General features: G+C 40.0%; 1 protein-coding gene across 3 annotated transcripts; it reads right to left on the bottom strand.

Moving 5' to 3' along the window:
- Positions 1-31,817: 31,817 nt before the first annotated feature.
- Positions 31,818-68,382, bottom strand: PIK3CG (phosphatidylinositol-4,5-bisphosphate 3-kinase catalytic subunit gamma). 3 transcript variants are annotated; one of them, XM_065939684.1, is made up of 11 exons: positions 68,304-68,382; positions 64,208-66,214; positions 60,995-61,060; positions 60,657-60,882; positions 59,166-59,269; positions 56,583-56,729; positions 54,972-55,062; positions 53,929-54,059; positions 52,839-52,950; positions 51,326-51,483; positions 31,818-35,414 (listed from the first exon to the last, which is right to left on the bottom strand). In XM_065939684.1, exons 2-11 carry the CDS (start codon positions 66,200-66,202, stop codon positions 35,136-35,138), a joined length of 3,309 nt encoding a protein of 1,102 aa, XP_065795756.1. In that variant the 5' UTR covers positions 66,203-66,214; positions 68,304-68,382; the 3' UTR covers positions 31,818-35,135. The 3 variants fall into 3 exon arrangements, with proteins under 3 accessions (XP_065795756.1, XP_065795754.1, XP_065795755.1); XM_065939682.1 differs by lacking the exon at positions 68,304-68,382 and adding an exon at positions 67,948-68,263; XM_065939683.1 differs by lacking the exon at positions 68,304-68,382 and adding an exon at positions 68,113-68,263.
- Between the last annotated feature and the right edge of the window lie 3,707 nt (positions 68,383-72,089).

Below are 72,089 nucleotides of genomic sequence, written 5' to 3'. Positions count from 1 at the left end.
TACATGCATTATATTTTAGTATGAATATATTTTATGTATGTATGAATATATAGATGGGACATATCATGCTTATTTATATTGATATTGAAATACTTAAATGGGTTATTAAAAATTCTCTTCTGTCATTTTGTTTTTTCCAGTGAAAATACATCATGGGCATTTTCCATGTCAGTGTATGTTCAGTTGCTTAGTCATGTCTTACTCTTTGTAGCCCCATAAACTATAGCCCACCAGATTCCTTTACCCACAGAATTTTCCAGGCAAGAATACTGGAGTGACTGCCATTTCTTACTCCAGTGGATCTTCCCAATCCAGGGATCAAACCCACCTCCCTTGAGTCTGCTGCACTGGCAGGTGAATTCTTTATCACTAGCGCCATCATATCAGTACATGCAATATATACATCTACCCATGGTTTTATTAAAGACTATACAGTATTCTAGAGTATGGAATTTTTTGAACTAGTGCCTTATTAGCAGGCTTCTCAGGTGGCACTAGTGGTAAAGAATCCACCTACATAACAGACATAAGACATGAAGTTTCGATCCCTGGGTCGGGAAGATGCCCTGGAGGAGAGCATGGTAACCCATTCCAGTATTCTTGCCTGGAGAATCTCAAGGACAGAGGAGCTTGCTGGTCCCCAGTCCATAGGGCTGCAAAGAGTTGGACACTACTGAATGACCTAGCATTTATTAACAGGCATTTAGACTGTTTTCAGTATTTTGTTGTTAAGAACAATGTTGCAGTGAACATCTTTATACATACTCTTGTATTTTTGTCCAAGTATGTAGAAAGAGAATTGCTAGGAAAAGGAAAATTGAAAACATATGATCAAACTGTCCCACTAGCAGTGAATCAAATAGCTTCTCCCACATTCTCAACAACACAGATGGTTATAAATGAAGTCTTAGCTAATCTGATAATTTTGCAATGATACTGAATTTTGTTTAAAATTTACATGTATTGAATTATAAAGAGATTAAATATTTTCCCTGTATTTGTTAGTTATTTTTACACTCTTTGTGCCTTTTCTTTTGAAAGACAGAGAAAGAAAAATCATTCTTATGGATTTTTAAGAGTTCTTTGTATTTTTTAAAGAGATGCTTGATTTTACTTATTTACGTTATTTTTGGTGGTGCCGAGTCTTCATTGCTGCACTCGGGCTTTCTCTAGCTACAATGAGCAGGGGTTACTCTACATTGTGGTGCACAGGCTTTTCACTGTGGTTGCTTCTGCTGATGCAGAGCACAGGCTCTAGGCGTGTGGGCCTCAGTAGCTGCAGCTCAGAGACCCAGTAGTTGTGGCCTGCGGGCTCTAGGGTGCACTAGCTTCAGCAGCTACAGCATACAGGCTCAGAAATTGCTGCTCCTGGGCCCTAGAGCACACAGACTTCAGTAGTTGGGATGCATGGGCTTAGTTGCTACAAGGCCTGTGAAATCTTCCCGGATCAGGGATTGGACCCGTGTGCCCTGCGTTGGCAGGCGTATTCCTATCCACTGTACCACCTGGGAAGTCAGACTTCTCTATATTTTATAGGAATTAGTCCTCAGAGTTTCATTTGTGTTGCAGATATTTCTATTTGCTATTTGTCTTTCACGTCATTATTTCTGCCCCCAAATGTTTGCTTCTAACTTTTGTTCCAACGCTTGCTTTAATTACAGTTTTTTTGAATACCTTCAGAATTTTTTCATCCTAGAAAAGCATCTGCTAATATTATAAAATATTCATCTACATTTCCTTCTATTACTTTCATTTTTTTATATTTAAATCTTTGACCCATCTGGAATTTTTTTTATATCAGAGGTGAGTTAGAGATTTATTTTCCAAATAACTGCCAAGTTATTCTAAAAATAATTTATTAATGTACTTTTTCTTCACTTATTTGAAATACCACCTTTATCATATACTAAATTTCCATATATATTTGGGTCAATTTCAAGAACAATTTATATCTGCCTCTTTCTAATGAATTGTGTGTCATTTTACTTAAAGTAGCTTTATTTTTCTTTTATTTTCATATCTGGTAGGGCTAATCATCTCTCATTCTTTTCATTTTCACGTCATTGCATATATATACATATGCATTCTCATGCAAGATTTTTTGAATAGACGACAATCACTCACGATAATGATGATGACAATGCATTTACTGTATGTTTATTAAGTGCCAGATCTTATTCCAAATGCTTTACTATTGCTGATTAATCCCTGCTATGTTGTGAATACTTATATTACCATTTCCATTATGAACATGAGAAACTGAGAGTGTGAGATCGTTATGCCCTTATCTTCTCAATATTTTTTAGTTAAAAACTTTCAAGACAAGGATTGATCAACTTCTCGTGCTAGGATACCTCACAAGTCATTAGCCAAGCTATGGACTGGCTCATGTTCACCTGTCTCCAGGTGAAGTCACAGTTCTTGGAGGAGAGCAGAGCTCCCTAGCTTGGACTGTGGCGGGACAGGCATCATGGCTCATACATTTGGTACATCCTCTGAATTACCTCATGTGGATAGTGCTTACTCTTCTTGTTTGCGTGCTTGTTTGTTTTTTATTGTCTCCTCCTAGAAAAGAAACCTGGGTCCATGTAGGGATTTTGAACATAAGCAAATGAACTTCAATAAAACTTCCTGAGGGCAGAAACAACCTGCCTTAGGAGACATAGGTGAATTCGTATGGGATAAGGGATTTTTGACATAGCAGTGCAACTAAGAAATATCAAACAGGTTCACTAGATCTGCTGGGCAGTCAAACTTATCAGCGAGCTTTATCTTGTTGGCCTATCCAAGACTAAACTCTCAGGTTTAATAGTGAGTAGCATATTAGATTGCAGCATTAGTAGTTGAAGCATTAGAGGAAAATGAGAAAATATAATGGATGTGACACATGCTTCAAATAGATGGCATGCACACCTAGAGGATTAAGAACCTTTACAACCATCTTCTAAATGAAAATGTTTTTCTGTATCTCTGCCAGAGAGACCTCATCGTCTGCTTTGTGAGAACACTCCATTAATTCTTTGGTGTATAAAGGGAGTTGGAATTTTGCATTTGTGAAAGTTTCTAATATTTATGCCTCATATTGGTGGATTTTAAGATGTTAGTATTACCTGTGTTTTTGTGAGAGCTATCTAAAGAAGGATCCAACTGGTGAGGCAATTTAAAAACAGCTGAATCTTCTAAGATAATAGAGAATTAAACAGTTTTCTACTGGAGTCTCTGACTTACTTTTGAGACTTCCTCTGCTTTTCTGGCTTATCATGATTTGTTCTTTTAGAGGGAGTAAATCTACTGAAAAGAGATCAAAGTGCTAGAGTATTAGAGGGCTTGAGTATTGTAATTGAGTGGGACTGTAAACCGGAAAAAATAATATATAATAGTGTGTCAAAGGCCTTATATTGGGATAATTTTTAGCCAGAAAGTTCATTTGGGTTTTTCCATAATGTGGGACTGTCCTGGCAGTCCAGTGGTTAAGACTGCCTTCCAATGCAGGGTTGTTAGTTTGATCTCTGGTGAGGGAGCTAAGATCCTCGGAGCTAAAAAAACAAAACACAGAACAGAAGCAAGGACTTCTCCACTGGCTCAGTGGTAAAGACTCCTGTTTGATTCCTGAGTCGGAAGATCTACTGGAGGAGAGCATGGCAGCCCATCCCAGTATTCTTACCTGGAGAATCCCATAGACAGAGGAGCCTGCTGGTTCCCAGTTCATAGGGTCACAAACAGTCGGACATGAGTGAGCATGCACCCAAAAACAGAAGCAATATTGTAGCAAATTCAATAAAGCCTGTCCACAATCAATAAAACTGGTCCACATCAAAAAAAAAAAAAGAAAGAAAAAAGAAAAACCAAACAAACTTTTGGCCAGCGCAATGTTTGCACTTTATTCAGATTCTTACCTGTCACTGGGAATTAAACACGGAAGGAAAGTTTGGGGAAAATCACCAACTAAATACCAATACTGATGGCTGATCCTTGTCATGCTCTGGCTTGTGTCTACGTTGTTTGTCCTTTTATCCCCTCCTTACACTCTAAGATCCTAGAGTGTTGTGGCCAAGTCATCTTCTTTACCCTCACAGCAACAAAACTTTCAATAAGCGTTGTGCCAAAATGGAATTTCACTTAAAGACAAAAACTTCATAGTTTTAAGGAAACAAGGATTCCATTAGGGTAAAAATCTGAAAAAAGTATATAAATTAAGCACAACATAATCTGGATAAAAGGCTATCTTAGTGTGGCAAGCTCTTATTGCATTAAAATAAATTATAGTTATTCCCTGATCCATTATTAAAGTTTTCTAGTTGGGAAATACCTCAGCCAGAACTCTCTAGGACAACTTCAGAGGCAATGAATATAAAGTATAAACTGAGGACAGACTCCCATCTAAATATGCTGGGTAAAAGGAAAACTGATAGAATGCCAAATTAAAAGCTTCATGTTAGCTTTTACCTGTCACTCTTCTCTTCCTCCTTGCTGTCTTCTTAGAGAACTCTCCTCCCCCAGGAAAAGTTACTTTTTCAAACCTTTTTTCACTGTCTCCAGTCACTGTTGTTGTTTAGTTGCTATGTCATGACTGACTATTTGCAACCCCAAGGACTGCAGCACACCAAACTTCCCTGTTCTTCATTATCCTCTGGAGTTTGCTCAAAATCATGTCCATTGGGTCAGCAATGCCATCCAACCGTCTCATCCTCTGTCACCCCCTTCTCCTGCCCTCAATCTTCCCCAGCATCAAGGGCTTTTCCAATGAGTTGGCTCTTTGTGTTAGGTGGCCAAAGTAATTAGGTGGAGCATCAGCTTCATCATCAGTCCTTCCAATGAATATTTAGGGTTAATTTCCTTTAGGATTGACTGGTTTGATCTCATTGCTGTCTTAGTGACTCTCAAGAGTCTTTTCCAGCACCACAGTTCAAAAGCGTCAATTCTTTGGTACTTAGCCTTCTTTATGGTCCAACTCTCACATCCGTACATGACTACTGGAAAAACCATAGCTTTGACTATACTAGTTTCAGATTTTCAGAAGGCTGTGGTATAGTAAAAAAGTTAATAACCTTAAATTAAGGCACTTAAAAGCAATCACGGAAACAAGACAAGATCTTTTGGGTTTGGCAAAGCTGTAAAATAGTAATCAGTATCATCAGTTCAATTCAGTCACTCAGTCATGTCCGACTCTTTGCGACCCCATGAATCACAGCATGCCAGGACTCCCTGTCCATCACCAACTTCCGGAGTTTACTCAAACTTATGTCCATCGAGTCGGTGATGCCATCCAACCATCCCATCCTCTGTCATCCCCTTCTCCTCCTGCCCCCAATCCCTCCCAGCATCAGGGTCTTTTCCAATGAGTCAGCTCTTCACATGAGGTGGCCAAAGTATTGGAGTTTCAGCTTCAGTGTCAGTCCTTCCAATGAACACCCAGGACTGATCTCCTTTAGGATGGACTGGTTGGATCTCCTTGCAGTTCAAGGGACTCTCAAGAGTCTTCTCCAACACCACAGTTCAAAAGCATCAATTTTTTGGCACTCAGCTTTCTTCACAGTCCAACTCTCACATCCATACATGACCACTGGAAAAACCATAGCCTTGACTAGACGGACCTTTGTTGGCAAAGTAATGTCTCTGCTTTTTAATATGCTATCTAGGTTGGTCATAAGTTTCCTTCCAAGGAGGAAGCGTCTTTTTTTTTTTTTCATTTATTTTGGAAGCGTCTTTTAATTTCATGGCTGCAATCACCATCTGCAGTGATTTTGGAGCCCCCAAAATAAAGTCTGACACTGTTTCCATTGTTTCCCCTTCTATTTCCCATGAAGTGATGGGATCAAATGCCATGATCTTAGTTTTCTGAATGTTGAGTTTTAAGCCAACTTTCTCACTCTCCTCTTTGACTTTCATCAAGAGGCTTTTTAGTTCCTCTTCACTTTCTGCCATAAGGGTGGTGTCATCTGCATATCTGAGGTTATTGATATTTCTCCTGGCAAGCTTGATTCCAGCTTGTGCTTCTTCCAGCCCAACATTTCTCATGATGTACTCTTCATATAAGTTAAATAAGCAGGGTGACAATATACAGGCTTGACGTACTCCTTTTCCTATTTGGAACCAGTTTGTTGTTCCATGTCAGTATCATATTATTTTTTTAAAATGACACTGTTGCTACTAGGTAATCATTTTCTTTTTATATGTGATTCATTTATCATAGTATTCCTTGAAATTGACATGATCAGATAGTCTCATTTTATAATGACAGGGGGTCTTCCCTGGTGGTCCAGTAGCTAAGACTCTGCACTCCCAATGCAGGAGGCCTGGATTCAATTCCTGGTTGGGGAACTAGATGCCACGCACTGCAACTAAGGGTTTGCATTCCACAACTAAATATCCTACATGCTGCAACAAAGACCTGTCATAGCCAAATAAATAAATAAATATTATAAGGAAAAAAGGAATAATATCAGAGAAAAATGAAAGCAGGGAGCAAGTCACTTATCTGTACAGCATCACTTTTGTCCTAAGTTAAGATGAGGGACTTTTACTCATTGTTTCTAATAAAGAATCAAGTCCAAGATGAGACCAATAGAGCAGAGGCATGATATGACCACAGGCATGGTTCTAGATTAGGAAGAGAAACACCAAAAAAGAAAAAAAAAAGAAAAAGGAAACACTGTAATTACTGTATTAATCTTTCTCCCTAAGGGAAATTAATCTTAGCCAAAAATCTAAGATGAGGTTGGTCTTAGGGAAGACTGTTGGTTCATGGAATTGTTGTCAGAACTGGAGTGGTTTACTGAGGTCATGATGGATGATCCTTTTCTTAAAGCCAGTGAACAGAACAGATTTTCATCTAGTGTCATTCCAAAGAGGTCACATATGAAAGCAAAATAGGTAAGTTGAAAATAATAAATTATTGTTAACTCTTCTGATCTTAAAGTTCAGAAAATGATAGGAACATTGATATTTCCTGATATTATCTCCGATTTACATTTATTTATTTTTAAATTTTTGTTTTTCATTGAAGTATAGATGATTTAAATGTTGTGACAATCTCTACAGCAAAGTGACTCAGTTATACACACATAGACATTCTTTTTTTACATATAATTTTGTTTATTTTTGGCTGTGCTGGGTCTTCATGGCTGTGTGGGCATTTTCTCTAGTTGCAAAGAGCAAGCTCTGCTCTCTAGGGGTGGTGCATGGGCTTTTCACTGTGGTGACTACACTTGTTACAGAGCCCGGGCTCTAGGGTGTCCAGGCTTCAGTAGCGTGGCACTTGGGCCCTGTAGTTGGGGCTCCCAGGCTCCAGAGCACAGGCTCAACAGTTGTGGTGCACTGGCTTCCTTGTTTGCAGCAGTGGTGTCCTCCTGAGTCAGGGATGAAACTTGTGTCTCCTGTATTGGCAGGCAGACTCTTTACCACTGAGCCACCACGGAAGCCCTACACATTCTTTTTTATTTACTTTTTTTTAATATATAAAAGTTTCATTGAGATATAATTCACATGCTATACAATTCACCCATTTAAAGTGTATGCTTTATTAGTATAGTGACAGAATTATGTAACCATCATCACAATCAATTTTAGTTCATTTTTATCATGTCAAAAAGAAACCCCACAACCATGAACAATCACTCCCCATTTCCTCCCTACCACACCCTGCCCCTGGCCTGGGTAACTATTTATCTACTTTCTGTCTCTATAGATTTTCCAAATCTGGACATTAATATCAATGAAATCATACAATACATGCCCTTTGTGACCCTTGTGACTGGCTTCTTTCACATAAACTTTGCACAATGTTTTCACTTTATTCTTTCTATTACTGAATAACATTCAATTGTAAACTACATTTTAATCCATTCATCAACTGGTGAATTTTATGTTGTTTCTAATTTTTGCTTATTGTAAATAGTGCTTCTATGAATATTTCGTACTAGTTTTTATCTGGACATAGTTTTTATTTCTCTTATATCTATCTAAGAATGGAATTGCTGGATCAGAATTTCACGGACAGAGGAGCCTGGCAGGCTTCTGTCCATGGGGTCACAAAGAGTCAGACCCAATTGAGTGACTGACATACACATATAGTAATTCGATGTTTGATTTTTTGAGGAATCACCAGACTGTTTTCCAAAGCAGCTGTGCCATTTTACATTTCCACCGGTAGTGTATGAGGGTTTCAGTTTCTCCACATCCTCACCAATGTTCATTATTCTCTTTTTTATTATAACTGTCCCAGTGGGTAGGAAGTGGTATTTAATTGAGAGTTTGATTTACATTTCCTGGAGGGCTAAAAATGCTGGGGATCTTTTCATGTGCTTATTGATAAGCTTATTTCATTGCTTATTTCATGTGCATCATTTCATATTTTCTCTAGAGAAATATCTATTCTGATCCTTTACTCATTTTTAAATTGGACTCAATTCTAGCCTGTTGATCTATATGTCTATTCTTATGTCAGTATCACATGGTATTGATTACTGTACCTTTGTAGTTAAGTTTTTTTTACATGTGAATTCTACTAAATTTTTATTTTTTATTGTATTTCTAATTGGAAGATAATTGCTTTACAATATTGTATTAGTTTCTGACAAACATCATTATAAATCACTCATAGGAATACATATGTCCCCTCCCTCTGAAATCTCCCTCCCACCTCCCACCCCATCCCAGCCCTCTAGGTTGTTACAGAGCACTGGGTTTGAGCTCCCTGCATCATACAGCAAATTCCCACTGGCTATCTATTTTATATAGGGTAAGACATATGTTTCAGTGTTACTCTTTCAATTTGTCCCTCCCTCTCCTTCCTCCACTGTGTCTACAAGTCTGTTCTCTATGTATGCCATCTCCATTACTGCCCTGCAAATAGGTTCATCAGTACCATCTTTCTAGATTCCATATGCATGTGTGTTAATATACAACATTTATTTTTCTCTTTCTGACTTACTTTATTCTTTATAATAGGCTCTAAGTTCATCTACCTCATTAGAACTGACTTAAATGCATTCCTTTTTATGGCTAAGCATACCATACCACCTCACCTGCCTCTTGAGAAACCTATATGCAGGCCAGGAAGCAACAGTTAGAACTGGACATGGAACAACAGACTGGTTCCAAATAGGAAAAGGAGTACGTCAAGCCTGTATATTGTCACCCTGCTTATTTAGCTTATATGCAGAGTACATCATGAGAAATGTTGGGCTGGAAGAAGCACAAGCTGGAATCAAGATTGCCAGGAGAAATATCAATAACCTCAGATATGCAGATGACACCACCCTTATGGCAGAAAGTGAAGAGGAACTAAAAAGCCTCTTGATGAAAGTCAAAGAGGAGAGTGAAAAAGTTGACTTAAAGCTCAATATTCAGAAAACTAAGATCATGGCATTTGGTCCCATCACTTCATGGAAAATAGATGGGGAAACAGTGGAAATAGTGTCAGACTTTATTATTATTATTTTTTCATTTAATTTATTAGTTGAAAGCGAATTACTTTACAATATTGTAGTGGTTTTTGCCATGCATTGACATGAATCAGCCATGGATTTACATGTGTTCCCCCTCCCGATCCCCCCTCCTACATCCCTCCCCAATCCGTCCCTCTGGGTCTTCCCAGTGCACCAGCCCTGAGCACTTGTCTCATGCATCCAACCTGGGCTGGTGATCTATTTCACCCTTGATAGTATACTTGTTTCAATGCTATTCTCTCAGAACATCCCACCCTCGCCTTCTCCCACAGAGTCCCAAAGTCTGTTCTGTACATCTGTGTCTCTTTTTCTGTTTTGTATTTAGGGTTATCATTACCATTTTTTAAAATTCCATATATATGTGTTAGTATACTGTATTGGTCTTTATCTTTCTGGCTTACTTCACTCTGTATAATGGGCTCCAGTTTCATCCATCTCATTAGAACTGATTCAAATGAATTCTTTTCAATGGCTGAGTAATATTCCAAGGTGTATATGTACCACAGCTTCCTTATCCATTCATCTGCTGATGGGCATCTAGGTTGCTTCCATGTCCTGGCAATTGTAAACAGTGCTGCGATGAACATTGGGGTGCACATGTCTCTTTCAGATCTAATTTCCTCAGTGTGTATGCCCAGGAGTGGGATTGCTGGGTCATATGGCAGTTCTATTTCCAGTTTTTTAAGGAATCTCCACACTGTTCTCCATAGCGGCTGTACTAGTTTGCATTCCCACCAACAGTGTAAGAGGGTTCCCTTTTCTTCACACCCTCTGCAGCATTTATTGTTTGTAGACTTTTGGATAGCAGCCATCCTGACTGGCGTGTAATGGTACCTCGTTGTGGTTTTGATTTGCATTTCTCTGATAATGAGTGATAGTGAGCATCTTTTCATTTGTTTGTTAGCCATCTGTATGTCTTCTTTGGAGAAATGTCTGTTTAGTTCTTTGGCCCATTTTTTGATTGGGTCATTTACTTTTCTGGAATTGAGCTTCAGGTGTTGCTTGTATATTTTTGAGATTAATCTTTTGTCTGTTTCTTCATTTGCTACTATTTTCTCCCATTCTGAGGGCTGTCTTTTCACCTTGCTTATAGTTTCCTTTGTTGTGCAAAAGCTTTTAAGTTTCATTAGGTGCCATTTGTTTATTTTTGCTTTTATTTCCAATATTCTGGGAGGTGGGTCATAGAGGATCCTGCTGCGATTCATGTCGGAGATTGTTTTGCCTATGTTCTCCTTTAGGAGTTTTATAGTTTCTGGTCTTACATTTAGTTCTTTAATCCATTTTGAGTTTATTTTTGTGTATGGTGTTAGAAGGTGTTCTAGTTTCATTCTTTTACAAGTGGTTGACCAGTTTTCCCAGCACCACTTGTTAGAGAGGTTGTCTTTTTTCCATTGTATATCCTTGCCTCCTTTGTCGAAGATAAGGTGTCCATAGATTCATGGATTTATCTCTGGGCTTTCTCTTCTGTCCCATTGATCTATATTTCTGTCTTTGTGCCAGTACCATACTGTCTTGATGACTGTGGCTTTGAAGTAGAGCCTGAAGTCAGGCAGGTTGATTCCTCCAGTTCCATTCTTCTTTCTCAAGATTACTTTGGATATTCGAGGTTTTTTGTATTTCCATACAAATTGTGAAATTATTTGTTCCAGTTCTGTGAAAAATACCATTGGTAGCTTGATAGGGATTGCATTGAATCTATAGATTGCTTTGGGTAGTGTAGCCATTTTCACAATACTGATTCTTCCAATCCATGAACATGGTATATTTCTCCATCTGTTTGTGTCCTCTTTGATTTCTTTCATCAGTGTTTTATAGTTTTCTACATATAGGTCTTTCATTTCTTTAGGTAGATATACTCCTAAGTATTTTATTCTTTTTGTTGCAATGGTGAATGGTATTGTTTCCTTAATTTCTCTTTCTGTTTTCTCATTGTTAGTGTATAGGAATGCAAGGGATTTCTGTGTGTTAATTTTATATCCTGCGACATTACTGTATTCATTGATTAGCTGTAGTAATTTTCTGGTAGAGTCTTTAAGGTTTTCTATGTAGAGGATCATGTCTGCAAACAGAGTTTTACTTCTTCTTTTCATATCTGGATTCCTTTTATTTCTTTTTCTACTCTGAGTGCTGTGGCCAACACTTCCAAAACTATGTTGAATAGTAGTGGTGAGAGTGGACACCCTTGTCTTGTTCCTGACTTTAAGGGAAATGCTTTCAATTTTTCACCATTGAGGATAATGTTTGCTGTGGGTTTGTCATATATAGCTTTTATTATGTTGAGGTATGTTCCTTCTATTCCTGCTTTCTGAAGAGTTTTTATCATAAATGGATGTTGAATTTTGTCAAAGATTTTTTCTGCGTTTATTGAGATAATCATATGGTTTTTATCTTTCAATTTGTTAATGTAGTGTATTACATTGATTGATTTGTGGATATTAAAGAATCCTTGCATTCCTGGGATAAAGCCCACTTGGTCATGATGTATGGTCTTTTTAATATGTTGTTGGATTCTGTTTGCTAGAATTTTGTTAAGGATTTTTGCATCTATGTTCATCAGTGATATTAGTCTGTAGTTTTCTTTTTTTGTGGCATCCTTGTCTGGTTTTGGTATTAGGGTGATGGTGGCCTCATAGAATGAGTTTGGAAGTTTGCCTTCTTCTGCAATTTTCTGGAAGAGTTTAAGTAAGATAGGTGTTAGCTCTTCTCTAAAATTTGGTAGAATTCAGCTGTGAATCTGTCTGGTCCTGGGCTTTTGTTTGCTGGAAGATTTCTGATAAGAGTTTCGATTTCCGTGCTTGTGATGGGTCTGTTAAGATCTTATATTTCTTCCTGGTTCAGTTTTGAAAAGTTATACTTTTCTAAGAATTTGTCCATTTCTTCCAAGTTGTCCATTTTATTGGCATAGAGCTGCTGGTAGTAGTCTCTTATGATCCTTTGTATTTCAGAGTTGTCTGTTGTGATCTCTCCATTTTCATTTCTAATTTTGTTGATTTGGTTCTTCTCCCTTTGTTTCTTGATGAGTCTGGCTAATGGTTTGTCAATTTTATTTACCTTTTCAAAAAACCAACTTTTAGCTTTGTTTATTTTTGCTATGCTCTCTTTGGTTTCTTTTGCATTTATTTCTGCCCTAATTTTTAAGATTTCTTTCCTTCTACTAACCCCGGGGTTCTTCATTTCTTCTTTCTCTAGTTGCTTTAGGTGTAGGGTTAAGTTATTTATTTGACTTTTTTCTTGTTTCTTGAGGTAAGCCTGTATTGATATGAACTTTCCCCTTAGCACTGCTTTTACAGTGTCCCATAGGTTTTGGGTTGTTGTGTTTTCATTTTCATTCATTTCTATGCATATTTTGATTTCTTTTTTGATTTCTCCTATGATTTGTTGGTTATTCAGAAGCGTGTTATTTAGCCTCCATATGTTGGAATTTTTAATAGTTTTTTTCTTGTAATTGAGATATAATCTTACTGCGTTGTGGTCAGAAAGGATGACTGGAATGATTTCAATTTTTTTTTTTTTAATTTAACAAGACTAGATTTATGGCCTAGGAAGTGATCTATTCTGGAGAAATTTCCGTGTGCACTTGAGAAAAAGGTGAAATTGATTGTTTTGGGGTGAAATGTCCTATAGATATCAATTAGGTCTAGCTGGACCATTGTGTCATTTAAAGTTTGTGTTTCCTTGTTAATTTTCTGTTTAGTTGATCTGTTCATAGGTGTGAGTGGGGTATTAAAGTCTCCCACTATTATTGTGTTATTGTTAATTCCCCCCTTCATTGTTGTTAGCATTTGCCTTACATCAGATTATTTTTTGGGGCTCCAAAATCACTGCAGATGGTGACTGCAGCCATGAAATTAAAAGATGCTTCCTCCTTGAAAGGAAACTTATGACCAACCTAGATAGCGTATTAAAAAGCAGAGACATTACTTTGCCAACAAAGGTCTGTCTGGTCAAGGCTATGGTTTTTCCAGTGGTCATGTATGGATGTGAGAGTTGGACTGTGAAGAAAGCTGAGTGCTGAAGAATTGATGCTTTTTAACTGTGTTGGAGAAGACTCTTGAGAGTCCCTTGAACTGCAAGGAGATCCAACCAGTCTATCCTAAAGGAGATCAGTCCTGGGTGTTCATTGGAAGGACTGACACTGAAGCTGAAACTCCAATACTTTGGCCACCTCATGTGAAGAGCTGACTCATTGGAAAAGACCCTGATACTGGTAGGGATTGGGGGCAGGAGGAGAAGGGGATGACAGAGGATGAGATGGTTGGATGGCATCACTGACTCGATGGACATGAGTTTGAGTAAACCCCGGAAGTTGGTGATGGACAGGGAGGCCTGGCATGCTGTGATTCATGGGGTCGCAAAGAGTCGGACAGGACTGAGCCACTAAACTGAAGTGAACTGAATATTCCATTGTATATATGTACCACAACTTTTTTATTCATTCATCTGTTGATGCACATTTAGGTTGCTTCCACGTCTTGGCTATTGTAAATAGTGCTGCAATGAACACTGGGCTACATCTGTCTTTTTCAATTATGGTTTCCTCAGGGTATATGCCCAGTAGTGGGATTGTTGGGTCATGTGCTAGTTTTATTCCTAGATTTTTAAGGAATCTGCATACTGTTCTCCTTAGCAACTGTATCAGTTTACATTCTCACCAACAGTGCTAGAAGGTTCCCTTTTCTCCACACCCTCTCTAGAATTTATTGCTTGTAGATTTTTTGTTGATGGCCATTCTGACCTGCATAAGATGTTATCTCACTGTAGTTTTGATTTGCATTTCTCTAATAATGTATGGCATTGAGCATCATTTCATGTGTTTATTAGCCATCCATATGTATTCTTTGGAGAAATGTCTGTTTAGGTCTTCTGCCCACTTTTTGATTGGGTTGTTCGTTTTTCTGGTATTGAACTGTATGAACTACTTGTATATTTTGGAGATTAATTCTTTGTCAGTTGTCTCATTTGCTGTTATTCTCTCCCATTCTGAGGATTGTCTTTTGACCTTGTTTATAGTTTCCTTTGCTGTGTTAAAACTTTTAAGTTTAATTAGGTCCCACATGTTTACTTTTGTTTTTATTTCCATTACTCTAGGAGGTGTGTCATAGAGGATCTTGCTGTGATTTGTGTCAGTGAGTGTCCTGCCTATGTTGTCCTCTAGGAGCTTTATAGTTTGTGGCCTTACACTTAGATCTTTAATCCATTTTGAGTTTATTTTTGTGTATGGTGTTAGGAGGCATTCTAGTTTCATTCTTTTACATGTAGTTGTCCAGTTTTCCCAGCACCACTAGTTGAAGAGGCTATCTTTTCTCCACTGTATGTTCTTGGCTCCTTTGTCAAAGATAAAATGCCCATAGTTGCATCTGTTTGTCCCTGGGCTTTCTATTTTGTTCCATTGGTCTATGTTTCTGTTTTTGTGCTAGTACCATACTGTCTTGTTGACTGTGGCTTTGTAGTATAGTGTGAAGTCAGGAAGGTTGAGTCCTCCAGCTCCATTATTCTTTCTCAAGATTGCTTTGGCTATTTGAGGTCCTTTGTGTTTCCATACAAATTGTGAAATTGTTTGTTCTTGTTCTATGAAAATTGCCATTGGTATTTTGATAGGGGTTGCATTGAATCTGTAGATTGCTTTGGATAGTATAGTTATTTTCACAATATTGATTATTCCAATTCAAGAACATGGAATATTTCTCCATCTGTCTGTGTCATTTTTGATTTTTTTCATCAATGTCTTATAGTTTTCAGCATACAGGTCTTTTGTCTATTTAGGTAGGTTTGTTCATGTTTTTTTCCTTTGACAGTAGTGTTTGCTGTGGAATTGTCATATATGGCCTTTATTATGTCAGGGTATGCTCCTTCCATACCTACTTTTTGGAGAACTTTTATCATAAATGAGTGCTGAATTCTGTTGAAAGCTTCCTCTGCATCTATTGAGATGATCATATAGATTTTATCTTTTAATTTGTTAACACGGTGTATCACATTGATTTATTTGTTTATATTGAAGAATCCTTCAATCTTTGGGATAAACCTCACTTGATCATGATGTGTCATTCTTTTTATGTGTTGTTGGATTCTGTTTGCCAGAATTTTGTTGAGTATTTTTGTATCTAAGTTCATCAGTGATATTGACCTATAATTTTCTTTTTTTGTGGCATCTTTGTCTGGTTTTGGTATCAGGGTAATGGTAGCCTTGTAGAATGAGTTCAGGAGTTTTCCTTCCTCTGCTATTAATATTTTCTGGGAGAGTTTGAGCAGTATAGGTGTTAGCTCTTCCCTAATTTTTTGTAGAATTCATCTGTGAAGCCATCTGGCCCTGGACTTTTGTTTATTGGAAGATTTTTTATTACAGTTTTGATTTCTGTGCTTGTGATTGGTCTGTTCATATTTTCTATTTCTTCCTGGTTCAGTTTTGGAAAGTTATACTTTTCTAAGAATTGGTTCATTTCTTCTAAGTTTTTCATTTTTTGTCAGCATATCGTTGCTTGTAGTAGTCTCTTATGAACCTTTGTATTACTGTGTTCTCTGTTTTAACTTCTCCATTTTAATTTCTAATTTTATTGATTTGAGTCTCCTCTCTTTTTTCTTAATGAGTCTGGCCATTGGTTGTCAATTTTGTTTATTTTCTCAAAGAACCAGCTTTTAGTTTTATTGACTTTTACTATTGTCTCCTTCATTTCTTTTTCACTTATTTCTGCTCTGTAGTTAAGTTTTGAAATTGAGAAATGTTGAGTGCTCCAACTTTGTTTTTCTTTTTTGAAATTGCTTCAGTTATTATGGAACTTTGCCTTTCCATATTAGAATCAGCTCAGCAATTACTACAACAGAGCCAGTTGGGATTTTTCTGAACATTGTCTTGATTTTGTAGATCAGTTTGGGGAGTATTACCAACTTAACAATGTTATTTTCTGATCCACAAACATGGATGCTTCTCCATTTATTTAGATACCCCTTGATTTCTTTTATTTACCTGGGGCCAAACCATGGTGGAGGTAATGAAGATAACGGCAACTTCCTTCAAAACATACCATGCATGCACTGCTACACTCAGTGCCCCCAACCCTGCAGCAGCCCACCGCCCACCCACACCTCCACTGGAGACTCTGGACACTAACGGGCAAGTCTGGGTCAGTCTTTTGTGGGGTCACTGCTCTTTTCTCCTGGGTCCTGGTGCATAAGGTTCTGTCTGTGTCCTCCAAGAGGCTGTTTCCCCACTCCTGTGTAAATTCTCACAGCTCTATGGTTGGGCTAATAGCGACCTCCTCCAAGAGGGCTTATGGCATACCCAGGTCTGCTGCACCCAGAGCCCCTGCCCCTGCGGCAGTCCACTGCTGACCCATAACTCTGCAGGAGACGCTCACACACAGCTCTGTCTCAGTCTCTGTGGGGTCTCTGGGCCCTCATGTGCACAAGGTTTGTTTGAGCCCTTGGAGTGTCTCTGGTGGGTATGAGGTTTGATTATAAACTTGATTTCGCCCCTCCTACCATCTTGCTGGGGCTTCTCCTTTGCCCTTGGATGTGGGGTATCTCCTCAAAGTTGCTGCATCACCGCACAGCTGCTGCTCCAGCACCTACCATCTTGGTGGGGCTTCTCTGCCCTTGAACATGAGGTATCTCCTCACAGCCACTCCAGTAGCAGTGAGTGTAGCAGTGTATGCTTGGGACATTTTGAAGGAGGTTGCCATTGTTTTCATTACCTCTGCCATAGTTTGGCCCCAGGTAAATAACAAGGAGGGAACACAGCCCCACCCCATCAAAAGAAAATTGGATTAAAGATTTACTGAACATGAACTTGCCCATCAGAAAAAGACCCAGTTTCCCCCTCAGTCAGTCTGTCCCATCAGGAAACTTCCATAAATCTCTTATCCTTCTCTATCAGCAAGCAGATAGACTGAAAACCACAATCACAGGACACTAACCAATCTGATCACATGGACCACAGCCTTGTCTAACTCAATGAAACTATGAGCCATGCCATGTAGGGTCAGCCAAGATGGACGGGTCATGTAGAGATGCTGACAAAATGTGGTCTACTGGAGAAGGGAATGGCAAACCACTTCAGTATTCTTACCTTGAGAACCCCATGAATAGTATGAAAAGGCAAAAAGATTAGGACACTGAAAGATGAACTCTCTGGGTCAGCAGGTGCCCAATATGCTACTGGAGATCAGTGAAGAAATAACTGCATAAAGAATGAAGAGTTGGAGCCAAAGCAACACCACCACCCAGTTGTGGATGTGATAGGGGATGGTAGTAAGTCTGATGCTATAAAGAGCAATATTGCATCAGAACCTGGAATGTTAGGTCCATGAATCAAAGCAAATTGGAAGTGGTCAAACAGGAGATGGCATCAGTGAACATTGACATTTAAGGAATCATCGAACTAAAATGGACTGGAATGGGTGAATTTAACTCAAATGACCATTATATCTACTACTGTGGTCAAGAAGCCCTCAGAAGAAGTGGAATTGCCATCATAGTCAACAAAAAGTTCTCAAATGTAGTACTTGGATGTGGTCTCAAAAACAACAGAATGATATCTCTTCATTTCCAAGGCTAACCATTCAATCACAGTAATCCAAGTCTATGCCCTGACCAGTAATGCTGAAGAAGCTGAAGTTGAATAGGTCTGTGAGACCTACAAGACCTTCTAGAACTAACACCCCCAAAAGATATCCTTTTCATTATAGGGGACTGGAATGCAAAAGTAAGAAGTCAAGAAATACTTGGAGTAACAGGCAAATTTGGCCTTGGAGTACAGAATGAAGCAGGGCAAAGGCTAATAGAGTTTTGCCAAGAGAAGCAGGGCAAAGGCTAATAGAGTTTTGGCAAGAGAATGCACTAGTCATAGCAAACACCCTCTTGCTAAGTTCATTAGTTCTTCTTTGCTTTCTGCCATAAAGGTGTCATCTGCATATCTGAGGTTATTGATATTTCCCCTGGAAATCTTGATTCCAGCTTGTGTTTCATCCAACCCAGAGTTTCTCATGGTGTACTCTGCATATAAGTTAAATAAGCAGGGTGACAGTATACAGCCTTGACTTACTCCTTTCCCTATTTACCTCTTGCAATCTTTATTTTAAGGTCTATTTTGTCTGATATGAGGATTGTGACACCAGCTCTCTTTTGCTCCCCATTTGCATGGAATATATTTTTCCATCCTCTCACTTTCGATCTATGGGTGTCTTGAGGTTTGAAGTGGGTTTCTTGTACATAACATATATATGGGTCTTGTTTTTTGATCTGTTCAACCCGTCTGTATCTTTTGGTTGGAGCATTTAATCCATTTACATTTAAAACAATTATTAATATATATGTTCCTATTGCCATTTTCTTAATTGTTTGTGGTTGATTTTGTAGATCTTTTTTCTTCTGTTGTGTGTTTTGACGATGTAAGTCCCTTTAATGTTTGTTGCAAAACTGGTTTGGTGGTACTGAATTCTCTTAACTTTACCTTTTCTGAAAAGCTTTTGATTTCTCCAGCAATTTTGAATGAGATCCTTGCTGGGTGCAGTAATCTTGGTTGTAGATTTTTCCCTTTCAGTACTTTAAATATATCTTGCGATTCCCTCTGGCCTGCAGAGTTTCTGCTGAAACATCAGCTGTTAAGTGTATGGGGTTTCCCTTGTATGTTACTCGTTGCTTCTCCCTTGCTGTTTTTAATATTCTTTCTTTGTGTTTAGTCTTTGTTAGTTTGATTAGTATGTGTCTTGGAGTGTTTCTCCTTGGGTTTATCCTGTATGGGACTCTTCATGCCTGTTAGACTTGATTGACTATTTCCTTTTCCATTTTGGGGAAATTATCAAGTATAACCTCTTCAAAAATTTTCTCATAACCTTTCTTTTTCTCTTCTTCTTCTGGGACACCTATAATTAGAATGTTGTTGTGTTTTATATTGTCCTGGGGTCTCTGAGGTTATCTTCAGTTCTGTTCATTCTTTTTACTTTATTCTACTCTTCAGAAATTATTTGCACCATTTTATCTTCCAAGCTCACTGATTTATTCTTCTGTTTCAGATATTCTGCTATTGATTCCTTCTAGAGTATGTTTAACTTCAGTAATTGTGTTGTTTGTCTCTGTATGTTTATTCTTGAATTCTTCTAGGTCTTTGTAATTGATTCTTGCATTTTCTTCATTTTGTTTTCAAGGTTTTTGATTATTTTTACTATCATTATTCTGAATTCTTTTTCAGATAGGTTGTCTATTTCCTCTTCATTTATTTGAACTTCTGTGTTTCTAGTTTGTTCCTTCATTTGTGTAGTATTTTTCTGCCTTTTCTTTTTTTTTTTTTTTAGCTGATTGTGTTTGAGGTCTCCTTTTCCCAGGCTTCAAGGTTCAATTCTTTCTTCCTCCTGGTTTCTGCCCTACTAAGGTTGGTCCAGTGATTTGTGTAAGCTTAGTATAGGGTGAAATTTGTCCCGAGTTTTTGTTTCTTTGTTTGTTTCTCCTCTGATGGGCAAGACTGAGTGAAGTGGTAATTCTGTCTGCTGATGATTTGGCTTGTATTTTTGTTTTGTTTGTTGTTTGGATGAGGTGTCCTGCACAGGGTGCTAGTGGTGGTTGGGTGATGCCAGATCTTATATTCCAGTGGTTACCTCTGTGTGAGTTCTCACTATTTGATACTCCCTGGGGTTAGTTCTGTTGTAGTCTAGGGTCTTGGAGTCAGTGTTCCTACTCCAAAGGCTCAGGGCCTGATCTCTAGTCAGGAACAAAGATTCCACAAGTGGTTTGTTATGGCATTAAGTGAGACTAAAAGAAATATCCAAAAATAAACCAAAGATGAATCTCAGACAAATGGCAGTTGCAAAATCAGGAAAATAATAAATAAAATAATGGAATATACACATATACATATATATTCATGAGCAAAGTCAAAACAAACAGAAATAAAGTACAACAGATCTGGAGAACAAAGAAATCACAATTATATTTACCAGTTAAGAACAAAACTAACTAAAGCACAAACTGGAAAACAAAACTAAAGCAAGGTGCCAAGTGGGGAATAAAGCTATGAAAATAAAACAAATATGTTGAGAGGAAAGGAAACAAAAAGGAAAGAATGTATATGCAAAGTTTTATAGAGGTAGATAAAAAGATTTGTAAACATTAAAGATTAACTGCAAGGGGAAAAGAACAGTAGGAAAAGAAAACAAAGGAATAAATTAGAAAAAATAATAATAGGTTTAAAAAATTAAAAATTAAAATTATAAAAGAGAAAAAAAAAGGAAAACTCCCCAGAACTGCAAAAGCCCAACATAGAGGCAGAGGTTTATAACAATAACAAAAAAATGTGACTGAGGGTAAAAAAAAAAAAGCTCAAAAGCTTAATTGGATTTCATAGTGCCAATAAAATCAACAACTACAACAGAGAGGGGAGGAAAAGGGAAAAAAGAAAAAAATCTAACAATCTACAGAACAAGTCAAAACATAAGAATAATAAATGTTTTTATTGAGTCACCACTGTCAGTCTTTTCCCTCGCTGGGAGTCACAGTCCACCTCACTTCCCTAGGATACCCTCTAACACTGTGCTGATCTTTGGACCTGTTGTGGGGGCAGCTCAGATTCTAATCTGGTCCTAGTTCTATGTGTTCTTGCCTCCAATGTCCACAGCTGTCAGAACTAGTGTGCTTGCTTTTGTGGGAGCTTGCAATGAGCATTTATATATTCCATAGACACAGAGTCTGCCTAGTTGATCGTGTGGATTTAATCTGCAGCTTGTACAGCTGGTGGGAGGGTTTTGGGTCTTCTTCCTTAGTCAACTGCCCCTGGGTTTCAACTGTGGTTTTATTTCCACATCTGCATGTGGGTCATCCACTGGGGTTTGCTCCTGAGGCTGCCCTGGAGGGCTTGGGTTTGCCCCTGTGAGGGCCAGGTGTGGAGGTGGTGCAGCTGCTTGGGTTGCAGGGATTCTGGGAGCACCAGGTACTCAGGGGGGTTGGCAGCTAGGACAGCAGGAAATACAGTGCTCTAGAAGGGTATGAAAACCAGTATTGGCCAATACACTCCAGTATTCTTGCCTGGAGAGCCCTGCTTCCTGACAGAGAAGCCTGGCAGGCCACAGCCTACAAAGGTCGAACACTACCGAAGTGACCCTGCATGTCTAGACTGAAGACTTTTTTGCCTGTGGGAGCTCTGCCCCAGTGAGACCTGAGCGTGAAGGTGGTGCAGCTGCTTGGCTTGTGGGGACGCTGGCAGCACCAAGTGTGCAGGGACATGGACTGCCTCTGCTGCAGGAGTTAGGGCCCTATCACAGTCTTTTTTTCAAGACTCTTGTAGTTGGTGATCAGAAGGCCTCTTTGGCCAGTCTTTCTCTGTAACTCCACCGGTTTAGGCACTCAGAGGGCTCCCTTGCCTGGGGTCCTTCTCTGTTGTTCCCTGTGCCAGGCACATAGAAGGGAGCCCCCCTGGCTGGGGTCCTACTCTGTAGATCAGCAAGTCAGGCACTTAAAGGGGCGCACTGGGTGGGGTCCTACTCTGTAGTTCAGTGCATCAGGCATTTGATGGGCCAGCCTCTCTATTGTTCAGCTGCCAATGCTGGCGTGTTGCAGAAGAGAGGCTATGGTGATGGCTCCATCACCTACGCATGACTCAGCGGTATCGTCTTGCTTCCATGGCTGCCCGGCTTTCCTCCACAGGCATTTCCTGCCACAGTCTCCTCCCTCACATCCCCTGGATCTGTCTCTCTGCAGTCAACAGCAGCCCTCGCCCTGGGATTGCTCCACAATTCCTAAACTCCAGTTCCCAGCCGCTGCATCTTCCAGGGGATCTATGTATCCGTCCGGGTTATGTATGGCTGTGGCAAGGACTGTCTGATTCTCATTCCATTTAGGCTGCCACAGATCAGCTGTTTCCCTCTCAACCTCAAACGTTTCTCCTCTGACTCAGACAATTGCCCTGATGTGGGGATCAGACCCCTGCTTCAGTTCCCCCACCCACCGAGGGCAGGTCCAGTCCTACTAACACTACTGTTGTACCTCCTAGTTCCTTCATCCTACCAAGTTTTGCATGGGTCTATATATTCTTTTCCACTAGTTAGGTATTCCTGTCCACTCTCAGCTGGTATTCTGCATGCACTTCTGTGTCTGAAGGTGTATTCCTGATGTATCCGTGGAGAGAGATGTACTCCACAACCACCTACTCCTTTGCCATCTTGTTCTCTCCACGAGATGGCTTTTGATACTAAAATACCCCTGGATGGGTGAATAGCATCATCTATTTCTATAGGTACTTAGTTTTCTCTAGCAAAAGCTAATAATTAATTAGGGGCTGGTACCCTAATTCTCTTCCTTCAAGTCTTGGCTCAGATGTTAATTTCTGAGAAGGCCCTTCCTGACCCATTTATGCATGGTTGTCCTCCTGCATTTACTTAGTAACACATCACCTATTATTTTTTAAATCACAGATTACAGTCTGTAATTATCTCATTTGTTTGCTTTCTATCTTTACCATATGATTTAAGTCCATGAGAACAGGGACTTTCCCTGTATTTGTTCACTACAGAATTCCCAGTGACTAACTCATACTAATTTTTGATGCACAAGTGAATAAGTGGACTTTCCAACTGTAAAAGCATAACACAGACCACTACCAAACATGCAAGGCATGTGATGCTACATTATTTGTATAGGCTTTTGATGGGTACCTAAAAGGATTATAGAGATATGGATGCGATGGGTTCTAACAGCTCACTAAATGCTAATTTAGATGAGCTAAATGCCTCAACTCAACATGAGTCTCAAAGCTTGGGTCCAAATTTGGTTTCCTACAAAATAATCAGTTAATGCATACCATGGATGGACCTTGACAGTTGCCCATCAGTAGTTGAACTCCTGGATGTTAGATCTGCAGGTATTCATGGTGTATTTTGCACTTGTCTCATGAAAGTTTGAAATGAGTTTTTTGAAAATCTGAATACATTTATATCCTAGTAATTCTAGTTGTCACAATATCAGTCCTTTGATTATTTAGTCCAATTATTCTGAAATCTTTGTTCTGTTCTGCAGTTTCTATATTCCACTGTGTAACTTCAAACTATTGACTTAAGTCAATTGACATACTTGGTGAAGACAAAATATTCCAAGAATTCAAAACATGCCCTACATATTTGACCAAGATAAACATAAAATTTTAAGAGAGTTCCAGGAAATTTGAGGAAAAGGGAGCACAGCTTTTAGTTTTGAATCAACAGCATATTTCACTTGTGATTTGCAGAAACAGAGGATTGAATTTAAAGGGCAGAGCCTCTAGAAAAATGATGAGCCTTTACTGAATTTTGCAGGAGAATAGTGGTAGTTTTTGCTTATACAAATCCTATGTTAATTTGGGTTACTTGCTCCATTTTCTTTCTAAGAAGAGCAAGGGACAGGAAAGATAACAGTCATTCATCAGTAATAAACATTTGAAGAACTTGAACTCCTGGGTTTTAGAAAATTTAAAAAGCCAAGTTGATACATGAAAGTTTTTCCTGAATACTGTTTTATCAGGATTAATTAGGCAATGTGATTTTTTTCCTAAAAGTTTTAGACAGGAGACTTAATTACTCTGTCTTTGAAGCAATTGTCTCTTGTCAGTTCTGAATTCCAAAGATTTCCCATGGTTCCTGACACATACATGTTTGATAATCACATTGAAAGAACAAGGACATTATCTTGAAAGTAAGTTGGATGCTTTCAGCCTTGGCTTCATGGCATCCTAAGTGGTAAGAATGACTTCAAGTGGAAACAGGGCTATTGTCTTGGAGGCTTTGCTTAGTAAGGGATCTGTAATAAGTGCTGTCCTAATATTTCTTTCTTTTGTCCATCCAAGACTAATCAGTGTTAAACTTTTGCTCCTGATCTATTAAATAGTATCAAGCAGTCTCTTCCATATCTTAGGATGATACTCTCTTTTCCTATGTGATTTGCTTGATTTTCATTTTTTTTCTCTTGCTTTAAACATGGGAGAGGACCTTAAAACCAAGATATTGAGCTGAGGCCTTAAAATGTCAAGAGTTCCCAAGGAAGAAATAATATGGACCTCTCAAGATAAACATCCCTAAATTGGAGGCAAAGTTTGGAGAGGCAGGCTAATTTCTCCTAGATAAAAACCCTGATTATTATGAACATGGGAAGGGGAGGAAACAGGAAGAGAATTGTGAAGTGTTGTAGCAGGAGGGGTTACTTAATAGAAACCTCATTATTTGTAATATATTCCTTTGAGCCAAGTGAGACTCGTTCTCAGCCTTGATCCTGTGGCACTTTGGGAATCAAGGTCTCAGTAATTTCCTAAAATTATGTAAAATCTGATAGGTTAGGTTTGTTTTTGTAAGTTTACCCAAGAACTCTGTAAGGTCATAGCTATTAGAAAAAGTTATAGAACTGATACCAAGTATGCATGGCTCTGTTCCAAGTCATTATTATTCTAATCTGAACATGAGAGGATTGAGAATTCAGATTCAAATGGCTAATAATAATCCATGAGCTAGCTTGAGGAAGAGGAAGAATCCCCACCACCCATTCTGGTACATACAGCAGGATTTCTGCTTCCCTTCAGTAAGTCAGAAACTGCAAATGCTTCAGAAGATGCCAAAAGCTACCTGGGAAAACTTTTCTTATAGAACCAACTGGTAAAGAAAGACTTAATGCTACAGTGAGTGAGTGTTAGTCACTCAGTCATGTCCGACTTTTTGTGACCCCATGGACTGTAGCCCTCCAGGCTCCTCTGTTCATGGAATTCTCCAGGCAAGAATACTGGAGTGGGTAGCCATTTCCTTCTGCAGGGGATCTTCCTGACCCTGGAAGATCCCCTTCCAGGGGATCAAAACTGGGTCTCCTGCATTTCAGGAAGATTCTTTCCTGTCTGGGTCACCTGGGAAGCCTGTTGATACTACAATAACCTTAAGCAAAATAAGCAAGACCAATCATTGTTCCTGGAACTACAGCTGAGAAGCCTGGACTTGACCCTTTAATATATGGCCTCAGTGGGGTGGGGGACAGGGGAGAATTCTCAGGCTGTGACACCTGTTTCTTGAGAATGTGCAGGTGCAAGTCTCTTTAGAAAAGGTTTTTAGGTTAATGATATAACTTCTATCCTTTTTTCTTTAATACATTAAGAACTAAATGTGCCTTTTAGTGTCTGGAGTTCTTAATTGAAGTCAGAAACTGCTGAAAAAAAGTGTTTGCATGAAACACACCCACATAGCCAGAAATCATTTTATGTTTCCTGCACTAAATGTCAGTGCATACTTCGCTGGTGAGAAGTAAATGACCTGGGTTCATTTGTGGGGTGAAAGGTAAAGAAGACTAGCTTGACTTGGTTCAATTGCCTCTGTTCCATGTTATTGTGATAGTTACTAATGAATGATACACAGTGATGTTTGCATTCAGCAGTTGTGTCCTACAAGTTAGATTCTGTATTAGGCTATGTACAATATTTGAATACAATAGCATCTCTTTATATTTTTTAATATTCAAAGAAATATTCAAGAAAATCAGAAATCTTGACCAAAATGTTTCTATACCTACATATCTTCATTCAAGGTCAAACTCTTTCAGAAGCTTAGCCTGTTACCCTGCCCTTGTTTCCAGTGTCGTAGTGGTAAATCCTTGTAGCCATGTTTTCACCATGTGACTGTGTCTCCCTGATCATAACTGCTTGGTCTAGTGGAGGACACCTAACCAAAGTTGAGTCAATCACAACCTTAAGTGCAATTCGATTGGTTCTCAAATATGATAGAGGCTTAACTAGACAGTCATACCAGAGGAGAGCTGAGAAGTAGTCCTGCTTAGTTACCTGCTCAACTAATAGGAGAAAAGCTGGTTTGCAGGGAGAGATTTTTTTGGCTCTAGAGTGAACTGCAGCAAATCTGTCCAGAAAGTGAGCCTTCCGAAATTATATTTTACTAGTCAATATAGATGAATCTCAAAAGTATTATGCCATGTTAAAGAAGCCAGGCACAAAAGACCACATATCATGTTTCCATTTATATGAATTTCTAGAAAAGACAAAACTGTAGTCATAGGAAGCATCTCTGTGGGAGGGTATTGACTACAAAGAAGCATCAGAGGAAATTTTTGAATGATGAAACTGTTTGATATTTTGATTGTGATAGTTGATACATGGATACATACATTTGTCAAAACTCATCAATTTACACATTTAAATTGATGAATTTTATTTTATGTAAATTGATTTTTAATAAAGCTGATGGAAAAAAGTAAATAGAAATTAGTAGCCTTGTCAATTGACTCTAGTTTATTTGACTTGCCTTAAGCCCAGAAAAACCCAGGGACTAATTTTTATTGATTGGAATAACTCATCAGAGAAAGAAGCTATTTAGATTTCTTTGGTATCTGATGTTGGCATAAAATAGAAATGATTTCTCCTTTGAAATCCTTTCTGGAAGACATCATACTTAGAAAGTTGTTAAGATTTCCATCATTGAAAATACTCTGAAGGGTCACACTCCAAGGATGATGCCACTGAACTTTTCATTTTTATTTCTCAAGATTCTTCAGCCTTCATTGAAAAGGAACAGAGAAATGACAGCTTCTGTTTATTGAACAATAGCAGTAATATAGAGCCAGACATTCCACTTAATGCTTCATTTTCATTATTTCATTTAATCTGCACAATCAAATCTGCAAATGAGGGATTACTGTCCTCTCAGTTTCCAGAGGAGAGGGTTGAAATCTAGAGATTAGATAGTTTTTTCAAGAGACAATCATTGCTTGAATATGGAATGATTTAATACCAAAGTCACTTAAGTGCTCTCTTTACTGCCCCACCTAATCCAAACTGCTGCTGCAGCATCTGGTTCAGATTCTCACATAGATTATCATCAAAATGCTGGTTTATGGTCCAGCACTTCTACCAGGATCTCTCAGATCTCAGACTCCTCTCAATCTGCATAGATTAAAGGAGTCAAAACCATCTACCCAGTGAAACCTGCATATTGTGCTCTGTCACCATGAACGGTGATTATCTTGACAAGGAGGTGCTTCCAAAATGAATAATGGTCTTCTCTGGTTTCCAGAACCATGAGTTGGAGAAAGGTCAGAGGTTTGGCAGTGGTTTGTGGGCATGAGATTTCCCCGATGGAAGGCCTCTGTAGTCACAGACCAGTTATTTTGTAGCACAGGTGCTTGGTGATGATGCAAATGCAAGCTGCTGGGTCAGAGGCCAGACTGGTCCCTAATAGCTGGAGTCATATGACTGATGGTGGGAGATGCTGCTCAGCCACAAACCTTGCTTGTGGCTGGAAATTTTAGGGGTAGTGGTGGGTGCATTTGCAGACACTAGGCACCCATTTTACCTCTCTGTCGTCAAAAGAATTCTTAGTTTGATTCTCTGAGTATAAAACTTCGATGACCAGCCATTTACTGTGAGGACAGAGAGAAGTGCTGCTGAGATGCTGCAAAGGGATTTTATGTTCTTTAGTAGGTCTCCATCACATCCTCAAAGTCAGAAAAACATGTGCATGATGAACCCAGACTCAGACCTCAGCTCCCAGAATGGAAAATTCTTACCAAGGCAGTAGGCAGTGAGATTTAAGCCACACTAATAAGCAAATGTGTAGAAAAAAATCTGACATTCATGAGAAGTGAAAATGAGGCAGTTTGCACCTCCGAGGGGAGCCTTAACGGTGAGCTGGAGAGTTCAGCGTGGCTGCACTGGCTGTACAGGTTTGCAGAGCTGAGAGCAATCACTTAATGATTGAAGAAAGCATCCCCGGAGGCCTCCCTCCCAAAGCACTGACATTTTAGGAGATGGATGGGGCTGTCTTAGCATAAAGCAGATAACAGTCAGGCAGAGTCGGGTAAGGCAGAAGGCTTTGACATTGTCTTCTTCATGCCAAGAAGTTTCAACAACAGCTTTGATGCCAGTGCTTGATAATTATTGACTTCACATGATCATTTTCCCTCTGAAAAACAGAATTTTCTTAGCTTTTAATGAGACTCTATGGTAAGTTATAGGATAAGATTATCATGCAGACTGCATTTTCCCTCACAAAGTGAATGACTTAATTTTTTTCCCTCATTAAGAAATCCAACTAATAGAAACTCAAATTCCCCAAGATCCAAGAGAAAAAAATGACTGCAAGGTAAAAAATTAAGTTACTACTAATGGTTTGGTATGAGTATATCCCCCAGTCTTCAAGGCATATACAAACCTACATTTTAGCTTGAATATAACTAAAGAAACACTGTCTTATTACCACTTTGTTTCATTCCTCAGCAGGTCATACTACCTGGTTATCAATAGACTTTGAGCTACCTTTTCAAGGGTTCATAATAGTTCATTGTAAGGATGTGATTTTACCAGTCTGCTACTGAGAGGGAATTTTCAGTTGTTTCCAATTTTTGGTTATTACAAATAATTCTGGTAACTGTTTTTATCCAAAGTCATTGTGTACTTGTCCAAGAATTTTTGAAAGATAAATTCTTGGATGTGGACTTGCTGGGCTAGAGAATAGATTCCTTCTTCATGTTCTTAATTTTGACAAAATACCATATATGAATTTACCAACTTGCTCTGCTTTCAACAGTGTGATAGAGTGCTCTTTCTCTCAAATTACCTCAAATTTCTCTCAAATTCAAAATACCATGAATTCTGGGCATTATTCGTATTTGTTTATTGGATGGTGAAAAGGAACTTAGGCTTTAATTTGCATTTGTTTAATCAGTAGTAATTTGGACTCTGCTGTGATGTTCTTAATAGCCACAATGCATTTTTTTGGTGTGTTGTGTGAATTAAATATTTTCTAATGAGATACTTGTCTTTCACTAAGTGAATTATTAGAGATTTTAAAATGCATTAATAATATAAGCACATTGTCATATATTTTGCTCACAATTCAATCTCTTTGGGATAGCAGAAAATATACATAGATTTAGTTACCTAAATTCTGTGATCCTCTTAGCCCCCCAAACCCCACAGAATTTTTCATTATTGATACTATATTAGTTTCCTAGGGATGCCATAACAGAATATCACAAACTGGATGGCATAAAGCAATAAGAATGTATTCTCTGTCAGTTCTGGAGCCTATAAAGCTGAAACCAAGGTGTTGGCAGGGCCATACTCCCTTGGAAGATTCCAGGGGAGAATCCTTCCTTTCCTGTTCTAGTTTCTGGTAGCCCCAGGAGTTCCTTGGCTTGTAGATACATCATTATAATCTCTAATTCCTTCACAAGGCATTCTTCCTCCTCTTCTGTTAAGTAGATGATGGATAAGGACACACTTCATCTTTTTAAAAAATTTTACATTCTTTTGTATATTCCCTTCCATTATGGTTTATCTCAGGATATTGAATATAGTTACCTGTGCTATACATTAGGACATTGTTTCAGTTCAGTTCAGTCACTCAGACATGTCTGACTCTTTGCAACCCCTTGGACTGCAGCACGCTAGGCCTCCCTGTCCATCACCACCTCCAGAGTTCACTCAAACTCATGTCCATTGAATCGGTGATGCCATCCAACCATCTCATCCTCTGTCATCCCCTTCTCCTACTGCCTTCAATCTCTCCCAGCATCAGGGTCTTTTCCAATGAGTCAACTCTTCGCATGAGGTGGCCAAAGTTTTGGAGTTTCAGCTTCAGCATCAGTCCTTCCAATGAATATTCAGGACTGATTTCCTTTAGGATGGACTGGCTGGCTCTCCTTGCAGTCCAAGGGACTCTCAAGATTCTTCTCCAACACCACAGTTCAAAAGCATCAATTCTTCGGCACTCAGCTTTCTTTATAGTCCAACTCTCACATCCATTCATAACTACTGGAAAAACCATAGCCTTGACTAGATGGACCTTTGTTGACAAAGTAATATCTCTGCTTTTTATAATGCTGTCTAGGTTAGCCACAGCCTCTCTTCCAAGGAGTAAGCGTCTTTTAATTTCATGGCTGCAGTCACCATCTGCAGTGATTTTGGAGCCCCCCAAAATAAAGTCTGCCCCTGTTTCCACTGTTTCCCCATCTATTTGCCATGAAGTGATGGGACCAGATGCTGTGATCTTAGTTTTCTGACTGCTGAATTTTAAGTCAACTTTTTCACTCTCCTTTTTCACTTCCATCAAGAGGCTCTTTAGCTCTTTGCTTTCTGCCATAATGGTGGTGTCATCTGCATATCTGAGGCTATTGATATTCTCCCGGCAATCTTGATTCCAGCTTGTCTTTCATCCAGCCCAGCGTTTCTCATGATGTACTCTTCATATAAGTTAAATAAGCAGGGTGACAATATACAGCCTTAACGTCCTACTTTCCCTATTTGGAACCAGTCTGTTGTTCCATGTCCAGTTCTAACTGTTGCTTCCTGACCTGCATACAGATTTCTCAAGAGGCAGGTCAGGTGGTCTGGTATTCCCATCTCTTCAAGAATTTTCCACAGTTTGTTGTGATCCACTCAGCCAAAGGCTTTGGCATAGTCAATAAAGCAGAAATAGATGTTTTTCTGGACTCTCTTGCTTTTTTGATGATCCAGTGGATGTTGGCAATTTGATCTCTGGTTCCTCTGCCTTTTCTAAATCCAGCTTGAATATCTGGAAGTTCACAGTTCATGTATTGTTGAAGCCTGACCTTGTTTACACATTATAAATGCAATAGTTTACATCTACTAACACCAAACTTCCAGTCCATCCCTCTCCCTCCCTGTTCCTGCTTGGCAATGGTAAGTCTGTTCTCTATGTCTGTTAGTCTGTTTTGTAGATAGACTCATTTAAGCCATATTTTAGATTCCACATATAAGTGATATCATATGATATCTTTCTCTTTCTGACTTACTTTACTTAGATGATAATCTCTAGTTCCTTCCATATTGCTGCAAATGGCATTATTTCACTCTTTTTATGACTGGATAGTATTCCTGAAAGTTAAGATAGTCCTAAACTGAAAGTTAGGATAGTCCTATATCACATGTATATACTATATCTTTTTTATCCACTAATCTGTCTGTAGATGTTTAGGTTGCTTCCGTGTCTTGGATCTTGTGAAGAGTGCTGCAGTGAACATAGAAGTACATGTGTCTTTTTGAATTATAGGTTTGTCCAGGTAAATGTAGGGGCCTCCTCATCTTAACTTGATTACATGTGTAGACCCTATTTCCAAATAAGATCACATTCACAGATATCAGGGGTTAGGACTTCAGCATATGTTTTGGGGGGACATGCAACCCACAACAACCCCCATCATGAAGTATCTGCTGTCACCAACAAATTATAAATGTTTTAAGGACTGGGAGTCAGTCAGCTTTGTTGTGTCTTTGTGTCTTTCTTGTGTGGACAGTGTCTCATAGGTAGTGGGCACTCAGCAAAGATTTCTTGAAAGAAAGAATTTGAGTTTTAGGACTATCTTAACTTTCAGACATTAAAAAAATGTGTGCACAGAACACAAGATACAAGATTCCTTCTTTTATTTAAATTTTCATGTAACAATTCACAATGTAAATACAAACTCAAGTGGAGAGGATGGGGTTGTCTGGAGAGGGAGTGGACCAGCTCTGGATTCACTTAAGCCAAAGTATGTGCTTTAGTTCTGTAGCATCTGCCCTGAAAATGAATCTTTGAGAAAATGCAGACAAGCACCAAGAATAAAACCATTTGATATTGTGACCAGAGTTATTTGATTGGATTAAACAGAAAATAATATACCAGGACCTTTAAAATTCCAAATTTCTTTTTTCTTTATATAGTGAAGTATGATTGAAAATTTATTTCACAGGGCAAAGGAGCCTCACTTAGCAAATAAAGGCCAGAATTTGCTCCAGAAACTAACTTTCTAAATTACTTTTCAGACTCATTTCAAAAAATAATTTCCATTTATACAAAACTAACAGCCTCCAAATTATGCTGCAGAATTCCAACATCTAAGCTTTTTTAACTAATTCATCTCTTGTGAAGGATTTATTTAACAAAGTTAATTTTTTTTAAATCAAGAGATTCCTCTATGAGTTTATATATTTCACTACAATGCCTCCCTTCTCTCACCAGTATCACCAAAGCCAGGCAAATGCCAGGACAAGGTCTAGAATATTCTCTAGTTTTACTTTACTTTAGTGGTCATAGTCCCAGTTCCAAAGCCATGGTTAAGTGTTTAAAGACCTAATGTACAGCCACAGAGATGAAGTATTTCAATTAGAGCAGAAGCAACATTTTTATCGGGTACATTGTTATCTGTACTCACACAGATGTGGTCTAAATGTAAGCTGAGCACCAAAGCCATTATTCAGATATGCCTGATGCCAGCTCCATAGAAAGATGACTCAGGTTCTAGCACATTTGCAAAGGTATAAAAGTTCTGGGTCATGTGATTCATTAGGGACAATGGAGGAATCACACAAAGGTGATTTTTGCTTATTTGCCAGTCTATAGAATTAAACTTGTGCCTTCATTGGAATCTGGAAAAATTAAGCTCAATGTGATATGCATAGGTACAGAATCAGCATAACTAAAGAACTTGTTCACTTGAGCAAATTTGTACACACCTGCACCAATGGGCTAAATATAAACACACTCCTCTGTAATTCTTCTATCAAGATGATTGCTTCAGCAAAGCAAATAAGTGGAATCTGTGCAAGGTCTGGGCTTGACTATGCTTTATGAAATTAGTGAAACATCCTCTTCTGAATGAGAAAGCATCAATCTTCCTGTTATTGAGAAAGAATGGTGGGGAATAGATGATTTAAAAATACTATAAAATGTCTATCCTCCATTAACACAGAGGAATAAACATTTGATTACAGGTATGGTCTTATGTACAAGGTGATAAGTGTGATTTTAAAAGGGTGAGTTGTCAAGGAAGAGGAGCCTTTTCTAGATACCTTAGGAGTCAAGGAAAGGCTCAGTGGCAAGAAAGCAGTGTTATCTGCACCTTTAAAGGTCATGCAGGGTTTTTGAACACTGGTTGCTTGTTAGAATCTCCTGGAGGTACTTAGAAAAGCACTGATGTCTGGGTCTCATCCCAAACTAATTACAACCCAAGATGGGCGCTCAGGCAGGGTATTTTTTAAGTATCCCTGGTGATTCTGATTTGCAGCTAGAGTTAAGACCTACTGGACTTTTGTGTACTCATAAAGAAAAGTTTGGTCTACACCAAAGTCCAACATGTATCTATTTAGAACATTTAAAAATTAAATATTTATTTATAACCCAGTATACTTAAACATAGGGCTTCCCAGGTGGTGCTAGTGGTAAAGAACCCACCTGCTAATGCAGGCGATGTAAGATGCAGGTTCAATCCCTGGGTCAGGAAGACCCCCTGGAAGACGGCATGGCAACTTACTCCAGTATTTTTGCCTGGGGAATCCCATGGACAGAGGAGCCTGGTGGGCTATAGTCCATGGGGTCACAAAGAGTTGGACATGACTGAAGTGACTTAGCATGCATACATATTTAAACACAGACACCATTAACAGTTATTTCTATGTCAAGTATTAACTATAGATAATTCTAAAATATTTTATAAATAATCATCTTTCTCTGTTAACACTTCCAATAAATAGTAAAATGTTTAAGAGATGAAAATAGTTTTTAAAGAAGACATTTTAATTATCCGTAGGAAATTTGAAGACTGTATCATCAGAGTGTAAAGGTCCTTTAAGTTGTGAGATGCATAGGGCAAGTAGTGTTCTTCCTAACCTGGAGATCTGGAGATCTTTTTAGATATTAAATATCTTCTTTCATTAAAAAAGAAAGAAAAATTTTCTCAGGCCAAAATTTAAAATAAAGGCATTTGGAAATTCATGTATATTTTCTAGACTATCTCCTTTAATAATGTACCTTTCAAAAACCCCAACAAACATCTCTACAAGTACCTACAATTCTAGTATCCCTAGAGGAAAAATTGTTTTTCAACTAATTGTAATTGTTGAATTCTAGGGTAAAGGTGTTTTTGAAAATTTCACAACTCTGCATAAAGAACTTTGAGAAGGTTGGAAGTGAGGAAGAAGAGAGACAGGGAGGAAGGTGAGGAGGGCTCAGGGGGAGGAATATAAAAGCCCCAGATGTGTCCCTTTGGTTATTTCCTGCTTCTGCGGGAAGCAGGTTATCATAGTTGTACTTGAGGGTTTACTCTGTGGGCAGAGTTGAGACAAATTTTGCAATTCATAATCGCAGAACCAGAGCAGCAGATGAGGGCCAGGGCACAAAGGTTCCCATTTTCCATTTGGTGTTTGTGAGTCTCAGCGGTAATAAAATCTGATGACAAAAGACCCTGAGAAGAGGAGCTTGCTTTCTTTGTTTTTAGCACATTAGTAACATCTGCAGACACAGAGGGAAAGTTTAGAAGCATTAGAGAAATGAGACAAAGGTTACAATGAGCATTTTTTTTTTTTTTCCGATAAAGAATTTGAGAAAGTCAAGGATAACTAAAAGTGAGAGGAAACCCAGATGAAGAGATGTTACCAATGATTCTGAAGAATTTCGGGAAGCACCCAATAATGTGATAGTCAAAACATCAGTCACAGTGAAGGGGTAATTAGGCTGTTTAAACTTAGAATGTTCTCCAATATCACTGAGACAAATGAGAAACAAACAAACCTGCAAATAAACCTAAGACTGAACAGCACTTAAACAAACAATCAGGCCGATATTTCTCCAGTGAAGAGTTCAGCTAGAAAAAGAACTATGTTTCTCAAGCGGCAGCTTTCATAATGTTATAGGGCATTTTAAATCAAGTTCAATGACTGTTGTGCTTAAAGCTTTTTAATTCTAGCCCAAAGTATTAGGCTGAATGTTTCTCTCCTTGTTTGATGCCAAGAACAAGATGTAGGAACCAGTTAAACTGCACAGTCCATCCTTTGTCCCTGCAAACTTCAATCTGATCCAGAAAATACTTTTTAGCATCCTCCTCGCTCTTCCCTACTGTTAGGGCATCCCGAATGTATTCGATATCTTCTTTGCTGGTTAACTGGGGCATTCCTGTCATCAACATCATGGAGAACAGAATGATCAGTAGATTTGTGTGATGACGAAGGGCTAGGTAAGCCTTGACACACACATCCTGGATAAAGGAAAAGAAAAAGCTATTAACTGTTGTTACAGTAACAAAGTAGGATAAGGACAAGCAGACTGTTTTGGAATTTACATGGCATTATCCTGTCCCGGTGAGAAAATCATCACAAGCAAGGCAGTCCCTTGCCTCAGATGAAAAACACTTGACAAGAACATAGATCGCTTTTACAGTCTCTGAAGTACTGTAGAATGTTTACAAACACCTAGGGTATGCTCAAAGAAAACTGATACAGAAAGTTTCATCTTATTTCTTACTCTATCTCTTCGATGTCTTTCCTAGGGAAAGAGATTGGGACATTTCTAGGGAATTGAGGGTGGACATTTCTGTAGTCTCTGAAGAGGAATGAGCCAGTTTTTGAACACTATACTGGAATCAATTAAGTTTTTGTAAGCGTAAATAATATTTGCTAAGCGCTAATGGAATCCAAAGAAGAGATGGAAACATGGTTTTTGAGATTTAGCTAGTTTTCTTCTTTATTTCCCGATGTGTCCTATTTTAAGAAAACAGATGAATTAGCTTTTCATTGTCTGACTCTCAAAACTGTTGAATGACATTTGGAAATTTAATATAAACTCTGAATACTGAGAGAGAGAGAGAGTTTATGACAACGACACAGCTGCTGCCTCCTCTGAAAGCCTTAGAGTGGGTGACACAGGTGATTTAAACTCACTTCTGAAGCAGCAGGCATGTGCATGTCGAATTGTTCCAATGTGAAGAACAGCTACAAAGTTCCCAACTTTACAACATGAGGATAGCCCAATCTTTATATCATAATTTGACAAAGATGGGGTGTTAAAGAAAACTGAAAGGAATGATTATGGGCTTAAAAATTTTAAATAAAATACTGGGTAAAGTGTTGAGAGACTAACACTCCATAGCCAACTAGGGTTTATCACAAAATAGCAAGGTAGTTCATCATAAGGTACTGGGATAAAATCCACTTTTGAGTTTTATAAAAGTAACATGTAACTTAATATATAATGAACATGTAATAATGTGAAGAATTATATGAAATTACCAGTCAAGACCATTTTGAATAATGAGTTGGGGGAAAAGAAATGCATAAAATTAGAAAGTTGAAGGTAAAATCATTAGTAATTACAAATAACAATTGTCTTCCTGGAACATTGACAGAGGGAAGAACTAAAATACTATTGAAACTAGTTTTTATTAAACTAACTTTTAATGAAATTAATAAATAGAATGCTATAAGTAGAAGCTACCAGTTAGAAAGTAAAGAGAAAAGACATTTTGCGAATAATGGTAACAACCCCCCGTGATTTCTAAGGTAAATACCTACACCAAAACCACGCAGAACTCATTTTTTAAAACTGTAGAAATTCACTGAAGCATGTAAAAGAAAACTTGAATATGTGAAGTGTCAAGGTATGTTCCTCACTGATAAAAGTGGTTATTATAAAGATAAATGTTCTCAGATCAATATATAAATATAATGAAATTGAATAAAAATTCTTATTAGATATTTAAACTCAGATAAGCTTTTAAGTTTGTCTGGAATAATTAGGGCCTGAGACAACATTTAGAGAAAGTATAGTAACAAAAAACAGTGCGTGCTATTAAAGCACATTATAAGGTTATGATATTTGTAACTGTGTCTATTCTGTTCCAAAAAAGATAATAAATTTTGTGAAACAGTAGGGAAAGTTCAGAGATATCTAACTTTAAATATTATATATTACTTAGTAAACATAAAATAAAGGCTACTTCTCAGATTAGTAGGGGAAATATCTATTATTTATCAATGGGTCTGGTACAATTGCCTTACAATTTGGAGTGGGGCAGAAATAAAGTTGATTCCATATGATATACCAAAACAAATTCCAAAGGACTTAAACATTTAAATATGAGAAGGGGAGACTTCTCTGGTGGTCCAGTGGCTAAAACACCATGCTCTCAATGTCGAGGATCTGGTTTCGATCCCTGGTCAGAAAAGTAGGTCCACATGCTGCAGCTAGAGTTTGAATGCCACAACTACAAGATTCCACAATCTACAGTGAAGACTGAAGATCCTGCATGCCACAACTAAGACCCAGCACAGTCAAGTAAAAAAATATTTTTTAAAAAAGTAAAATTTGAAAAAAATGTAAGAAGGGAAAATATTATTTAAATAATCAGAAGGTGAGAAAGGAAGGACTTCAAGAAGATGATTTCCAAGGTGGAATCCAAATGGAAGATGGAGAGATTATGGAAACTTCAAATTTTTGAGGAAAAAAAGCTATAAACAATATTAAAAGAGGGATATTAAAACAAAAATCATATTTGCAAATGACAGATCGCTTCTCTATTCCTAGCCTCCCCCCCTACCCCCGTAATTCTTACAAAACAGTAAGAAAGAGACAAAGTGTTGGCTAGAAATGTAGGCCAAGGTTGCAGTAGATCATGCATGCATGCTCAGTTATTTCCGTCATGTCTGACTCTTCACAACATGGTCTGTAGCCCGCCAGGATCTTTTGTTCATGGAATTCTCCAGGCAAGAATACTGGAGGGGGTTGCCATGCCCTCCTCCAGGGGATCTTCCCAGCCCAAGAACTGAACCTGCATCTCTTATGTCTCCTGCATGAGGGTTCTTTATCACTAGTGCCACTCTGGAGGACCACAGTACTGCAAGATGCAAAGTCAGATAATAAACATTTGAAAAAACCATGCGACTTCATTAGTCCATCAAATAAATGTAACTTAAGATGAGGTGGAAACATTCACCTACCAAACTGAAAAGTCTTTTTTTGAATTTTTAAGGATAATATTCAATGTTCTCTTTCATAAGCTGATACTAGATGGGAATGGTTATACTTTCACTAGCAGACAACTTGCTAACATGTATCAAAAGCTTTAAAATACTTATAAATGTTATAAAACTTAATTGTGATGGTTACATAACTGATACATTTGTCAAAATTCATAGAATTGTACACCTAAAAAGACTGAATTCTGTTCTCTCAATTATGTTTCAGTAAAAACTTGACTTAAAAAATGTCAGCATCTTTTTACTTAGCAATTTCCAAGCTAGGAATTTACCCTAAAATGTTTTTGTTAATATTGCAGGGATTTATCTATAAGGATTTTCATTAGAACATTATTTAATATTGTAGAAACTTGAAAGCAACCTAAATATCCAACACTTGGAGGTTGATAGGAAGTGTTTGGGAAAGTTTCTGTGAATCATGCTCTGAAACTACTAGAATGACTCTGTAGAAGGGTATATAACCATGTAAAAATGAGTTAAAAAGCAGGTACAGAGCAACACATACAGTATAATCCCATTTTGGTAAGTGGACACAAAATATTTACATAGGAAAAAAGAATGTAAGTTTACAGGCCAAAATGTTAGTAGTGATTTTTCCTTTTGCCTTTAGACATGATCTTGTCTGTGTCGCCTGAATGGGGCAATGTAACTGCAATGATAGTGGGGGTCAGGCCTCTGTCATTCTGTATGTCAAGGCTGGATTGTGTATATATCACCCTGTCCAGATACAAAATCCCATGGACTCTTCTGGCATTTTTGAAGTCAGACAATATGTATCAAATGCCCAGCATAGAGGCTGGCCTATTGGGAGGATTCAATAAATGTTCGTTCTCTCCCTTCCCTACCTGGAGGGGAGAGCAACTCTGCATCTCCCCTCTGCTTAGCCATCACAAAGCAGGAGACCCACAGACCCACGGCACTGTCGGGGCCGTTCCTGGCGTGGCCCAGCCATCACCTTGCCCTGGAAGCGGCCCTGGTGCATTAGCACTCTTGCATTCTTAATGACTCCACTTACGGCTGGAAATCATTGTCTTTTGCTCATCCCTAGGACCCACTGCGGAGAAGGCAATGGCAACCCACTCCAGTACTCTTGCCTGGAAAATCCCATGGACGGAGAAGCCTGGTAGGCTGCAGTCCATGGGATCGCTAAGAGTCGGACACGACTGAGTGATTTCACTTTCACTTTTCCTTTCATGCATTGGAGAAGGAAATGGCAACCCACTCCAATGTTCTTTACTGGAGAATCCCAGGGAAGGGGGAGCCGTCTATGGGGTTGCACAGAGTCGGACACCACTGAAGCGACTTAGCAGCAGCAGCAGCAGGACCCACTGACATCTCTCTCATCTCTTGGTAATGATACAGGCTAGAAGCAGACTTCACCCAGGGCCACAGTCTTGTTAATGTGCCAACTTGCACAGACTTCACAAGGGCGGAGATGAGGATACCTTCTGATTTTTAATTAGGTGACGTTCTGATTTTTAATCATCTTCTAGCTTTCTGTACATGGAGGGCTCTGGGCAAACCCCCTGCTGTCTGAGCCCACTGTATGGTCAAACTCTTTAACAGAATAATTTTGAGGAGAAAAATAAATCTAGAATCAGGTTATTATAACACCAATCCATAGGTGCTCAGAAAATATTTAAGTGGCTATGCACCTATTCACTAATCATTGTAGCCACAGAGACACACATAGAGGAAAAAACTGTTCTGTTGCTCTCCAGAGTCATCTCTTCTATATGAGGACTTTCTGCTGGCTTGAATTTATTTAGTTAACTCTAATTTTCACAGGCAAGGGCCACTTCTGTAAGAAAGACCACACACCCCATATTGGTAAGACACAATGTCTAAGTTCTGACTGGTGGTGCAGACCTAGAGATGTGGTACAGATTTAATTATCCTTTGCTTAAAGATGTGAGGGGCAGTGGTTAAAAACACAGAGTCACACTTCACTGCTTGGATTGAACTCTTGACTTTATTACCGACAAGCTGTTTGTCATCAGAGAGGTTATTTAACCTCTCTGGACCTCAGTTTCCTCATCTCAGAATCCGAATAACAGTAACAATAACCCCATGCCATGCAGCTGTGGTGAGATTCAAGCGCTGTTGTAAGCGGTAGGCTATTACTGACAGGATGAGGTGCTGCCTGACTGAGCACACACTTCTCAGTGCTGAGGAGTTCACCTTGCCATCTAGGCCTGTCCAAAGTATCCCTCTGACAGCAGAGACCTAGGGGTGGGGTGAGCTGGGGAGATAAGCGCCACTCCCACCAGTGTCGATGGAGGGGGAGTCTTGGTCCCGGCCCCCGAGGTGGGCAGGACAACGGAAGCCTATGGCACCCAGCTACATCTATAGGAGGTTCTCTAGCCAGCAGGGGCTCCGATGGACACTCGTTCCTTCCACCCAAACCCCAGGGGTTTGAGTTTAGACTCAGATGAAGGGTCTGTCCCAGCGTCCTGACCATGCTGTCTCAGCACAAGCCTCTGGTTTGAGCAGCTGTGAGGATGTGGCTTGGGGGAACTCAGGAGGAAGCACAGAATGCAGAAATTGCTGGCTGTAGCAACAGAATTGTCCCTTGTGCCAGGACTGGGGGGCACCGACCTCAGGCATCCTCATTCTATCCTTCTCAGCTGTCGGTTGAGGCTTTGTACTACTGAGCGGAGGAGAAGGGGGAAGGGAAGACCCTGATTTGGAGGACTTGGTTTAAGGCACTTCTTAACAAGGGTGAGCCCGGGGAACAGTGTAACATTATTACTGTCATTGGCTGGACCACTACTCATGAATAAGTAGATTGAGCCTACATAGTACATCTGCTCTTTATTTCAGAGTTGATTCAAATAACTTCACTGACAATATCCTGAACCAAAAGAAAGATTCCTTTACAGAGCTACCCTTCTTGTAAGTCTTAGGAACAAATGAATTCATAACCATTTATTTCATGGTCAACACTTTGACTTGATTCAGCATCAACTTACCAGTTTACTGTGCTGAAAACAAAGTCCTTTCTATGCATAATCTATTAATTTTTTAACCACCAGTGAGCTATGGCTGCTTAAATGGTCCAACGTCATGTGAAATCGTTCTACTTTTTCTTAAAACCAAATGCCTCCATTCTCAACTAGAAACAAAGAGGAAGTAAAATACTACTGTACACAGCCACAGGAATGAGGAAGTAACTTCAGGGCCATAAAACAGAAACTCCAGAAAAAGAATTTAGTGCTGAGAGGAGAGGGAAAAATAACACTCACAAATATTCATCAATGAGACAGAAATGCTCTCACCCACCTACTTTTCCTAATTAGTAATGTGGCCTCTGTTTTATTAGAGGAAGGAGACAATGGGGAAAATGATATTTCTTTTAAAGTGGATTTCATTTCTTAAAATAAAAATAAATCACTTGACTCAGCAATGCCTTTAGAAGTTATTTTGGCAAAACAGAGAGTGTCACTAATTAGCAGACCTAACAATGTAGGAATCTGGTAAATCTGAAAGAAGAGTGTGTCCAACTCTTTGCTGTGCATTTGCGGAGTTTGACTCAGGATGGTTGTAAGGAAATAGAAATGATTCCCAGACTAGCTCTGTCTACCAGGGGAAGGGCTGTACTGCCTTCTTCTCAAGTACTTGGTTAGGCATTCATTAGAAATCTAAAGGTTACAATTAAACTGTTCTATTTTAAATATTCTAAACAGACTGTATGTAGGGGTGTGTGCGTGTGTGTATTTGTCTTTTAGCTTTGTTCCAAAAGAGGGTTGAAGGTGGATTATTTAGATACATAAGAGTCACAATAACATTAATTAGAAGCGGGTAGTAAAAGCAAAGGGGATAACACGGGAAATGAGCCACAATGGGTTTGGAAAAGAGACTAATTTAAAACTATATATCACAGATCCTACAGACTTGCTAAGGGCAGCCTTCAAATAAATCTTCAGTCAAAAGGAAAGGTGAATCTGTTACTTCATCCAAAGTTCAGAATATTAAAAAAAATATATCTATTTGTTTAGGAGAAACACAGCTTTTCTGCAGACCAAGACCTGATAGAACTTTTGCAAGAGGATCTTTATAAGGAGTTTACTTTGTAACATGGTGAATAATGTTCTCGATAATATTCTGTTGGTAGACAAAACAGTTCTCTAAGAGAAACTAAACACAGAGAAGGATGCCAGTTGGAAGGTTACTCTTGATAAATGTTTAGAAGTAACAGGGGTCTGATCTTAGGAACGGAGTGACATCGCATGCTGGTGGATTAATGCACAAATCCAAACCAAGGCCACCTCTCCAGTCTTGTATTCCTATCTTTTCCAGAAAAATGATAAAATTCAGCAAAGCTTATCTTAAGTTCCAGCAATTCTACAAGCCCGTGCAAGCCTGTATCTGGCAGAGAAGTCACACCAACATATTCCAGCTCCTACTCATGGCTGATGCAAACCCTTCTCTGAGGGCATATTCCCATGGAGAGCATGAAGAAAGGGTGAAACGTCAGGCTTCAGACCTGGGTGGAGGAGGCTGAGCTCCATGTCATTAGTGGGCCAGGGTGCAAATCCTGAGAGGATGCAGATCGTTTATCAACTCGGTATAGTATAAGCAATTCAATAGATAAACTCATCTCACTGTTGAGCTATAATAGGTCTTGATCACATTAATTTGTGATAAATCAATTGAGCTCCAAGTGGTTTCTTTGCTTGTCTCTCTACCTCCCAATCCAGCCAATTCACTGTTTCAAATTGGACACAAAGTTCCCTTCTTGACTCAAATTCTGCTATATTCTCCCACATATACCTAGGTTCGACCCATTCCAGACAACTACTTTTTGTTCACAAAATATTGATACTAAATAATAACTCCATGCCCTTTCTCATGTTCTTCTTTCTCCCTGATTGTTCCTTCCCCTCCCTTCATCTGCTTGACAAAATACAAGTGAACTCAGATAAGGCCTCAGATAAAGCACTCCCTTCATTGCTGCACCCCTCTTCTACCCCCCAGGGCAGGAGTCGTTGCTCCCTCTGCAAACCACGGGTAAAACCCTCAGCCTCAGAGCTGTGTGCGCGTCTCTTCTTCAGTGTGCTGGGCCGAACCTCTGCTCATGCCAGCTGGGCCCAGCCGTGCGGCCGCCACACCGCTAATAATCTGCCAGTGCATGATGAATGAATGCTTTCTGTGCCAAAGCCAAGTTCAGGGTGGGGCAAGACTCACTGCTTTAAAATTAGGGTGGAGATTTCCCTGGTGGTCCAGTGGTTACGACTTCACTTTCCAGTGTAGGGGGTGTGGGTTCAGTCCCTGTTCGGGAAGCCAAGATCCCACATGTCACATGGCCAAAAAGCCAAAACATAGAACAGAAACAATATTGTAACAAATTCGGTAAATATTTTTAAAAAAGGTCCACATCCAAAAAAACATAATAATAATCTTAAAAAATAATAAAATGAGGGTGAATCAGGGACCAATCATACATAAAGAGGGTTAAACTAAAGTTGCAAGCCCTCCCTGGACCTGGTACAGGTCCCAAAAGCGAGTCATGTGTTGAATGGGTGTATTCTCGTGGACCGGGAGAAATAGGGCCTGGTGAATCCAGCTGGATGGAGCAGGAGGCTGAGAAAGCCCGGCCTGGCAGGCAACAGGTATAGACAGTCAGAGGTGTAGACAAATGCAGGGGTCATCACACAAGGAAGGGAATGGGAGCCTAGGACTGGGGAGTGATGGTGAGGTGGCCTCAGTCCTCAGAGGAGTGTCGGATGCTGGGGTCTCTGTGGCTGCAGTCAGGGAGAGCACGTGACTCTCCATCAAGGCAGCAGCAGGAGGGAGCATGGTCCCAGTTCTAGAGGCAAGTAAACAGGCAGGGCTGACAGGTTAGTAGGAAAAGCTAAGGCTTTTCCTATAGTAGCCTGGGATCTGAGATGAGAGCAAGACCAGCAGAAATGGACTTTGAATAAAAGTTCCTAGGCATTGGAGCTAGGACTCTGTGTAGTGACTTGGTGCAGGGCTGAGCCTGATGGTTGAGGGGCCTGGGGATGCCCTGGCTTGGGGACAACACTGTCTGTGGAGGTGACACAGCAGGACCTCCTAGATTAAAGCAACACCATGAAGACTCCAGACCTCTCTCTTATCAAACCCTTTTGAAGAGTGACACCTAGGGGCAAGTGCCTTTTAAGTATGCTCATCACCACCCGTGTGTGAACTGTGCATGTGAAGAGGTTATCGGACTCCCCTGACTTCTTCAGCTCCATCTGACACACATTTGCTAAGTGCCTATTGTGTGCAAAGAACATCTTCAAAATGCTTGCCTCCACAAGGCCAAGTTTCATTCTCCTTGCAAACGATACTGAATGTACACTCTAGGTCTATACTGCATGTCCTATTGGCGTGACTACTGCCCTGATGGAGGTGGGGGGAAGTCATGTTTATGTCAGTGAGGAAATCTCTACAAACGTGATTAGGCATCAGATGACATTTACATGTCTGTATTATTTACCAAAGCATTACGTTTCATAATTAGGCTTACTTCCTCTCTGGATGTATGGTATTTAAAATGCATTGTAAAGGCTTATTAACTAACATCCAGGCAATGACAGCCTGTGAATCTGTGCCTGTCACCACTTCATAAACTCACTAAATACAATGAACTGTGGGGAAGGAAGAAACCTGAGGGGTTCCCTAGTCTCATCTAACCCCTCCTGGGGCAGAAATTGCTCCTCTACCAACTGGAACCACGTGCCTGATGCAGGTCAGACGTTGTCCTGCTGTGATGGGTCATCCGAAGGCAACAGGCAGGGGGCTGTGGCTGGGATAACACCAGGGACCTCATCTAGAAGGGCAGTGAAGGATATTCTAGGGAGGAGGCCCGAGCATGGGGCAGCTGAACTGGGGGGAAAAGCAGAGGTAGGCCTTCTTGACCCAGTGAGAGAAGGCAGGTGAGAGCCGTAGGGTAAGGCTGGAGGGGGGCAGGGTCTCTGAGGAACAGTGTCGGGCAGGGCAAGCTTAGATGTTTAGATTTAATTCAAAAGGAGATGAGAAGCCACTGAACAGTTTAAGGAAAGGGAGTAACACTGTGTCTGGTTCTTAGGTTCAGTTTTTAACCAAATTCTGATTCATTTGGTCTTGAAGGTGATAGTGGTTGAAATGGGACTAGAAGTCAGATCCAAACTCAAATTCAGCATTTTTCCAACTACAATGTTCTCTCCTCATTCTTTTCTTAATCCAAATGACAAAAGAGAAGTAAAAAGTTTGAAATATTTAAAGCTACAATGATATCATTGATGAAAGAACATATTTAGGTAAAAGACAAAATGCATAATAGAATAAAGGAAACAGTAGAAAGTTGAAATGCCAGGCTAGAAGAAGTACAGGCTAGAATCAAGAATGCCGGAAGAAATATTAATAACCTCAGATATGCAGATGACACCACCATTATGGCAGAAAGTGAAGAGGAACTAAAGAGCCTCTTGATGAAAGTGAAAGAGGAGAGTGAAAAAGCTGGCGTAAAACTCAACATTCTAAAAACTAAGATCATGGCATCTGGTCCCATCACTTCATGGCAAATAGATGGGCAACCAATGGAGACAGTGAGAGTCTTTATTTTCTTGGGCTCCAAAATCACTGTAGATGGTGACTGCAGCCATGAAATTAAAAGACACTTGCTCCTTGGAAGAAAAGCTATGGCTAACCTAGACAGCATATTAAAAAGCAGGGACATTACTTTGCCAACAAAGTTCTGTCTAGTCAAAGCTAGGGTTTTCCCAGTAGTCGGATGTAAGAGTTGGACCATAAAGTAGGTTGAACACCGAAGAATCGATGCTTTTGAACTGTGGTGTTGGAGAAGACTCTTGAGAGTCTCTTGGACTGCAAGGAGTTCAAATCAGTCAATCCTAAGGGAGATCAATCCTGAATATTTATTGGAAGAACTGATGCTGAAGCTGAAGCTCCAATACTTTGGTCACCTGATGCGAAGAACTGACTCACTGCAAAAAACTCTGATGCTGGGAAAGATTGAAGGCAGGAGAAGAAGGGGATGACAGAGGATGAGGTAGTTGAATGGCATCACTGATGCAATGGATATGAGTTTGAGCAAGCTTCAGGAGATGGTGGTGGACAGGGAAGCCTGGCGTGCTGCAGTCCATGGGGTCGCAAACAGTCGGACATGACCGAGTGACTGAACAACATCAGCTAAAATGCCGGCACTGTTGTTTTTGGAAGGTGGTATAGTGGGCAGCATTTTTTATCCTGATATTTTAAATATTTAATTGGCTTCTTTTTTTTAAGGAAACATTTGCTACTTTTAAAACTTAGGGGACTTCCCTGGTGGTCCACTGGTTAAGGCTCCACACTTCCAATGCAGGGGGCGTGGGTTCCATCCTGGGTTGGGGAACTAAGATCTCACATGCTATGTGATGGGACCAAAAAACAAAATTAAAATTTAGGAAAAAACCCCACATTCTTACATAAAGTAAATGGGAAGCCAAGTTTCATTTTCCAGGGATATCAGTGTATTTGTTTGGGAGTATGTTGTATAATTGTTCAGGGACATTTCAAACAAAATGATTCTCAAATACACCACCAGTGGGAAAATCATTGTGGTTTTTTTTTTTTTTTTTAAATCTCTTTAGTAAAGGAGAGTTATTTCCCCCTCTGCAGAAATGTATTGATCAAAATCATCATCATTGCAACATATCTGTTTAGCACCCTAAACAGGGTGCTACTGAAAGCAAACCAGATGATCTTGGGTTCAAGGAGTGGGCCTTGGTGTGTCTTATTACAGCTTGTTCCTGAACTCTGCCCTATTCTAGAAATGACTCATGAATCTGGTCCTAGGTTCGACCAGCTACTTCGGAAAGGAGAGGGGGTGGGACAGAGCCACACTTTCCTCTTTCAGTTCCCCTGACCCCGGTCCTCTCATTACGGACTCAGTAGGCTTTTCTGTCTTTGTGGAGCAGGCTCCCCTCACCCTTGACAAAAGTGGGTCAACTCTTTACGGTGATTTAAATGCGCTGCGTGCATTCATGAACCTTATCAACTCAAATTTAGTGGTTCACTGGAACCAAGGACACCTTTCCTTCAAAGAATAAATATATACGACGCTTCCTACCCAACCTAGAAATGGCAGCTTTGTCATACATGATCCTTGGATGGTCTTTAGAGAGTTGGAAGATGCTCCCCTCCCCTAGCTTTGCAGGACTTCATCTCAAAAAGGAGCACAAGATGAGAAACAGAAAATATTCTAGAAGGCTTAGTAGTATTTTTTAAAAAAAAAACCAACACAAACACAACTGTCAGCAGGTCTGAGTCAAATGATGAAAAAACTTGCTGCTCATCTTTGTCAAGCTGGAAATTTTAGCAATTCTGCATATGTAACATTGTATACATACATGTATAATACAAGTGTTTAGCCTTTTTCCTCTTGAGAGTGAGGAGGGAAAAAGGCGGGGAGACCAGCAGAGAAGAGGGCAGGCTGGGCAGGCAGAACAAGCAGAGCTCAACCCCCTACTTGCTCCTTAATAGGAACGATGCTATTTTTCATGTTTTCTATATTACAGTGCTGCTTGAGACCTCATTTCATAGAGGGCTTCTCATCCTAAAAGTGTTCAAAGTTTGAAGAGCTGCTGTTACACACGTGACAATGGACGCCTCGTTGACTGAGTCCCTGCTCTAGTCTGGGTCCTGAGCCAAACATTCTACATATTTCATGTAAATAATCCCTAAAAACCCTATTTGAGGTGGGTCTTAGAATTCCCACCCCACAGAGGTGGAAACCGAGGTTCTGAAAGGATTGTAATTTGTATTATATTCGTAGGTTTTAAGCCGCAGAGCCAAGATGCACACTAAAGTTGGTCTGCTCCAAAGCCCATCCTTTCAACCACAATGCCATGCTGATCTGCTTAAGGTTCATTTATAGGCACTTATAGAGTATGCCAGTCCTGTAAAGCAGTCACAGATAAATACAATAAAATTGACAAAGGTATGTTTTTGGCAGTACACATGCACCTAGAATGTTGCTTTAATGAAAGCAGTTCTAATGGCTCAAAAAACAAGCTTTCAGTCACAGAGGATGTAGAAACGCTTCCAGACTGGAGGGACAGGCTCCCTGCAAAGAATTGTTGCTTTGGGAGGAAGCGGTCCGGACAGGGAGTGAGCCTGTCTGTGGCCTCCCCAAACCCCAAGTCTTTTCATTAAAGAATATTTTGAAACTTAAAAATGACAACAAGGAAGACTAAAGGGGAAGTATTGCTGGGATTTGTGGGGTGATACGGGCACTGCAGGATGGGAATTTTGTCAACAGTAGTTCAGATGAGCAGTCATTTTAGGGACAACCCCTGGCCAGAAGGAAGAGAACATACATAGAGAAACATGGAGAGACTGTTGTCAAGACCCTCGTGTCTGTCTAGGTGTTTAAATGGCACTATTGCTGCTGTGTTTGTTCAAAGCAGATGAACCTCATCTCCAGGAGATGAGAAATGACTATTTATTATTTGCTGCTGTTGTTTAGTTTCTAAGTCATGTCCGACTCTTTTGCTACCCCACGGACTCTAGCCTGCCAGGCTCCTCTGTGCATGGAATTCTCCAGGCAAGAAAGCTAGAATGGGTTGCCGTTTCCTTCTCTAGGGGATCTTCCCAACCCAGGGATCGAACCAGCAGCTCCTGCACTGCAGGTGAATTCTTTACCACTGAGCCACCTGGGAAGCCCTAATGAGTATTTCCCTGCTCCCCCTTTAAATGGTAAAACTCTTCCAGGTTGTGTGTGTGTGTGTGTAACCATTTTTCCCTTCCAGAAAGCTGTCACAATATGTGATCTTTTTAACCTTAAAGAAAAACAACAAAGGAAACTATAAGTAAGGTGAAAAGACAGCCCTCAGATTGGGAGAAAATAATAGCAAATGAGGAAACAGACAAAGGATTAATCTCAAAAATATACAAGCAACTCCTGAAGCTCAATTCCAGAAAAATAAATGACCCAATCAAAAAATGGGCCAAAGAACTAAACAGACATTTCTCCAAAGAAGACATACAGATGGCTAACAAACACATGAAAAGATGCTCCACATCACTCATCATCAGAGAAATGCAAATCAAAACCACAATGAGGTACCATTACACGCCAGTCAGGATGGCTGCTATCCAAAAGTCTACAAGCAATAAATGCTGGAGAGGGTGTGGAGAAAAGGGAACCCTCTTACACTGTTGGTGGGAATGCAAACTAGTACAGCCACTATGGAAAACAGTGTGGAGATTTCTTAAAAAACTGGAAATAGAACTGCCATATGACCCAGCAATACCACTTCTGGGCATACACACTGAGGAATCTAGATCTGAAAGAGTCACGTGCACCCCAATGTTCATCGCAGCACTGTTTATAATAGCCAGGACATGGAAGCAACCCAGATGCCCATCAGCAGATGAATGGATAAGGAAGCTATGGTACATATACACCATGGAATATTACTCAGCCGTTAAAAAGAATTCATTTGAATCAGTTCTAATGAGATGGATGAAACTGGAGCCCATTATACAGAGTGAGGTGAGCCAGAAAGATAAAGAACATTACAGTATACTAACACATATATACGGAATTTAGAAAGATGGTAACAATGGCCCTATATGCAGGGCAGAAGAAGAGACGCAGAAGTACAGAACAGACTTTTGAACTCTGTGGGAGAAGGGGAGGGTGGGATGTTTCGAAAGAACAGCATGTATATTTTCTGTGGTGAAACAGACCACCAGCCCAGGTGGGAGGCATGAGTCAAGTGCTCGGGCCTGTTGGGCTGAGAAGATCCAGAGGAATCGGGTGGAGAGGGAGGTGGGATGGGAGACCGGGATGGGGAATTCGTGTAACTCTGTGGCTGATTCACATCAATGTATAACAAAACCCACTGAAAAATAAAAAAATTAAAAAAAAAAAAAAAAAAATAAATAAAAAAAAAAAAAAAAAAAGAAAAACAGGACTGAAATGTGTCAAATCCCTGGAAATAGTCTGCAATCCAGTTGAGTTTACACAGAAAAACACTATAAGTCCTAAGACCATCTGGCCACAGAGATCTCAGTTTCTCTGACGACACCCCTGGTGCTGTGGAAGGGGAAGTCCGGTAACCACCACATCGAAAATCAGCCAGGAGAACAAACAAGCACAGACAGGTTTCAAAACAATACATTCCAGTTCCTGTTCCCCTGAATGTCAAGGCCCATGGCATCTCCCAAGGTTAATATGAGCCTCAAGAAGACTTGGCAGAAGATTGGCATCTAGGACATGCTGAAATGCTGGATGCCAATCAAACCATGTTTCAAAGGTGTTGAGGGGGAGGCTGTTTAAAGGGAGCCTGAGACCAACATGCATATAAAGTAATCACTCGTTGCCTCTGCTGGTCTGGTTTGTGTTTTGATGGCTTTAAAACAGGTGTATTACAATAGTCATGACAACTTTTCTGAGTTCATTCACAGTTATTAAATTTGAAAGAGCAACCATTTTACTCCTTGGGTATTTGAAATACTATTTGATAGTCAAAAGTGGATGTAGACCAGGAAGGAATAAAAGAGAAAGTCAAATGTGGACACCTTTAGAGAGATGGGAGACCCACAGAGGAGTGGGTGGACAGGTGAGAGGGACAACCTGAAGCTCTTGCGACAACCTGTAATAGAGCTGACAAGGTTTCCAATGAGAGAAGGGACCTTCCTTTACAGAAAGAGACAAGTAAAAATTCCTTGTGCTATTAATAGTAACTGATAAATATACACCTGGAGCAAAAATCAAGAGAAGCTCACCATCATTGGTGAGTCCTAAAAAGATATGTAAAATCTGTATCTTCTAGGCAGCATCTTGATTAGGTAAATATTCAAAGGCTAAACCTGCCTGCCAGGAGTTCTTCCTAAAAGCCCTTTCTTCAGGGCCACATCATCCTGCTATATATCAATGGGACTATATTAACCAGTTCCATTGATGATGGAATACCCCTACTTGCTGTTTGGTTTTAGGAGGGGATGAGTGGGAAGCAGCATTTTGCACTTGGGGCAGGAACAGACGGGACTGGGAGGAGGTGGGGTTTGGGGGGCGGGGGGAGTCATGCGAGCAGCAAGAGGAGACGCAGAGCAAAGTGAGAGGTGAGGCTGCTGCACCATCTGGTCGGTGTTCCCAGCAGGCGATCAAGAGGGAAGCAATTACCTGAAATTTCTGGAAGTGTAGACTTGTCTTCTTTCCAGAAGTCCCCATCACAAACAGGAAATCTGGAGTTAGCACGAATGGCACTCTCTCTTTATTAATGCCCAGGAAACTTTTATAATTTCCAAGAATGTGCCCAAAGTCAATATGAAATAGATTTCCTTAAGAGAAAAAAAGTCTGACGTCATTATACCGGCAACGGCACTTGCAAACAACACCCTGGTCTGTTCATTTCTTGACATATTTTGCAGTTGACTGAAAATGAGCTATCTTGAGTGTGAGAGCTATTTTTACTCTCTGCTTGTGATATATTTTGTCTTAGCAGGTGTGTGCCGCAAGTAGCCACAAAGCACTCTTCGAAACACGCATAGTTTTGATATCCTTCTGATGTTCTTTAAATGACAGCCAAATACCATTACAAAAATTCTTGTCTCAGAACTATTCTTACAAATATAAATCCAAACTCTCTGGCATATATATGTCATCATTATGCCCAAGACTCTCTTACACCCTTTATGGAACTCAGGAGAGACAGATGTCTCACTCTTACAAATAAAACATTTGAATTTCCTTTGGGTCAGTTTCTACCACTGTCACTGTCACTGTCACCATCACACCTCCCTTCATTTCTTTTCATTTATTCAGCCCTCTGTCATCTGAATGGTCCATAAGTGCATTATCTCTTGATTCCCAAAGGTAATCAGCAATTTACCCCAATATGGTGTTTTTTGTTTTTTTTTTTTTCTTTTTCCCCAGGCTTCACTCTTACGTTGGAGCTTCCCTGGTGGCTCAGATGGTAAAGAATCAAACTTCTTAGAGAAAAATGTCATGGCATGCTGCCAATACTGACCACTGTTAGACAGTGAACCAGAAAGGGTGGGTAAGTTAGGAAGGCGCAGCATTTTAGATTTAAGTGCACTGGTGACTTTAAAAACATCTTATTTATTTGGTTGAGCAGCATGTGGGATCTTAGTTCCCCTACTTGGGATCAAACCTGTGCTCTCTGCATTGGAAGAATGGAATCCAACCACTGGACCCCTAGCAAATTCCCTTACTGGTGACTTTTTCATTGCTTCTCTGTACCATCTGACATTGTTGATCATATCCACCTTCCTAGCTTTCCAGCTACTGTCCAGCTTGTCCTTCTGAAGTCTCCTTTCCTGCATCTTTTTCCATTACTCCTGGGTCCCCCCTAGAGTGATCACAGCCTCTGTGTCTCTACACAATAATGACTTCTAGATCTGTGCTCCAACCTTAACTTCCATTTAAAAATTACTCTGTGCTGGGTGGGGGAGGGGAGGTGGGTAGGATGAGGCTGTGTAGTTAGTATTTAATGAGTTCCCATTAGGTAAGATGAAAAAGTTTTGGAGATGGAAGGTGGTGATGGTTGCACAGCAATGTGAGTGCAGTGAATGCCACCAAAATAGATGCTTAAAACTGGTTAAAATGGCAAATTTTATGTTAGGCTTATTTTACCATAATCAGAAAATATTACTCTATAATAAACAAAACTCACCTGTCTCTGAGATCATAATATTGTCATTGTGTCTGTCGCCTATCCCAAGAACAAAGGTTGCCACACAGTAGCCAGCACAGGAATAAACAAATCTCTCCACCGCTGCCTGAAACTAATTAAAATGCATCTGAATATTAGTTGTGTTCTAACTGCAAAGAGCAGCATGAATCTATTACAAAGGACTCCCCAAAAGATGCTATTATGGGAATCATTTTCAGGGAGCAAGTCAGGGGTACCTGGTTTCATTAAAGTTTCATCTTTGAGGTGCCAACCTTCTCCATTGCTCTCCTTACATTCTAGGTGAAGATACAGTGACTCACAGCATGAGAAGGAAACGACAGTCAAAGGACAACAGTAATGTAATCAAAGGGTTCACTGCCTCTCCATGCATCACTTGCCAGCAACAATCCAGACCCCATAATGATTCCTCCTTTGTTGGTGAACATATGTTTGCTTGTGACCACTTAAAGTATGCATGGGTTCACAAATCCACACGTATAACAGATTAATAAATGCTACTAATTATATTCCCTCCACCAAAAAGCTGCTACCCATGCAAACGAGAAGTGCTAATCCTGTATAGCAGAATTTTAACCAGCAGCCAAGCAGCCTAACCATACAGCTTGTGAAGGACTTGCACATGTACTTCCGAGGAATGAAAGTAGCATTTTCAACATCCCTAATTTACCATTTAGATTACGGTGCAGAGGTAAATTGCAAATTACTTTTTATGATCTGGAGTGTTTCCAGATCAGAAGGAGTTTGTCTGTGGTAACTAAATTTTTCCGCTGAACGACAAAAAATAGATGGTCCAAAAAAGTGCTAACAAATTATGTCCCAGAACCAAATTTTATGCAAAGCAGGTCTGATAATCAAGAGAAGCAAACGCTCAGTGAGATCTGAATGAGCGCCTCTGTTTTGCACAGATCTACTATGTCACCAGCATTTAAACCCCCATGAGCTCAGGAAGAAAGTGTTCCACAGTGTGTTAGGAAGCATGGCAATGCAGACCCTTTGAGAACGTGTCATTAGACTGCTGTATCTCACAATTTTTCAGGAGCCTTCAGAGTGGAGAGAAGCAGGAGCTTACCTTTTCTTCAATAGGGCATTTTTCTTTGAGCCAGTGACTCAGCACTTCATCTTTAAAGGCTCCCGTGTTGCCCACTGTGCTTTGCTGAATTTTAGCGATCGTTGTGGCATCTTTTACAATCTCAATCATTCCTGTGGGAAGATGCACAGATCTGATGTGAACTGGAGCCAAGCACCTGACCTAGAGGAAGAAAGGCTGTGTCTTTGTTCAGAGGTGGGCAGAGAGCTTTCTTAACCAGAAGGTTATTTTCCAGGTTCCTGCTGGTGGTTTCCTTATGAGGAAGAGAAAGAAAAGGAGGCGGATAGGGAAGTTGTGTGGGACCTGCTTTCAGTATCCATGAATGAAAAGAGGAAAGGGCTGGTTTTTGATAAGCAAAACCATTAATATGCCAAGCACATCTTTCTTCACTTGGCAACTTGTTCCTTTTTCTTTTTTAAATTCCACAGCCAAATGGGAAGGTTGTTCTCTACTTCTCAAATTGGAAACTGGAATAAAACTTTGTTTAATTGAAATTAAAATGTGAAATGTCTACAAAAGCACCTAAGAGGAGAGTATATAATAGCTTTGATAATGTGAAGTCAGGCTCATAAAACAAGTGGTAGATGTTTTCATCTACTTTTGAATGTTTTTGTGAGAGAGAAGTTTACTGTGCAATGAAAAGAGTGAAAGTTTAGAGAAGGGAACAAGTTCTTGTTAAAATAATTTCCATATGTAGTTACAAGGAATTAAATCATGCATTCATGTATTTTCAACATGTGCATATTAAACTGAGAGTAACATTCACTAGCCTTGGAACATCTTCCTTTTATATGGATTATGACTGTAATTTTTCATTTATTAAAGGCCTACACTGAAGGGATGACGGTCTTTAAAAATTTGGGCGGGACCATGTGGTATGCAGAATCTTAGTTCCCCAACCAGAGATTGAACTCGTGCCCCCTGAAATGGGAGTCTTAACCACTGGACCACCAGGGATGTCCCATGGGATGATGGCCTTTCGAATGAGCTGAGCAGTATATTCATCTCCCGAGGTCCCCACATACCTATTTTGTCACCAGTTGAAATGCAGCCATATGGCAGGAGGCACAGATCCAGAGATTCAGTCTCCCAAATGGACTCCATGATTCGTAGAATCTGGGCATCAAAACACAAAACCATTTCTCTTACAAATATATATTTCTCTTCTCCATTAAAAATGACAACAATCTTTTCTGGTAACACAAAATAGTGAAGTGAATGTAAAATATATAAGTAGTGAATGTACTTTTATTTGTCAATCTGGTACTCTAATGTTTCCCTTCCTTGGGAGCCTCAGTTTTGGCTCCTGAGTGGTACTTCGGAGAAGAGGAAAGTTGGATTTCTTTGGGGTAGGTTTCAGCCATGATTCATCTATTATTCCTAGTTATGTATATTTTGCCATAATAAATATAAGTTCTGTTCTAACATCTTTACACATTTTTATCCATAAGGCACTCTTGGGCTCCAACCAGGGCAGTTTGATAACTGACATTCATTGAGGTTGTTTTATGTTGATCCTTTGCATTAACCCTCTAGTGTGGGTATGAATATTATTCCCATTCTTTTTCAGATTCTTTTCCATTTTTTCTGTAGGTTATTACAGATACTGAGTAGAGTTCCCTGTGCTATAGAGTAGGTTCTTGTTTATCTATTTTATATATAGTAGTGTGTATCTGTTAATTCCAAACTCCTACCTTATCCCATCACACTTTCCCCTTTGGTAACCATAGTTTTGCTTTCTATATCTGTGAGTCTATTTCTGTTTTGTAAATAAGTTCATTTGTACCATATTTTTGATTCCATGGCTTGCCTATTTTAAATAAACCACATGACATCAGAAATTATGTTACTTCTACAGTATTGAACAACTAGGGTACAGCAAATATTACTTTACAAATCTGCAAAGCTAAAATTTATGTTTAAAAGTATGAAAATGATCAACATTGATACCTTCGTCATCCACCTTCTGTTCTAAAAATCTGTTCACTCTTGTTATGTAAACTGCATGAATTCTCCAATCATCTCCCTATTCATCTTCTCCCTCCATCCTATCAGATCATTTACTTGAATTTGTGTATGTGGATATATACCAAAGGTGATGTATGTAAAGAAAACATCTGTGAGTGTATGTTGTTCATTGTTCAGTCGCTAAATCATGTCCAACTCTTTGTGACCCCATGGACTGCAACTAGTCTTTCTGTTCTTCACTGTCTCCTGGAGTTTGCTCAAATTCGTGTCCATTGAGTGTGTAATGAATGAATGTGAATGAATCAATGAATGTCAATGAATGTGAATAAAGTGGATGCTTGGGGGTCAATGTATCTCTATTCCATGTTAACACACTAGGAATGGGGTGTATAGAAAAGAATGAGGGTGAGGGATGTGTTTCAGGTTATTTGGGAATGCTGGATATGCATCTTTTCAGGAGTGGACAGAACCATGAGGCTCACTAGATTCATATCTAACGGTCTGTGGCCATACTCCCCCAGTGAAAACTCTATTATTTTATCTTTGATCACTGTTCATTATACAAAATAGGAGAATGGAACAGGGTCAGTAGAAGGTACTTTTTTTACAACTAGTATAGACTTCTTTTTTTGAACAACTGAAAAAAAAAATCCTTAACAGCAGTATACCTGTAAAATAAGCATGTCTTGGCGTAGATCATCGCCGTGTTTAAAGATAATTCCAATTGTTTCATTTGATAGAGCTGTAGGGTCGGCACATTTAAACTCAAGCCACAGGGGTTTTTTCTTAGAGGCCATCACTTTACATTTTTCAATCTGTAAGAAAACAGCCACATATTTCCTACACACAATTGAAAACACATTGTGGAGACATACATCTTCCTGCAAAGCATCACCATAAACACCTAGGAAAAAGTTTTCAGTTGGAGAAGAATTTCAGTGATTTGGGTAAAAAGGCACATGGCATTTTCACCAAATCCAAAAATGCTAGTGAAACCAATTCACAACACGTAAGCCAGTGGTTCTCAAAGTGTGTTCCAAGGAAACCCAAGCATCTGTGGAGTGCTTAAGAGGCATGGCATATCCCATCTTCTGATATTATACTCTCAAAGGACTCTTGTACTTTTACGTCCCCTCTAACACAGAGCAATTTTGCTGTTATTTGTTTATATATTTAGCCTCATTCTAAGAATTAATTTGAAAAAAGAGTTCTGTTGCTACCATAGTGTCTAGACGTGGTTGTTGCAAAATTAGATGCAATCTAATCCTAGGCCAAATCTAACAAGACGAAATTTAACAGCAATAAATGAAACCCTTGCACTCAGATATTATACAATGCCTTTCCCCTCCAAAAAACCTACATAACATCAAAATGAATTCAAGGTGGGAGAAAGGTGATTTGGCAGCCACTCTTCCCAAATAGAAAATCTTAGGAGTTATAGCCAAGAGTGAATTCATTATGGATCAAAAATGTGATCTTAAAAAAATAAAATTAAAAAATGTGGTCTTAAAAGAAAAAAGCAAATGATATGAAGCTGTATTACTATATCATTATTCCTACCAAGTTCTAAGGTTTCCCCAGTGGCTAAGCAGTAAAGAATCCACTTGCAATGCAAGAGATGCAGATTTGATCCCTGGGTGGGGAAGATCCCTTGGAGGAGGGCACAGAAACCCACTCCCCTATTCTTGCCAGGAAAAACCCATGGGCAGAGGAGCCTGGCAAAGAGTCAGATAGGACTGAAGTGACTGAGCATGCACCAATTTCTAACTTCAAAAGGAGAGTAGGTAGTGTGTGCTTTTGCTAAAGAGCCAGCTTACTGCTGATTGTATATAAAATTAAACATGGATTAAAGACTTAAATATGAGAAAACTTTAGGAAAAAAATTTGTCACATTGAATTAGGAGGTGTTTCTCCACTTTGGCACTACTAACATTTTGGACTGGATAATTTTTTGTTTGTGGGGGTGGGGGGAGGCTGTCCTGTGTATTGTAGGATATTTAGCAGCATCTCTGGTCTCTGCCCACTGCATGCTGGTAGCACTGTTCCAGTTGGAACAATCAAAAATGTCTCCAGACATTACCAAACATCCCTTGGTGGAGGAGGTGGGGGTTCACCCCTGGTTGAAAATCAAGATGAAGCAAATATTTCTTAGGACACAAAATGTGTAAACCAAAAAAGAAAAAATGATAAGTTGAACTTAATCAGAATTAAAATCTTCTGCTCTTTGAAATACATTAATAAGAAAATGAAAAAGTAATCCATAGACTGGGAGAAAACATTTGTAAACTATATACCTGATAAAGGATTTGTATCCAGAATATATAAGTAACTCGTAAATAAGAGTAAAAAGGTAGCCCAAATTAAAAATGAATGGAAGATATGAAAAGATGCTTCTCAAAAAAAAAATGGAGAATAAACACATGATAAGATGCTCAACATCATTAGTGAAATGAAAATAAAAATAACATTGAAGTACTACTTCATACCCATTTGAATGGCTAAAATTAAAAAGATTGATTATAACAGAAACTACATATTGTATGATTCCACTTTGTGACATTCTAGAAGGGGCAAAATTTAATGATGGAAGAGAGATCTGTTATCCAGGATGGAGTACGGAAGGAGGAAAGGACTAATCACAGAGCGATATGAAAGAATTTTTTCTACAAATTTCTATTAAAACATTCTGTCTTGATTTTGTGATGGTTCAGTCACTTAGTCATGTCTGACTCTTTGCGACCCCATGGACTGCAGCATTCCAAGCTTCACTGTCCTTCACCAACGTCCAGAGCTTACTCAAACTCATGTCCATTGAGTCGGTGATGCCATCCAACCATCTCATACTCTGTCATCGCCTTCTCCTCCTGCCTTCAATCTTTCCCAGCATGAGGGTCTTTTCTAATGACTCAGCCCTTCACATCAGGTGGCCAAATAATTGGAAGTGGTGGTGATGGTTCTGTGGTTGTGTACATTTGGCAAAGCTCACTGAACTGTAAACTTGCAACAGATACATTTTATTGTATACAAATGGTTCCTCAAGAAAACTGACTTAAAATGGATGGGAGATTGCCCAGTGCTGAGGTTTTTAGTATACAGCAGTTGAGGAACGGCTTGACAGAAGCCCATCCAGGGACTTTCCAGCTTCCCTGTCTCTCTGTAAGTGTCAGCTTTTATCCACTAAGGCCTGGTGAAGCAGGCGTAGACATTGTCAAGACATGAAGACCACAGGGAGACATCAAGACGATACCTACCACCAGTGCGCCTGCCTTCAGTCCAGGGTCATATGGAACTCTAAAGCTTTGGGGGAGATTCAAATTCTGCAGGATTTCAAGCTTTTGCTTTAGTTGGAAAATAACTGTAATTGTCAAAAGCACACAAGAGTTAAATGAGTTTAAGAAATTACCAATGTCACCTATAACATTTCCTGAAGTCACACACATTCACAACATTCTATACATTTGGTAAGGTGAAGAATAGGAGAAAAGGGAGTAGGTTTCTGTCCTTGAGGAACTAACCTTTCAGGGTGACAGGCTTACTGAGAGCAACAAACTATGCACATACATTACAAGCGGGGACAGAAATATCTGAACACATATATGCATACCCAGACAGGTACAGAAGGATGCTTTATGAATAATGCTAGGGAATTACTGTAGTTTTCTTTCCAACATGTGAAACTTTAAACTGCCATCTGATTTAGGAAACATATCTGAAGACCATAATAAATGGAATTTGGTTAGGGTTTGGTAAATTCTTTTCAAAAGAGGAAGTTAGGTTGTATGGAAATAACATGACAGCCTCAAAATTCTAAAGGCAAATATATAAATGGAAAATTACTGCCTGGGTAACAGACTGGAGGTTGGTACAAATTTTCCCCTTTCTTTCTTACAAAAAAGGTAAGATTCTTATCACCATTATTTTTAGGAGAGAGCATTATAGGTATATTGAAAAAGAATCAAAGGGAAAAATGGAAAATCAAAATATTCAAAAGCTTAAAATTGGTTGAGTATGTTAGTGAGGGTTCATTATGAGCTATAATGCTGAATCTAGGTATACAAGCATAAGAGATAATTCCTAGCTCAAGGCTCATACAGCTCAATAGACCAGAAAAATGTGTCAATAGCTTTAATTTAATGTAGCATCAACCAAAACCAATGGGAATATAGATAAAGAGTGAGTCATTTAGAATTTCTTAGAGATAAGACAACACTGGAACACAAAGGGGGTGATATATATATTTTATAAGAAACACATATATAAATATATATATATATACATCTTGCAACGTATGATGTATACATATACATATATATTAAAAAACTGAAAAAATTCTCTAATTCATTACTTTGAAAGAGTGAAGATTTGAAAATTATATGCATGTTTTGAAAGATGGGGCAGAAAGGGTAAATATTTGGAAATAACTAATCTTTGTGTGTAGGTGCACAGTTGCTCTTTAAAAATACATCTTACATCTGCATAATGCAGTTTTAATTTTTCAAAGAGTTTAACATCTATTATCAGACATTCATCATTAGAATGTAAATGTAATTTCAAAACTTATTAACTTGTAAAGGGAGAACTTGAAATTTGCTTACTGAAGAAGGATGGAAAATTTAAAAATGTATTCTTGGCTACCAGGAGGAAGGTGCGACTTGCCTTCCAGAAGGAAGAAGGATCCCAGGGATGGTATATGGAGAGAAAGGCATTTGGAAAGAGCACCAAGAAAATCGAGCCACCCGTACCTTGGGAGCTGACGTCATACTTTTCAGCAGAGAGTGATTTAATATCAATGGTGACTTTTTGTAACATGTCGATTACTTGGACTTGTTGAGTGAAGTCCCGTAGCATGGCCGTGCCACAGCCCCTCAGGTAGGCCTCCAGGATCACTGCAAACCTCTGCTGATAGTGTCTTGACTGGGCAATCTCACTTCTCAAGAACCAAAACAAGAAGTGACCAATTCTTTTGTTCTGAGGGTGGAAACAAGAAGGTTAAAATTATTATGACTAATGCTCCAGATCTATCAGTCAATTCTCGATAACCTTTTAAATGCCACGCTCTTATCAAAATGGAAGTACTTACTCTTAAACCACGCTTCAGCAGAAATCTGGCAAGGGCACTGTCATGGTATGGTTCAAATTTCACAGCCTAAGGAAAGAACACATTGGCATTTGTAGGACTGCATTCTCCATTGGTTAATCAGGAAACAGGAAATGGAGAAAAACTGGTCTCTGCCTTAGTGGGCTTGTGTGGATAGGAGGATGAGAATCTGACCAGTCACTTAAGTTCAGCCCTTTCTCTTCAATGACACTTTGGGCCAGAGTGAACCACTTGCTTAAGGACCAGGATTAGAAGCCAGAACTCTTGACTCACAATAATGTGCTCTTGATAACTTTAAAAATGAAGAGGTGAGGGCTTTTGTTCCCATAAAGGGCTTACCTGATTTTTACTGGAAGGATAGAAGAGAAAAATGGAGACAAAACTATAAAAGTGGAAGGAAAGAAAGGTTGTTGGGAAGAAAATAGACAGTGGGGATACTGTACACTTGGGGAGAAAAATATCTCTTAGATATGAAGATCCTAAAAAATTGTGTAGCTCCTCTTCTGCTCAAGATATAAGCTTGGCATCTCACTAGCAAGTCACTGAATGGCCTCCCAGGTTCTTAAAGCAACAGAGTAATCATTACTCCCTTCTACAGTTCAGAGTATACAGGTTTTTTGCCTGAAAATCTCTTGTTTTATCTGCTTCCTCAAGTTTAGCAGTGTTTAGTAGTTTTCGTATCACTTGGCTAATACGGAGATATTTACATAGGTGGCAGCCCTATGGCTGAAAAAAGAAAACAACAAATTAAAAGTAAAAAAAAAAACAAAATAGGGCCCAGGTGGGTGACTACCCCAAACTCTGCCCCTACCCCCTACCTCAACTGCTTCCCCAGGGCAACCTAGGCAATTAAAAATAAAACGTAGGGACTTCCCTGATGGTCTAGTGGTTAAGACTCTGTGCTTCCAATTCAGAGGTCATGGGTTCATCCTTAGTGGGGGAACTAAGATCCTACATGCTACTTGGCAAAACAAACAACCAACCAAAAAAAAACACCTGAAAAATAATTAAATTCTAGTGGATACATGGATATTTATTACATCATTTTCTGTACTTTTCTGCATGTCTGCAATAGATCATAATTTTAAAAGGAGTAAGACTAACAAATACTGTTTGATTATTAGAGGTGTATATATAAAGTTACAGGATAGATGGGATATATAAGCATAAAGAGAAGTTTAAAATTAAATATCTCAGGAGTATTTCCTTTATAAATAGACATGGTCTATCCTTTTCCCTAAGAAACAGGAGAAATTTCCATTCACTTTATGTTTTAGGGCCTGGGAACTTTTGGGTATTATTTCTAATCCTTACTTTGGTTTTCCAGTTTGGAAATGATCAATACTGACTTGATAATATTTCAATTATCCCCATGCTTTCAAAGATGACATACGCTCAAATTGGTGCCACTGTAACTGTAGTTAAGATCTTAATTCTGAGAATGTGGTTATTTAGCCACCAGTAGTCACTTCAGAAATGTTACTAAGTTTTTAACCCAAACGTGAGTCTTTTTGACCTTCTTTGTGTTTCACTTCTGTAAAGATGATGCAGGTCTCAACCAGGAGACCATTTTAATCAGGAATGAATGAGTCATTTGGCCACATCTGCAAATGACTACTCTTCTTCAAATTTAGGACCACAAACTCAATGTTAATATCACTGACCTCTTTTATTTACATGTTTCTAAGAAGAATACTATTCATTTTCCGAGCCTACAAAGTTCACTTGTGAAAATGACAATGTAAAATAATTCAAGTCCCAATGATGGACTTGGGACTTGAAACAAATCCCTTGCAAATTTGCCTCATATTCTTTTTGTTATGGAGAGCTAGAAAACTGAGGATACTTCAATTTTTATTAAATTCTCATTAGTGTTTAGGCTAGCCTCTGAACTCATGGGCAGAGAAAAACTTTGGTTATATTTGATTAGATAGAGACAAAGGCCAACTTTGTTTCAAGTATCTGAGTAATGGGAAGGTGAAGATTCAAAGTTTAGAATATCCAAAATTTGCATCGGAAAACTCCAGAAACTGCCTATAAATATAGATAATGATTAGACAGTTTGGTGTCCAACAGTTAGCCTGACAAACATCACCTACTCAGAACTGTCCTTGGCTTCTTCAATCTAAATTTAGTGTCCTCAGGACCCCTGACTATTTTCTCATAACATTTTATAACTTCTCCTCAAAGCGTTTGTCACAACATGTTATTCAGTATCTGCCTGTATGTGCTCATTTGCTGTCTGTCTCCATGAACTACAGGCTACACTAGGGCAGAGTCCAGCTGTGTTCTGATCACTGCTCTATATCCAGCAACCAGAAAAGGGGAAGCACTCGGTCTGAGTTGTTGAATTAATAAATGAACACATCTGCTCTGTAAAATAGAATTCTCTTTCAATTCCTGTCTTCCCTCTTCCTTGTCAAGCAGCACAATATATTATGAGAATGTCTATATCTATAGTGAGCAAGAGAACCGGTCCTCCTTTATTTAACTTCCTAAGGAAACCTTTGACAAATGATTTAGTCTCGCTGGACACAGGGAAAGGCATATGAAGAAGAGTAGAAGCAGAGTACCAGACCTGTCTAAAGGGAGGGACTTTCAAGGTCCCATCCAGAATTGAGATGCTACTCTATGAATTGTGACAAACATGATCAGAGGGTATGACCTTTTCCCTCTAGGACATACTATCCTGCATACATGCAGATATTGGGAAGCAATGAAAAGAGCAGACCTGTTGTCGGACCTCTGGGTTTGAATTTGTCTTTCAAAATATGTGACCTTGGGCACATTACTTAACCTCTCAGTGCCTCAGTTTCATTATACATAAAATGCAAATATTAACTGGACTGCTATCAACATTGTTGGGAGAGTTAAATGTGATAATACATGAAAAATACGTAGATCACTTGGAGCCTTGGCATAAGGGAGCATTCAATAAGTCAAGTCTATCATCAACAGAGTAAACTCTCATTCCCACTGGGCCAGTTCTCCTAAAAAAGTGGAATTATTCATGTCATCAAAATGCTGATCAGAAAGCCCTCAAAGACAGAAAAAAGTAAAAGGGAACGTTTACTGCTAAAGTAGATCTACTTTGACTGATAATTGACTCTTTGGACAACGTGCACCGGAAGATGGCTTAATATGGCGCCTGTCTGCACATGCAGATAAATTCCTTGAGATGAGTGCCTCCCCTACCTGGACCAGTTGGAGCAGGTAATGCAGAACGTCATCATCTTCCAAGCTCTCCAGTTTCTGAACTGCAATGGCTCTTACATTTTCATCCGAAAAGTTGCAGTCTAGGAGTTGCATCGTTAATCCAACATCCAAAGCACTTTGATCCCAGACCTCCCTTCTGGCTAACAATTGATATGTTTTGGCCACGATTTCTTGCTGTCCCCACTTCACTGAGCTAAAGAGCTTAGGGTATGCTTTGGGATCCTTAAGGCTTTCATATCTGAAATGCCAAAGCAGTTCTTTGTCTTCTGCAGTGAGAGGGTTAAGTGGATCAGTGGCTATGATGGCCTCCAGTTGCTTCCGAAGTTGGTTGGGCATTTCTGCTCGTACCCGGTCCCCTTCCGGGTCAGGGGTGGGTTGATGCTTAGGCAAGGCAATGGGGTGACAGTAATTGTCCAGGAGAATGGAGATGGACATTGAGTTTTCCTTGTCGGGGTTGGTGGCAGATGTGAGCTTGTCTGCATTGAAGCTCCCTTGGTCTTCCCCCTTCCCAGATAACTGCCACATGTGGAGCACGTACTCACCATGGCGCAGGAGGAATCGGTGGTCGATGAGCAGCAAGTTCACGTAGTAGAGAAGCTGAGCTTTGCCTCTGGACTCGGGACTGGGAGTCTCTGCAGAGGCCTTACCAGACAAAACCGGCGCTTTGCCACAGTAGATCTGGAGGTTGAGCAGAGCTCCTTTGGGTAAGTCTTTGATCTTGATACTGAACTCAAGCCACACATTCCAGAGCACCTCCTCCGTGAAGGGTTTGGGGCTGGTTCTTCTTTGACAAAGGACTTGCTGCCCATACTGGATGTTCGCCTCCACAAAAACCGTGAGATCTGCATTCCGGGGCAGGACGGGGATATCGATGCCCCTGATCTTGACCCTGAACTTGCGGTCACAGTCCCACAGGGACACAGTGAACACGCTCTCGTGGTCCTTCCCATGGATGGTCAGTTGCTCATGGTAGCCGGTGACTCCAGTGCAGTCATCCACCAGCGGCCACTCTTCCTTCCTCACCTCGTCCAGGGCTGGGTCCGGAGGAGTGTCAAGCACCAGGTGAATCTCTTCACCATTCTTAAGGCACTGCCGCACCCATTGGAAGTTTTTGATGGGCGTCTCGCCCACTAGGTACTCATCACGGCCGCAGACACGCAGCACGAAGTCCTCTTCATTCTGGCTCTCGGGGATATCCATCAGGGACTTTTTCTTGGCCATTTTGGTAAAGAAGCTCTGGAGGATGGTGCCCGGGGTGTCATCAGCCGAGACCTTGATGGTCTGGCTGGTGGTGCTACGGTGAATGATGATGAAGATGCAGTTGTTGGTGATCTTCTTCAGCAGGTACTCAGGGAGCGGCTTGGACGTCACCCAGGGGTGCATGGCGTAGAGCTTGGGGTCGCGGCCAGCCACCTCGGCCATGCGCGGGGTGACCAGGCGGCGGCGTGTGAACTCCAGCTCGTCGTCGTGCACATTGCTGACATCTGTGACGTCGTAGCCAATGAGGGCGGTGAGCTGGCGCTGGAAGGCCAGCGTCTCCTCCGAGGGCGCGTGCCGCTGCACCAGGTGGATCTGCCCGGGGCTCCGGTGCACCACCTTCCAGTGGTGCAGGCAGTCCAGGGTCTGCACCACCTGGTGCTTGTCGTAGATCTCGTACCACTGCCCCTTCTTCTGGTAGAGCAGGAGGAAGTGGTCGGGGCCCAGCCGGTGGTAGAAGTCGGCGGCCACGCTGGTCTCCAGCACGCGCAGCCACACCTGGGCCTTCATCTGCTCCACGTTGCCGTGGCCGGCCACATGCAGCAGCGCCGTTTCGGGGGTCTTGGTGTTGCGCTGGCTGGTGGGCAGCACGAACTCGATGGGGATGAGCTCCATGGAGGACAGGCTGGCCGCCGTGCTGCGCGGCTTCATCCTCCGGCGCCTGCGGCAGGTGTCCTCTCTCAGCACCACAGGCTGTTCATGGTTCTCCAGCTCCATGCCCTGTGTGACCTGGGAGCAGAGAGAGGAACAGAAGGCTCTTCAGAGGGAAGGCGCTTGCCTTTTATGGTGGCCCGTGAGCTGGCAAGGAGAAGGTGTAGACGAATGACAGGGACGTGTGCAGGAGGGTTGGAATAGGAGCCCAGGAATCCTGGCCCCACACTTAGAAACTGGGGGAGGAGCTGCTTAAATAATCTCTGAGCCTATCCCAGTTTCCTATCCATCAACTGGGGTTAGCAATACTTCAGAGGGTAGACAGGAGCATTATATAAGGTAATAACTTGATGAATGTGGGCCATGGGTAGATGGGGACTCACTGATTATTCTACTTCTGTTATGTTTGAAATTTTAATTTAAAAAAAGAGAGAGGTAAAGCACTGATCTAGCATGCTGTCTGATGAACTGTAATGGCTCTAAGTGGTAATTGTTTTAAGCACATTGAAACACATGGATGAGTCAAATAATCCAACTAGAGCCTCAAGTCCTAGTTTACAAGGTGCCATGTGAGATGCTGAAACAACTCCCTTTGAAAGCAGGCCTTTGGCTTATTTCCTCTGTGTTCTGTCTCACGTGTCTCCTGGGGGACTCAGACACCTTATCCAAGTTGCCTTATGATCCCTTTTCAAACTGTCTGGATCAGGTATCTACGCCCTCATCAACTTCCTGTCCTTTTTTTTTCCTCTTCATTTTTTTCCTTTCTAGTGTGGAGAGGTAGTCATTTCATTGATAAAACTCGAAAAGATCAAAATTGGTGAATCTCCTCTCAAGAACACTTGCAGACATTTGTAACTGTGAATCATGAGGTGTGTAAGTATCTTGGCTGTCATTGCTCCATTAGGGCAGTATCTCAGGGGAGGCCCCAGGGCTGTCCTCTCCAAATATGAACTTTCAGATAGTGTTACCTTTGTACCAATTCATCTCATCTGCTTCTGGAGAACCTACAGGCTAGACAGAAGGACCTGCTGTGGGACCCCTATTGACTATTTAACTTCTTTTTGCTCTAATATTTTCATCTCTATAACTAGAATTCATCAACATATTCTCAATAATTTATCCACTATTTCCACAAATAGTTAATAAGGACCTACTTTCACAAAGCATTTAAGTATAAATGTTACTTATTGCAGTGTGAAACTCTTCAAATAACAATCAAAATGCTTAAAATATTAAAATTAAAATATGAATAAGGTATTTTGATTTTACTATTTAGTAGTACCCTTTAATATTTTGATTCTTAGTCTAAAAATCAATTAGTGAAACAAAAATTAATGTTTAAGATAATATTCTTAAAGGACTAATGTTAGTGAAATATATAAGTAATTATTTATTTCCTTAAGAAACAGTGGAGCATTTGATATACACCAAAAAGAAGAGTTTGATTAAAAGGCAAGAAAGGCAAGTTTCATTAGATCCAAATTTCTGCTCAAATCTTGACTTAAATTTACTTTTAAAGTCAACAGTCCCTCTCTCAACATATTATGAAGTTACACTTACAAAATACATGAAACAAACTGTCCCAAAGAACTGTCTCTTGCAGCTTAAGCCCTTCACTATTTGGTCTTTTGCTACTTTACAGAATGACAAAGAAGAGAACTGTAAGCTGTGAATACTGGCACTAAATTGAAATAAAATAGATCCAAATTTAGGCAACATGCAAATACACAGCAATCACTTCTCCCTTCATGACATCAAACAGACTTACAAGATATGAGATGCAGAAGAAAACTGGCTGACTAAATACTCACTGCTTTCCTTCATGGTTGAGGCTGTGAAGCTTTCTCCTTTTATGAGAGAGAGTCGTTAAAAACACTGTTTAGCACGCTAATCGTGAATCATGCATTTGTAAGAACTTGAAGGCTGGCTGGCCCTCCCTCTTCCTCCCAAACAAAAACAAAAAAGGACTGATGCACCTGCAAAGCTATTGCCGGAACCTTGTGGATATCCACACACACGGGTTGGACTAGACGATGAAACAGACAGTCAGTGGCAGCATCATCAGAAGAACGACAGCAGTTCCAGATAAAAATATTCTGGCCGAGAAGGAAGTGTCACTATTCCGAGTCAGACCCAACAAAGGGCAAAAAATAGAAGGAAGCAATACCTGATAAAGCAGCAGAGGCGACGATGTTGAAGGATCATTTGTTTAATTTCTAAAAACAAAACAAATTCAAACGTACCCAGTGTGCTTCTAAACTCTTCCGCTTTTCTGGGTCTCCCTTCACATCCAGATGCAGAGGAAGTGTTGCAGTTACCAGGAAGGAAGTTTTAACCAAGTTGATTATACGTGTGATTGCTCATTTTAAAAGTGTAAGAAATGCATTTCCTGTTAAAGCACACACAGAGAACTAAGCATGAAAGTATATGTATTTTTATTCTACTGTTTTTTTTTTTTTAATTTCGAGAGTGCAAATCAATTATTACAAAATGACATAGATTCAAACCAAATATGCATTCATGAGACACACACGTGAACTATTTTCCTAGTTAGTTCTCAGTGGAGAGAAAGGCCTCCTAGCTACAGTAGCAGAGAGCCAGCCTGGTGGGAAGATTTTAAGGAGCCAAAGGAAACCCATTAGTCCTGCAAAGCCCATTCAATGAATTTTCCCTCACGGAAATGCAAATGACCCCTTGTTCATACCCTGTAACTGGGGGATGAGGGAAGAGAAACCTAGTGATCCAGAGGACTGGTTATCAAGCTGAACATTTTCAAAGACAAGGTCTGGAAGTTCATTTCCTTAGGTTGGTGAGACAGTTTTCTATTTTTCAAAACATTTAGGCTCCAAAATATCCCTGGCTCAGACTGAAAGTACAATGTGTATGTGTGCATGTGTGTGTGTGTGTCGGGGGTGGAGACGTCTTGAGAGCAGTGATTGACTGGAGACAAAATAGGCTTCTTGGTGCCACTGGATTGGGAGCTGAGTACTGCCCCAACAGCGAGAGGGTCTCTGGGAGGGGGCTCCTGATTCCCAGGGGAGTGGAGAATCCATGGAAAAGCCATCCTCAGTCACTTCTACAGAAGCTCTGTATATTCCAGTAACCTCAGTTCCTTCTAGATCCTGAAACAGTGGCTGTTCTCCTCCATTCCAGGGTTTCCTGTACCAGAGTTCATCCTTCAACCTAGGCTCTCATGGAATCCACTGAGGCCCAGGGACAACAGGTAAACATAGCCTTGGCCTCACAGGTTCCTTAGACATGGATAACTGAGAGTTTCTTTCAATTACTCTGAGATAAATGATTGTCTAATCTGTCTCCTTTCACCACAGGGCTCTTGGATCTTAGCTTTCTATAAACAGTGCTGTAATAGTTGACATCAACAGCTAAGCCATTAACTCAAGGGCTGTCTCTCAAATATCTAGAGGGATCTTATCAGCTTTCCAAAGTGTATTCCTATAAAGGAATACTCCTATAGGAGCCTGGTGGCTTTTGAAGCTTCTAAGTTAGTCTTCTTGGTTGGTTTGAGGGAGACACCAAGAAGCCACCCCACAGGAGCTGGCCAAGCTGTGATTTACCTAGAATGTGTGGAGGGGTAGGTGGGGGGAGTAGGAGTGGCAGTTTGGGGCTGGTAGGGCTGACCACAGAGGGACCATAAGCCTGGCCAACTCTGTTCCCCAGATCATTCAACAGACAGAGGAGACTCAGTCCTGACAGCCTGACACCACACACACACACACACACACACACACACACACACACACACACATGCACACGCACACACACACACACACATGCACACGCGCACGCACACGCACACACACACACACACACACACATTATTTCAGAAATGTTAGACTCTACCTCCTGAATCTTCTTGCTTCTGTAGGAACTACTCAGCTAAGTCCTATTATGCAAATATTGTCTGTTCTATGACTAAACTTGCAAATAGTTCATACTTTTTTAGTGGTTTGAGATTAAGAACCCTGCTCTTCCCCAAGTCCTAATATAGCCCCTAAAATTTGACTATATGTAGTCATTGTTTCAGGGGAGAAATAATGGCCAGTGTCTACTTCCTCCACACAGAGGAATTCTTTACTAGTTGTATCCCCAGACTTTTCAGGGTAGAACCCCCCTTGGTCTTATCACTATCCTATTTTATTAATATGTTTTTCTATTTTCTTCTTTTTTGCCCTTCTGTGAATCTCCACACAGTCAGCACTATGTTTTCCATAGAGTAGACACTATATTGTGATTGAAAAAATATAATAAAATAGTCTGACCTTATTATCATTCAGCATTATGGGAATCACTAGATCAAGCAGAATAGAAAGTAAGAACACAGTAAGATGTGCCAATGGTCAATAAATAGATGAAGAATGAATTATTTGCTTTGAGGAAGGTTCTTTAAGACAGGTTTTAGAGATATCATTTGTAGCCTAGAGAGAAAAGATATGCAGATGAAAAACCTGCAGTGTTATAGTGTAGGCCAGTGGTTTATATTTTATATTCCTTCCATAATACAAAAGTTTACTGGAGGAGGTCACTATGAGTGGGATTTCAAACATTTCAAATATGCAAGGATGTAAGGCAAGAGGAATCAGAGGGGGAAGTCTTTAAGCCAAAACGTATTTGGGTAACAGTGAACTGATCAGCTCTCTGACCTGGAGGATTTGTGAAAGACAGCAATGGGAGATATGGAAAAGACATGGGAAGACAGGCCTGTGGCTCCCAAACTGCTTTCACGTCTTAGCACACGTACACTGTAATGGTATTTGTATGGTACCTTGGGTACAGAGGACTAAATGCTTGTGTTCCCCTCCACTGCTAATTCATCTACTGAAATCCTAACCCCCAGTGTGATAGTATCAGGAGGTGGGGCCTTTGGGGGATAATTAGGTCATGAGGGTGGTACCCTTGTGAATGGAATTTGTGCCCTTATAAAGGGGACTCCAAAGAATTCTCTTGCTATTTTTCTGCCCTGTGAGGACACAATGAGAAGATAGCAGTCTGCAGACCAGAAGAGGACCTCACTAGACCCTGATCATGCAACTACCCTCATCTCCAGCACCTAACCTTCAGAACTATGAGAAATAAATTTGCTGTTTATGGCTGCCCCATCTGTGATATTTTGTTATAGCAGCCAGAACTGACTGTGACATGGGGATAAGGGAAGAGGTTCTTTAATGCATGAGACATTGTCTGTATTCCCCAGGGACCTTTGAGACACACTGATTGGGAAGTTGTTATTGGTTATTGTTCCTGGATAGGATAGCTCTCTGACTCAGATGTGTGCGTATCTCTCAACCTGACAAAGCACTGGAATCCATCTTTTCATATTTTTGTAGATCAACCTCAGATGGTTTATATAACAATATAATCAATTTAAAGTCATTTAAATCTCATCTAATAATTTACTTCACCTTCATACTTAGCTTTGTTGTCTAGGTACAAATGCTAATCTTTTAAAAAATTTATTTTAAAAGCTGTTATACAGTTTTTAACGGAGAAGGCAATGGTACCCCACTTTAGTACTCTTGCCTGTAAAATCCCATGGCTGGAGGAGCCACCATGGGGTCGCTAAGAGTCAGACACGACTGAGCAACTTCACTTTCACTTTTCACTTTCATGCATTGGAGAAGGAAATGGCAACCCACTCCAGTGTTCTTGCCTGGAGAATCCCAGGGATGGGGGAGCCTGGTGGGCTGCCGTCTATGGGGTCACACAGAGTCGGACACGATTGAAGTAACTTAGCGGCAGCGGCAGCAGCATACAGTTTTTAAAGGTTATACTCTATTTGCAGTTATTATAAAATATTGGCTAAATTCCCCATATTGTACAATACATCCTTGTATCCTGTCTTGCACCCAATAGTTTGTATCACCCACTCCCCCACCTCTGTACCCCTACCCACCCCCACTGGTAACCAGTAGTTGTTCTCTATATCTGTAAATTT

Source organism: Muntiacus reevesi, chromosome 6 (assembly GCF_963930625.1).
Source record: "Muntiacus reevesi chromosome 6, mMunRee1.1, whole genome shotgun sequence".
Classification (NCBI taxonomy): Eukaryota; Metazoa; Chordata; class Mammalia; order Artiodactyla; family Cervidae; genus Muntiacus; species Muntiacus reevesi.
This window is presented reverse-complemented; position numbering and strand designations above follow the sequence as displayed.

What these genes read in the sequence shown, in the direction of transcription:
- PIK3CG (XM_065939684.1), bottom strand. Translation starts at nt 66,202, where the DNA reads ATGGAGCTGGAGAACCATGAACAGCCTGTGGTGCTGAGAGAGGACACC. An exon ending in TGAAGGCAGGCGCACTGGTG is followed by an intron (nt 56,730 to 59,165) that starts GTAGGTATCGTC and finishes GTTTTCTTACAG; the next exon opens with ATTGAAAAATGTAAAGTGAT. An exon ending in TACACTTCCAGAAATTTCAG is followed by an intron (nt 35,415 to 51,325) that starts GTAATTGCTTCC and finishes TCCTTTATCCAG; the next exon opens with GATGTGTGTGTCAAGGCTTA.